Source organism: Tasmannia lanceolata, unplaced genomic scaffold, assembly GCF_043159265.1.
Source record: "Tasmannia lanceolata isolate RefF3 unplaced genomic scaffold, GAP_Taslan_0.1 ptg000003l, whole genome shotgun sequence".
NCBI lineage: Eukaryota > Viridiplantae > Streptophyta > Magnoliopsida > Canellales > Winteraceae > Tasmannia > Tasmannia lanceolata.
In genome coordinates this window covers 8,544,940-8,596,537 of record NW_027518680.1, presented here as the reverse complement: position 1 = coordinate 8,596,537, position 51,598 = coordinate 8,544,940, and the positions used below count along the sequence as shown (strand labels likewise).

General features: G+C 36.8%; 1 pseudogene; it reads left to right on the top strand.

Annotated features, from left to right (window-relative positions):
- The first annotated feature begins 12,709 nt into the window (after positions 1-12,709).
- Positions 12,710-42,721, top strand: LOC143860837 (G-type lectin S-receptor-like serine/threonine-protein kinase LECRK3; annotated as a pseudogene).
- The last annotated feature ends 8,877 nt before the right edge of the window (positions 42,722-51,598 follow it).

Genomic DNA, 51,598 nt, shown 5'->3' with positions numbered 1-51,598 from the left:
GCTATTTTGAACAGGGGAAGTGGGAGTACTGATGGTGGAAGATGAACAGAAATGGGGATGAAGATGAGGATTAGGTTAGATATGGACGTGACTGGTGGTGATGGAGGTGGCCGTGAGAAGGTGGAGAGGGGTGGCAGTGAATTTTGTGGGGGTGGGGACACCAAAGAATGCCGGAGATGGTGTCTCAGCCTCTTCCTTTCTCGTTTCTCTTCTTCTCCTTGCAAACCTTAGAAGTCCCGTCTTTTAATTGCATTTTGGATTTGGGAAGTGATAAATCGACTCTCCAAATTGATAAATCCACTCCCCATGTGTCTTTCTCTCTCCTCTAGGTTAGAGAGAGAAATAGGAGAGAGATAGACACATGGGGAGTCGATTTATCACTGCCCTTTGGCTTTTTATATAACCCTAAGTTGAAAAATTGATCTGAGCCGTCAATTTACCATCAATGATTTAGATGGCCTTTTTACTTTAGAATTCTCTAGAAGCAGCCCACATTTGTTGCTTCATAAAAAGCCATGTCAAACTCCAAGAATGCCCTTAAAATGAGAGATTACTTCATTTCCCACCAAAACACTTTTTGTTTTTGCTTTTTTTTTAAACGAAAATTCACTTTTCTTTTAGAAACAAAAGATAGTTGTGGACCCCGATCCCGAGGAGGCGGCGAGGAAACGATTCCCCCGTCGGTCCTTTGGGATCTCCACATGAAAGAGAGCTCTACCAAGGAACTCTCGAAACAGGTGCCACCCTCATAGCATAGCTCGAGTGACGATAAATGAAAGAGATACCTCTTGATCCGGAGCCAGGGCTCGAAATCAAGATGTACCTAAACTAACTCAGAGTCGCCATCCATGGATAGGCCATGGAACCCAAAAAACAAATCCTCTGTGCAATGGATAATCAGAAATATATGTGGGTCCGTGCCTGATTACGGATGAGGAAGGTCCGAAGAGCATCTCAATCCGCCATAGTGCGAACACTTGGTCTCTTACGCCATTTATTTATTAACTTTGAAGAGTTTTGGGCGAAAATCAGGTGAAATGGGAACAAATATCCCCAAGAAAAATGTCTACCTGAGCATGTATGACCCGGTGATAGAAATAACAAGCGCATACAAAATAATAAAAGATAAGTGTCACTTAAGCATTACTAGATTATGAGTGACATGCCTAATGAGTGTCTAAGTTCTGGTGGACAAACACATGCATGCTACAAGTAAAGATATAAGGTCTGTACAGGAAAGTAAGAAAAACACAACAAAATATACAACACAACTCAATACTATACACAATATAATACAACAAATCCTAAGATTTCAAATATTTTCACCCGATTCTTTGGATGGTCTGGTATTCATCCAAAGCCGCCTACGTATCCCCGTCTTCACGAGAATCAAGGCAACGTAGTTCTTCGCACCTATTCTAAACTATGATGCATAAGACATCTAGACCACTAAACTAGACTCAACCTAAAAGACCAGACTGATTTTAAAATTTTTTGTAACATTATTTAGGTTAAAGTGTATTGTGAATTTTAGGACTTCCTATGTGCCCTAACTAAATGCAAGTTAGCCTTAAACGAATGCAGGTGGTTCATATATCCTATGTGTAACTAGGCCATATGTCCTAAGAAAACAATGGGCAGACTAACGCATCGTATTCTAGTCATCAGACCGGACGGAGGCGTTCCTAGCTAGGACAAACTCCTAACTCTAACACAGACACAAACCAAACACACAACAATCAAATAACACATCAAGGACAAACTCCTAACTTAAAACTCTCTATTTATGACAAACTTCTAACTCTAGATGAAGAGTTTTTGAAAACAAGGTTATAAAGTTGTTTGAATGATTTTTTAAATGTTTATAAAGTTCTATTTATAAAGTTTGAAATGTTTATTTTGAAAGGTTTGACTGGACTTGGGATAAAGATCCTAAACTGCCTACGTACCTCGTGGAAGAGGATCAAGCCAACGTAGTTCGGAAACAAATTTTCCTAATACCCTCCTAAAACACAATACTTTTAAAATGATTTAATGTTTCTGATTTTTGTAATATTCCAAATTTTTTAAAATTTTGAATTTTTAATGTTTTTGTACTTTTAAAAAGGTTTTCAAATGTTTTTAGATTTTTCAAATTTCAGATGTTTTTTGGATTTTAAAATTCTTCAATGTTTTTGGACCTTTAAATGTTTTAGCTCTTAAAGGGAACACGCAAGTACCACCACAAACTAGGGCAAAGTCCTAAATGTAAAGGGGAAACCCCGACCAAGCAACTAGTGTCTCCAAGAGACGACCCACAACAAGTAAACTAGTATCCCAAAAACAATGAGAAATGATCTAAGATCCCAAACCAGCAAGGCTCTAATAACAAAGAAGAAGACCACGACTCTAAAGGACCAACTCCTAAGCCATAGGACAAACTAATAGTCTATGAGATAGACTCCTAAACAAAACAACATTAAAAAAGGGGTGCAAACAAGTCAACGACTCTAAAATAACGCTACTAAAATGTGAGGGCAAATAAGTCAAAGACCGCTGATAACGCTACCAAGAATGGGGTAAAAAAATGAGTCGAAGACTCGCTAGAAGAAGGGGTTGCTCTAATATGAGGCTAGGTAAGCCTCCTAAAGGAAAAACTCTCTAAACGAGACAATGCTTGTCTCCAAATAGGGGCTCTACAAATGATGCAAGGCATGACTCCTAGAGTAAACTCTCTGCCAAACTAAGATAACCTTCCTAAGGGTGGGCTCTAATCGGCAAGGCATGTCTTCAAAGAAGGACTACCTTAATGAGACAGAGTGTGTGTAACACACTAATGAGACCACAATGGTCTCCTAAATGAGGGCTCTAGATGACTCTTTCATTGCCCTTGCAATGAGAAAGAGTTCTAATATTTATAGGTGTCTAAAAGTCTAAGAAAAATCTACAAAATAAAGAAGGGATAGCTACTTAGACTGAGCTAGTCCCCTAAGGATGGGCTTGGGCTAACGCCTTCATCACCTTTGCAATGAATTTCTGCACAACCAACTAAACATATGTAAGCAAGAATATATATATATATATATGAGAAAACTGTTGGTGCGCTTAAGCTCGCCATTTTTTTGGTGCGCTTAAGTTGTTATAACGCTTCCCATTCGTTTAAATATTTGGGTAACGCTGGGTCCCGCTTAAGCCCACCAATGGGAGGCGTTATAACAACTTAAGCGCACCAAAAAAATGGTGCGCTTAAGCTCACCAACAGTTTTCTCTCTTTCTCTCTCTCTCTCTCTCTCTCTCTCTCTATATATATATATATATATATATATATATATATATATATATATATATATAGAGGAAAAGGAGTGTGCAGTCGACCGCATATAAGGTTATATGTGGTCGAGGGCCCAAACACATGGGTCCCACATTTTTTGTGGTGATCAAAACCATTTATTTGCAAGGCCCCATCATAGATAGGGCGTGTTCAAAAAATCAGCTCCATTGGATCATCCTAACCCATCCAAAAGTGGAGGGCAAAAATGGGCAGATTTGTGGCAAACGGTGTCTGTCCATTTTGCCCTCCACTTTTGGATGGGTTAGGATGATCCTATGGAGCTGATTTTTTGTACACACCTATCTATGTAAGGGCCTTGCAAATAAATGCTTTGGATCATCCTAACAATGTGGGCCCACATGAGTTTTTGGCCCTCGACCGTACCTAAGCTTGGTGCGGTCGAGCGCACAATCTTATTCCTCATATATATATATATATATATATATATATATATATATATATATATATATATATATATATATATATAAAATCTCGTGCGATGGGCCAACAAAGAACTGTACGCACCACATCATAGGTTGATCCAAACCGTTCATGTGATGGAACACAACATCAATAGGTTGTGCCCGTAAAATCATTTTCATAGGCTGATCCTAGCCCTTCAATCTATAGAGGTTTCCATAATCTATTGTCCGTCTGAAGGTGCCCGTAATTTGTAAATATTTTTACAGGTGTGCCGAATTCGTAATATCCTCAAAAAGTTATTAAGGAAAAGTAGTTTTATCGTAATTATCATATTTTGATACCTCTTCTTTGTAGTTTTTCGATAATTGTCATATCCAGGTACCCGTTGTCTGTAATTTCCCTCTCAAACTTTACTACCTAATGATTATTATTGCTAGCTTCTTTCTTTAGGTATTATTGCTAGCAGCCTTTAAAGAAATAGTATTTCCGTGCAGTTTTTCATCAAATCTAATAAGACAAATCTCTGAATACATACAATTGCAAAGGATGGGCGAGACATAACGTTTGGAGAAGGTGGCTAGCGAACATTCATACCTTTTTTACCCTCACATCGATAGGATGTACAGATATGTGGGGAGGGCTAAAAACGGTAAAAATCATCACATCGACGTGTTAAATGGATAAAATTCTCTCCTTTTCTCTTCTGCTATATAGTAGTAGATATATATAAATGCAATTTGACTCTTGCACTATAATATCAAAACAAGACTTACAAGAGAATAAAATTGAGACTACTAGTCTCACTAAGACCGACATTACTATGACCAATAAGCTTCTGAGCATGAGATCTTCTCACCATGTAATAAAATTAACTAGACTATGTAATTCGTATATATGGGTACAAGTTCAGTATGCAATAAACTGAATAGCATTCTATCATCAATATGTAATGTACAAGTTCAGTGATTTTCGATCCTTTATACTACTAACCATTAATATAAACCGAATAATCCTGTTTTAGCCTTCACTATAGAATAATAAAAAATACATCTACTCTAAGGCTACCAATTTAAACAACCTAATAGCGACTACCTTATAAAAACATGATATTAACATAAAAAAAATCAATTTATATCCCATCAGCTGTAATCCCTTAAATCAACAGGTTGCATACAACTTGCAAAAATTCTTTAAAATCTAGCAAATCACTTTTGACCTTGTTAATAAAATTAGCCTTATATCATTAGTAAAACAAAATATTACTAAAATATGAATGAGGGCAACATAGACAAGCCACATATAATTATCACAACCAAAGACATAAGTCCTTTTATACTAATCCAAAGTAAACATATCAAATCCAATAATTGTTATCACCATTGCATTTTATCCAATAAGGCATAAACATCAATCAATGTCTAATTACACTAATATAATTACAGTAATACTAGCTGATGAAAGACACATCTAGTGCATGGGTGTGGGTAAAGGGGGCAAACCTCACCCCATCAGAACCTAAAAGATAAAAATAATGGGCTCTATATCATGCATGAGCATGAGTAATGATGATAACCACACTCCCATCACAATATTACTGGCAGGCCCACTCCCCTTACAGCCCATGTTGATACCATCTCATTGCCAACATGTAAAGTGAACTAGTAGTCTTTTCCCTATGCTTTGGTCTGATCAGGAAAGGTGGGTTTATCTCATCTAAGCAAAATGAATTTAAGAAAATAATATCACTATGATCATGTTTCTACAATTGCATTTCAATATTGCTGCACTAACACCACAACCTCAAATCATGACTGAACTAGTATCACTTTCAAATGGATAAACAGTGACAAACCAATACAATGCAGATGATATAAAGGGAATAATTATACTATACTAACAAATCAGACATGTTTGAATAAACTCCATAATTGTTCCCAACCTTCTCCAGCTTAGACATCCTTATAAACCCACATAGTTTACCTGTATTGCCTGAAGGGACAATGTCTGCATGCTTATAATCAAACACATCATATAGACCATATAGTTCCTCTAATAAACTCAAATAAGCAAAATGAATTTCAGAAAATAATATCACTATGACCATGTTTCTACAATTGCATTTCAATATTGCTGCACTAACACCACAACCTCAAATCATGACTGAACTAGTATCACTTTCAAATGGATAAACAGTGGCAAACCAATACAATGCAGATGATATAAAGGGAATAATTATACTATACTAACAAATCAGACATATAAACCCACATAGTTTACCTGTATTGCCTGAAGGGACAATGTCTGCATGCTTATAATCAAACACATCATATAGACCATACAGTTCCTTTACTAAACTCAAATGAGCAGAAATTGTACCCCTGCTGTGCTCCTTTCTTTGTTTCAAATTACCTTGACCACTATCTAAACCAAACAAAATAATTTCTATCCAAATTGCAGGTATGCCTGGACTACTGTTTTAAACATAATTTATACAACTCCATAACAGGTTACAACACTCATGATTATGAAAATCTTTCACATGTTTTAGCACACATACACACATGCGCACATATATACACACATCTACACACACACACACACACACACTCAAGACACACATACACACATATAAACCCATGCACACACACACACATGCATATATACACCCATACTCATGTACATACACATCTATACACAGATTTTGAGACACTCACCTGTACACATATGTACATACATATATACACCTACATACGCATATACCTATACACATGGACACCTACATATGTATATGCACTGACACACACATACACACACTCACATACACACACACACACACACACTCACATACACACACTCGCATACACACACTCACAATTACACAGACACAAACACATACACACTCACTCACATACACACATAGTTGCACACATACTCACAGCTACACACATAAACACATACACATTCACATACATACATTTAGGTATCAAACAAGAATATCCAATATCCTATGTGTAACTTGCTATGAATACTTCATTACACAAAACCCCTGAAACAACTCAAATCTCCCATGAATTATCTATTCAGCTATTTAACCACTTACCAAAGCTGATTTTGAAGTATTAAAAACCTTTTCAAATAGGACAGCTGCTAGTAATACAACTCAGAGTGCATGCATTTATTTATACATGATTTTGTGCTAATGTCAGACCTTCTCATGATGAACTAAACATCAAAATTTATACTATGGACAAATTAGTCACATGATGGACCGAAGCAAAATGAATATCATGAACTGAACTATAGATGCATAATATGGATTGAATTACAAACGGATAACCTGGACTGAATTCATAAAGTGTACGAGATCATGGCTGAACTATGATTATTTTTAACACCATGCTCCAATGATAGCAAGAATTTAGACACCCAATTTCACCCACTGGATACAATAATAAACACCAGAATCTCCTGGTATCTATGGATGAAGAGTAGTCAATGAGGAACTAGAGTGAGCTCAGGTTGCAATGATGAAAGAGATCCAAATGAGTCACAAGACAAATTAAGGTGATGTTAAGCAGTCTTTGCTATTCTCTTAAAAGAATTCTCACAAGCCGAAAATCCCTCACTAAAATTAGACATGCTCTTGATACCATACACTCAAAACTTTATCACATACCACAAACAAGCTAACTTTATACAATTATCAAAAGAAAAGACCATTAGGGAATATTACCAGGTTTTTACAAAAACAGGGACTGTTATGAACAAGCTTAAACAAAATAAGGAATTATTTATCATTTTATCAAGTATTCAGAAAAAAACAAATGACAAGTTAGGGATAAAGAAGACTTCACATAATGTTTTGTCAATTGGAGTATCAAAGTAGTCTTCACCCTATCATAAACTCATTCAAATTCATATCAACAGAACACTACAAGCTTATGTTATAATCTAAAGTACAACCTAAGAGCAAGCCTCCATAAATACAGTCACTCCAAGGTCAAAATGACTTGACACTAAATTCTCTCTATGCATGCGCAAAAGATACTACTGTGAGAAACTTCTTATACAACTTTGTATTCTCATATTAACCTACTAACGTTGAATCACCAAAACACCTTTTTACTCTGAATGAAATTTCAAGGATGAATCCCTCTTATGCCTCTTATTCTGCCCGAATGACTTAAGTGATAATAAGATCAACAAGAGGCTAATGATAATGAGCATATACACATGATCACAACTGAACTGGAAGTTGAAATAGTTATTATACAATTATTCAAAGCTTTTCTTGTCAAGAGAAATAGTTTGTATGATTTTTGAGCAACAATAACCAAGAGGAAAACAGAACTGAATATAAGAACTTTGTGTTTCAGACAAATTAATCCGATAAAGAGCTGATCATGAGAATTTATGCTACTAACAAATTAAACAACTACACTGAGCAATGAGCAGTTCGATGAAATCTCAAGCACTAAATAACAAAATAGTATCAGATCCCTAAGGTTATAAGCACTAAATAACAAATTAACCACAAAACTATCAATAAAGCATGAATAAGTTAAGATCATAGCCAAGAGCAGACACATTCATAGAGAAACAACTATATCCTGTAAAAAAAATGAGACGAATCAAATTTGATCAAAACACTTACCTCTTTTCCTCCTTTGTCTAAATATGAGATAGATGATTTCTAATGCAGATCCGAGCTAGCTAAACGATCAAATTCTAGTGAAATTGCTAGATCAGCAAAGTTTACTCAAATTTAACAGAGAACAGGTTCAATCTAGAAATTGCAAAGAAAATCTACCGGTTGAAGGATCTGCTAGGGTTTCGAAAAGGAAGAATGAAGAATCCTAGGGTTTGTGAAGTAATAAAGTGAGAAAAAAAATTGAAATGAGATTAGGAAAAAAAATGGAGGAATATGCAGAGAGAATCTTGGCCGGAGAAGATCGCAATGCTTGCCGGAATAGCTGGCCGAAGAAGATGATTACGATCAGTGGAAAAAATCAAACGAAGAAGAAAAGATCTAGGATTTGAGAAGATGATTTTTGGGTTTTTCTATCTCTCATTCTCTCTTTTCTCTCAAATTTTCTTGACGAAAATGAAAATCCCCTCTTTCTTTTCATTCACTGGTTTTCATACACAAATGGTGGTTACTGATATTGGCACTTCCCGATTGATGGGCGCGCTTAAAAATGATGAGACCGCGAAATAGGCCGAGGCACAGGCGATCTAATTCACCCCCCTTTATGCCTTTAATCAATGGTATATACATAAGAATGATATTTCTGACCCCCCAAATCTCAACTGGACAACCACATTTGTGTGTGTATTTTATTACTCATTTTCACTCAACAGGGGGTGGCTTAGGTAAGAAGCGGAGTGGCATTTAACCCCTATAATTATTACACTTGAGGTTAATAAGGACACACCCCTATTGCAATAACTCACTCCCCTTATTCCTACACTACATTATGCTATAAGCCTCACTCGTTTATTGAGCAAAATTTTAGAGGGACCTATTTGGGATCCTAATCTATTAAAACACTAGTTTACTAGGGCTTTTATTTAAAACAAGATATTGGGGTTCAGTCAAAATGGGGTGTCTACAATAGTGTCTCATTATTAAAAATTAATATTAATGCTATTATTAATAATAAATAAAAGAACGGACTTCTCGGATTCGGATGTTAAACGGATCAGATATACCATTTACCAGATTCGCATCCGCTAAGAGCCGGATATCTCATAAACGGATTCGGATAATATCCCCTTGAAACAGATTAGGATAATATTCGCTTTAAACGGATTCGGATGTGGACGGTTATCGAATTGTCAAATATTCGTTTACACCCCTAGACGGTTGGTTTGGAAAAAAAAAGGAAATGATATACTCATCCCCCTTTTTTTGCTTGGGACATCCCCTTTGTGTAAAAGAGTAGTCATAAATACTAGGGGTGCAACTCGGGTCGGGCGGGTCGGGCTTTCCAAAGCCCTACCCTACCTGAGAATTATCTTGGGTCAAGTCTAATTTTTTATCGGAAAACCCGAGATTCGTAAAACCGACTCTACCCAAGATAGATTCCCGGGTTGGGTAAGGTCGGATCGGGTTTTCATTTTTTTAATGTAGGATAGTGACTAATTTTAAAGATTGTACAAAAATAAACAAATCTTTACACAAAAAATAACTAAATTTATGTCATGGGTATAAATTTAAGAATGACACTACAGTTTCACAGACATATCACCTCAATGAAAACAATCATATCAATATATTAGAAAATAATGTGCTATGCTATTCAAGAGATATTTAAGAAAGTCACAGTACACCCATGAGTTGGGTCAGGTTTCAGAAGTTTTTTCTTTAAACCCGGCCCTACCCAAGATTTAGTTGGGTTTTCCAATTTAAAACCCGACCCTACCTAAGACCCATGATTTCTAAATCCAACCCATGTTATTTTCGGGTCGAATAAAACCCAACCAAGTTGCAGTCCTAATAAATACACTAGAGAGGGCTGTCCTAAGTTAAAAAAAAAAGGCGAATATTACTTCCCAAAAAAATGAAAATAATTTGCAGTGTGTGTGAGATCAAATGCGTGTCTAACGGATCAATGTCTTTATCGTCATTTACTTCCTACGAATTCTGGGATAAAATTCCACGCTCATTACAATCAAAAGGCAAATCACCAAAACCGTGTTATTTTTCATTTCTCGTGTCGCGCATGTGGGACCCTTCTTGTTTAATGTTGCGTTTAACTTTTGCAGACCGTCCATTTCAAAAGCGAAGTTACTGAACAGTTCGCTATTAATATTAAATGGGAGATTTGAGGTCGTGCGGTCAAGATTTGTAGACCGTCCGTTTCAAAAGCGAAGTTACTGAGCAGATGGCTATTAATATTTAAATGGGAGATTTGAGGTCGTGCGGTCAAGATTTGCAGACCGTCCATTTCAAAAGCGAAGTTACTGAGCAGATGGCTATTAATATTTAAATGGGAGATTTGAGGTCGTGCGGTCAAGATTTGCAGACCGTCCATTTCAAAAGCGAAGTTGATGACCGTGGAAAAGGAACAAAACTTGGCTCAGGTCCCCCGTAATTAGGGGTGTAAATGGATATTCGGAAATTCGATTACCGTCCGCATCCGAATCCGTTTAAAGCGAATATTATCTGAATCCGTTTCAAGCGGATATTATCCGAATCCGTTTATGAGATATCCGGCTCTTAGCAGATGCGAATCTGGTAAATGGTATATCTGATCCGTTTAACATCCGAATCCGAGAAGTAAATCTTTTCTTATTTATTATTAATAATATCATTAATATTTATTTTTAGTAATGACACACTATCTTTTGTTTCTATAAGAAAAGTGAATATTCTTTTTAGAAAAAATAAAATAAAAACAAAAATAGCCCAAACCCATTCCATCAAAATAACCCAAACCCATTCCATCGTATACAAAAAAAAAAAAAAAAACACCTAAAGACAACTACCAACACTATCATCCATCCCCATCGCCTCTCTCTCTCTCTCTCTCTCTCTGCCTTTGTTTTAAAAGGAAGAAGAGGATCTCATATATTTTAGGGTTTGTGAAGAGAATGTAGATGTCTAGTTTTAGGATTTGAAAAATTCATTCGAGTAAGTACGAGAAAAAGGATAAAGTGCTGCAATAAAATGTTCGAATTTACCGGATAAACGGATACGGATAATATCCGAATTCGAACAATATCCGACGGATACGAATTCGGTAATAGATATTAAATATCCGTCGAATCCGAATCCGAATTCGGATAGTGTATACTGTAATCGAATTCGGATATAGCCATATCTGCTCCGAATTCGATCCGTTTACACCCCTACCCGTAATAGCAAAGTGTGGTGTGGAAGTATCAATTCCATGCTTACCTTTTCTTTTTGGAAATAATTGATATTTCCACACCCCTTGCAATTAATTAGACTATTAGCAAGGGGTCTGAGCCAAGTTTCTTTTGTGGAAAAGTCATTGGTAATCCTATGCTCCTATGATTGACTCCGGTTTCGGATTTTTTTTCTTTAAACCCGGCCCTGCCCAAAACTTAGTCGGGTTTTCCAATTTAAAACCCGACCCTACTTAAGACCCATGATTTCTAAATCCAACCCATGTTATTTTCGGGTCGAATAAAACCCAACCAAGTTGCAGTCCTAATAAATACCCTAGAGGGGGCTTTCTAAGTTAAAATAAAAATAAAAGGCGAATATTACTTCCCAAAAAATGAAAATAATTTGCGTGTGTGAGATCAAATGCGTGTCCAAGCGTACAACGAATCAATGTCTTTATCGTCATTTCTATTTCCTACGGATTCTGGGATAAAATGGGTGTAACGACACTTTCAATTGAAAAGGGTGGAACAGGTTGAATGGTCAATAAGGAACCCAATTCTGTCATTACAACTCTAATTTCAATTGCCAGATTCTTGTTTTTCACCATCCGATTTGATACGAAGCAAACAAGGATGAGAAGAAATCTCAATCGAACAAAGGGCCCCACTCTTCCAGTAAGAAATGGTCATTTGCTAAAACTATACACCAAAGGGCTGTGTATAAGTATTTTCAACATTCAAAACCGTGCATAAATAGTGTGGGGCTCATCTTGGATTGATCATAGACCCAAAATCACACTTTAATCGGATGGTCCTAAACATATCTGATTAAGAGACCCTTCTTGTTTAATGTTGCGTTTAACTTTCGTCGACCGTCCATCTCAAAAGCAAGTTACTGATCAGATGGCTATTAATATTTAAATAGGGAGATTTGAGGTCGTGCGGTCAAGATCTAATCGGAATGCACTAGAGATGGGTTATACACTGAGTTTCAGTATATAGAGTAGATGACATGGGAAACCCTTGACTTGGAAGTCAGCATGAGAAAAGTCTCTTGTATTTTTTTCAAAATCCCCGGGCGAAGTAGAGGGAGGTGAATGAATAATACATTGCTTTTCTCTGTTCAATCAAAATTTATACTAAATCTCAAATGGCATCTGCTCTTGATAATCCTCTGCTCTTCTTGCTTGTTCTTCTTTTTCCCCTTTCTTGCATGGGTCAAACTAATGGTAGCATAAGTTTGGGCTCTAGTCTCTCTAGCAGTGACAATTCTTCATGGGTTTCACCTTCTGGTGATTTCGCATTCGGGTTCAAACCTGTTGCAGACAAAAATCTCTTCTTACTTGCAATCTGGTTCGACAAAGTACCAGAAAAAACTATAGTTTGGTCTGCACACAGAGGTAATCTTGTGCTTTATGGATCGAAAGTCGAGTTGAAGAGCAGTGGACAACTTGTGCTGAGCAATAATCAAGGACAAGAGATATGGACGGCTCAAGTCACTAACCGTAGTGCCACCTCTGCTGCCATTCTCGACACTGGGAATTTGGTGCTCTGGAATTCGAATTCTGGTATCACTTGGCAGAGTTTCGATAATTCCACGGACACCATCTTGCCTTCACAGATATTGGATATGGGCACCAGGCTATCTTCTCGTGAAACAGAGATCAACTACTCGAGCGGAAAGTATGAGCTTCGTTTCCAAACAGATGGCAATCTCGTGCTTTACCCAACAAATCTCCTTACCAATTCTCTTTACAATGCTTACTGGAGTAGCCACACTGCAGGAACCAATTCTCAGATGATCTTCAATCAGTCAGGGTACATTTACCTCAGACAAACAAATGGGAGCATACACAACCTCACTTTGGGAAACATAGTTTCAACTAGAGACTTCTACCACAGAGCAACACTTGATTTGACGGAGTTTTCAGGCAATATATATACCCCAGGAATGGCTCAAGCAACAGAAACTGGGCTGGTGAGTCCTGGTCTATTGTATGGTCGGTGCCAAGTGACATTTGTACGGCAATTACCGATAATATTGGCAGTGGAGCTTGTGGGTTCGATAGCTACTGCAGACTAGATGATACTCTAAGGCCTAGTTGCTACTGTCCACCCAATTATTCCTACTTTGATTCCAGTAACCCTTTCAAGGGTTGCACGCCGGACTTTGTTCCTCAAAGTTGTGAGCCTGGTGGATCAGGGGAAGAACCTAGACCTCAATTCCGAATGACAGAGTTGCCAAACACAAATTGGCTGATGTCTGACTTTGATCGATATAATTCAACAAATGAAGACCAGTGCAGAGAACTCTGCTTGGGTGATTGTTTTTGTGCGGCAGCCATTTTCAATGGTGTAGACTGTTACAAGAAGAAGTTCCCACTCTCAAATGGGAGGATAGAGACTGGAACAACAAAGGCACTCATCAAAGTTCCCCTAGGAAATTCCACTTCTCAGTTTCCATTTCAAAGGGAAATGTGTTTTATCTTTTTGGAGCAAGAAGGAATATAATTCCATAAAAAGAAAAAGATAAAAAAAAGTGCCCTTTGTATTTAGTAAATTTTCAGCGAACTCATGAACCATTTATAGGCTTGTAGCCCGTTTTAGTAGTTCGCGGTGTACTAATGATATATATCTATCTTTCTACTATAATAAGCAAGCTGGGAGGAAAAGCCCAGGCGTTTTTGAATTTTTTGAAAATTCTGTGGAATTAACACCTCATTTTTCTTGACTTTTTTTAACGCACCAATTCAACCCACATATTTTCAATCCTACCCCCTCCTTTATGCTTTTTAACAAAGGCACCCATTAAACCACATAATTTCAATCCTACCCCCTCCTTTATGCTCTTTTTACGGATTGGGTGCATATGCCGTAATTGTCATATTTCTATACATCTCCGTTGTAGTTTTAGCCGTAATTGTCATAGCAAGGTGCCATTTGTGGGTACTTTTTTTCTGTAATTGTCTCTTTTACAACCATTTTGCCGTAATTTCCTTCCAAAACTTTAGTACCTTATGATTATTATTGCTAATTTCTTTCGGTACTTATTATTGCTAGCCACCTTTCCAGAAATAGTATTGCCGTGCAATTTTCACCATGTCTAATAAGACAAATCTCTCAACACATACAATTGCAAAGGATGGCCGAGAAGTAGCCTTTGGAGAAGGTGGCTAGCAAATACCTACCAAAACAAAAAAAAACCAGCAAAAACAAAAATTGGAGAGTTGTCATCCCATGGAAATGATTTTTGGGGCACAACCTATTTACAATGTGGCCCATCAAATGGATGGTTTGGATCATCCTATGGTGTGGGTCGTGCATTAACATTAAGGCCCAATTGTAGGCCCCACCCATATTTGTCAAATGAAGTTTACGGTCAACGCCATAGGATGATCCAAGCCGTCCATTTGATGGGCCGCGATGCAAGCCCCAACAATCATTGCCATATGATGATCCTAGCCCTCCGATATATAGAGAAACTAATTACCATGCCAATTATCGAAGCCATTGCCCTTTTTTATCATTTCGTATGTATGCCACTTTGAGTTATACAAATTCTTCAATTTCGCTATTGTTAATAGTTTTAATGCTTAACCATTATCTTTTCTTCGCCGCCCAATGCACGGGGTTTTTTACTAGTACAATATAAAGTTGAAGGTGGTAAGCTGGGTGGCGCCACGTGTGAGCCCCTTCTTTATTCCGAAATTTTACAAAATCTAAATTTCAAAAGACTTTTATACATGCAACTTCTGTGTATATTCTGTGTATAACTACTTTTAAGAGCAAGATAAATATACACGCTAACTTCTGTGTATAGTGCCTTAATCATAAAGGATTATTATTTAATACTCTTAAAATTTTTTTTACTTTCGTATGTATCTACTCAAGTTTAACGTATATAAATATACATGCTAACTTCTGTGCATAGTGCCTTAATCATAAAGGATTATTATTTAATACTCTTAAAAGTTTTTTTACTTTTGTATGTATCTACTCAAGTTTAACGTATATCTTCTCCCAACGATTCGTTTTCCAATATCATATGTAACCCTTCCCTATTCCACGATTTCACACATATGCAAGCCCTATATTAGCAAAGCCTTCTCATCTTTACCAAGTCTTTTTAGCTGGATCTTCGCCGGTTATTTGGAGCCTTTTTGTTTCTTATTCTGCCTCCCTTTCTCTCTCGCACACGCCAAAACCCTAGCCGTCCAAGCCTCACGAACGCAGGCTTTCACATCCAGCAAGAAGAATAAGAAGAAAAAGTAAGTTTCTTGATTTAGGTTTTTTCCATTCTTCAAAATTTCTCATCATTTTTTTTAGATTTTTACACTCAATCTTTGATAGGTACCTAGAAATGGACAAGAAGAAGATGAAATAATGGTTCGTTTGGGAAACCAGTCCCTCGTACAATAGCACGAAATTAAGTTGAATTCTTCTTTACCTTTTCCATTAAGAGATAAGAAAATATAAACGTCTACAATGATCTCAAGTTTCAACACCCTAGGACTCTACAACCAATCAGAATAAAGGATAAATAAAAGAAAACTAAAAGAAAAATATAAAAGATAGCTAAAACTAACTAGCCAACGTAATTGTTGGTTATTGACATCCCTAATCTAACGTAGCTACCAGCAATATCCGATTAAAGAAATCCCTAAAATCTAGGGATTCAACAATCTTTCTCTAGGGTTTCTGTAGGCGGAGTTTTCATTTTTTTTCTTTATTTTTTGAGATTATAATTTCTTCTTTCTTTTATTCCAAGTTCATTGATTCAATTAATACCTCCAAGTCTTCCGCTGCAGATTCGTCATCCAAATTGGTGAGCTAACCCATTTATGCAGCAGCTTTTCCTATTGCTTACATAGTTTTCCCTTCTCTTCTTTATAAATAATTTAGAAAAAAAATCTATAATTCCATCTTTTCAATTCATTTTTTATGAATCATTAACTTTCCTTTGCCACGCTGTCCAAGTAGAAATTTTGTATAAATACATATTTTTTCCTTTAATTTCTTTATAATAATTTAGAAAAATATTTCACTGTCTTTTAAGCTCATTTTTTATAAATCATTTACTTTTCTTTTTTATACCATCTGAGTATAATATGAATTGTTATACCATTGAGGTCATTTACATTCTTTTATTGGTAAAAACTTTTAAAATACCTTTGATTTTAAAAGTCTGATGAATTTGGAAAGAGTAATGTAGCTCGAATATTAGTGAAGCATTTATTTAAACCACGAATAAAAGACGAGAGAAGAATTATTTGGCCAAGATCTGAGGTGTGGGTGCCTATCATGTGTAGTACACATATATGTATCTAGGCATGCCCACGCTTATTCTGAATGTTTTTCTAAAACTGATAATAATGAAGTTCTTACCAGTGAACACAAATGCAGCCCATTGCCACTAACCACTGCTTGATTGGATGTTCCTATCCTTTTAATCTATTCGCCTTTTAATCTCTCTATGTTTCATATCAAATAAAATTGTTTAGCACTTGACGCTTATATAAGAAGCTCTAGAATTTGGAAGTGATGGTTGAAGAAATGTGATGTGCTTTGCCTTTCAACCTACTATGCTTTGCATTTTGAATCAGATTTGCTATGTTTGTTTTTTACTTGATCATCTGAGTTTATCAGATTCTGATGTTCACCTATTTTGAATGGGATATGCTTTTGGTGAGTCTTTTCCTAACATGATGTCAATTTTTACTTGCAGTTGTTAGTTTAGTTGTAAACGAATGTTGATTTCTGCATTTTGATCAGCGGGTGTTCCTTGGGTTGTTCATATTGTGATGTATATGTTTAAAGTGCAATGTTTCTGAAGATGCGTATAAGTTGTTGATGAAATGCTTACCATAATTCAGTTACAATGATAATTTATAATTTACATCAAGCCATTTTGTGATATTATTTTTCTTGATATTATTATTGTTATATAAACTTGCATGGTTCTTTTTAATTGTCTTAATTCAGTGGAAAAGCTTCCAAAGATAAGAGATGGTAGCCCCTTGATCAAGTGAGATAAAGAAGGAGATTTTTTTTTTGCCTCTCTAGGTCTTTAAATGGTCAATAACTTGATCTTTTGAGAGGGATGTCTTCTTCTGCTGAATGTGTTAGCTTAGACAGGCCAAATCTTGACAACATATACTGTAACTTCCCTTATTGGAATGCTACCAAAAAAAAAAAAAAAAACACTATTTGCATATTAGCTCCCTTCTATCATGATTTTTGCCTTCCAGTTGATGTTGTTTGCTAAGAATGTGAAGTGGAAGTAGGGACTGTAACTTCCCTTATTGGAAGTTGTTTGCGAGTGGAAGTAGGGACCACGTCCAATAAGTCTTTTCGTTTTCCCTCAGGCGTCATGTCTCTATAAATGCAAGTTACTGTTCATATATAAATAACCCAACTGTGTGAGAGAGAGAGAGACTCGTTCAATGTTGGGTTGTTTTTAACACTTGGGCTATTAGAGGTGCGTGGGATGTTTTGGTAGGATTCTAATAGGATTGGGTATTCAAATCCATTAAAAATTGTTCCCCCCCCCCCACAAAAAAAAATCATGTGGAGAGGTGTGAAAACATTCCACGTGCCCGGTAGGGGTGTAAACGGATCTAATTTGAAGCGGATATGGCTATATCCAAATTCGATTACAGAATACACTATCCAAATCCGAATCCGAATTCGACAGATATTTAATATCTATTACCGAATTCGATTCTGCCGGATATTGTTCAAATTTGGATATTATCCGTATCCGTTTATCCAGTAAATTTGAACATTTTACTGTAACACTTTATCTTTGTTCTCCTCCTTACTCCTCGAATGAATTTTCCAAACCCTAAAACCAGACCTCTACTTTCTTTTCTCAAAATTAACTCTCAGATCCTAAAATATATGAGATCCTCTTCTTCCTTTTAAAACAAAGGCAGAGAGAGAGAGAGAGAGAGAGAGAGAGAGAGAGAGAGAGAGAGAGAGCGGCGGTGGGGATGGATGGTCTTTGGGTTTTTTTTTTGTGTATATGATGGAATGGGTTTGGGCTATTTTGAAGAGGAGAAGTGAGAGTGTTGATGGTGGAAGATGAAGAGAAATGGGGATGGAGATGGGGATTGTGTTAGAGATGGAGGTGACTGGCGGTGATGGAGGTGGCCTTGTGAAGGTGGAGAGGGGCGGCGATGGATTTTGGTGGGAGTTGGGTGCACCAAGGAATGCCGGAGATGGTGTCTCTGCCTCCTCTTTTCTCCTCTCTCTTGCTTCAACTTGCAAACGTCAGCAGTCCCCTCTTTTAATTGCATTTTGGGTTTTTATATAACCCTAAGTTGGAAAATTGACCGAGTCGTCTATTTACTATCAATGACCTAGATGGCTGTTTTGCTTTAGAATTCTCTAGAAGCTATGCCATCTTCTTTCAATCACCATCATCCATTTGTCTCTTTCATCCTACAACCCACATTTGTTGCTTCATAAAGAAGCCATGTCAAACTCCAAGAATGCCCTTAAAATGAGTAATTATTCAATTTCCCACCCAAAATGAATTTGTTTTTTTTTTTTCTAAAAAGAAAATTCACTTTTCTTTTAGAAACAAAAGATAGTGTGTCATTACTAAAAATAAATATTAATGATATTATTAATAATAAATAAAAAGAATGTACTTCTCGGATTCGGATGTTAAACGGATCGGATATACCATTTACTAGATTTGCATCTGCTAAGAGCCGGATATCTCATAAACGGATTCGGATAATATCCGCTTGAAACGGATTCGGATAATATTAGCTTTAAACGGATTCGGATGTGGACGGTAATCGAATTTTTGAATATCCATTTACACCCCTAGTGTCCGGGATTTCCCAAGACCGTGAATCTTCCCAATTAAGGGCGATAACCTTTATGAGATTTTCTTCCAATCAATCTTCAAGTCGGTTCACCAAATAAATCAATGCATGCAAGTTGGTTTTCCATGTTTCATTATGATATTCATTAAGCAATTTATTCATTTTCTTCTTGCAAACCTATATGCTTTTAGGGGCCGTTTGGATATGCGGATTTTAGAAACCAGGTTTTTAGTTTGAAAACAGTGTAAAAGAGGGTTAGAAAAGAGGGTTAGAGAGGAGAAGAAGAGGACCAACCGTCGTTTTTAACTCATTTTTTACTTCTCTCCCTTCTTTCTATCAGCAAGAGAGTAGAAGATCCACCCATTTCCCTCGTTTTAGAAATCTCAGGTTGCAGGAGAGATTTTTAAAACCTGATTTTCTTGCTAAAAATCCAAGAAACGTTGCCAGGACAGCACACAGCAGCCTGATCATGAACCCTCTTTTACACTGATTTCTAATAAATTTTATTATTCATTTTATTTTTTTGGCCGCCCCGTGCATCGCACGGGACTACAACTAGTCTATTACTGTATAGCAGAAGAGAAAAGGAGAGAATTACTTGAATTTCTCCCAAAATTCTAATAGAATTAAACATCACTTTTTTGACTTTTTTTAACAAAGGCACCCATTCAACCCATATATTTTCAATCCTACCCCCTCCTTTATGCTTTTTAACAAAGGCACCCATTAAAGCCACATAATGTCAATCCTGCCCCCTTCCTTTACGCTTTTTTAATAAAAAAAATGGACAAAGACATATTTTTTTCTTTGCAAAATTATGGACAAAGTGCTTGAAAGTTGCAAAATTAAAGAAAAAAGTACCGAAACGGGTAACTGTATATGACAATTGTACAATTACGAAAAAAAAACTACAAAGAAGAGGTATCGAAATATGGCAATTACAAAAAAACTACTTGTACTTATAATTTTTTTGAGGATATTACAAATTCTCGATACCTTTAAAAATATTTACGAATTCTGGGTACCTTAGGAGGAAAAACATATTATGGAAACCTCTATAGATTAGAAGGCTAGGATCAACCTATGGAAATGATTTTACTGGCACAACCTATTGATGTTGTGTTCCATCACATGGACAGTTTCGATCAACCTATGATGTGATCTATACAGTTCTTTGTCAGCCCCGATCGCACAGGGTTTTACTATTGAGGTTGTGTTCCTCAAAAAATTTATAAGTAAAAGTAGTTTTTTTGTAATAATGAGCTGAACTTGTCATCTTATTGGTAGTGATATAATGATATTACTGCAGGACGAATTTCCATGGATTGTATGGTTTGGATGATTCGATTAGCATAATATTTGTATAGTGGACCATCCAAGGTAGGCCAACTGATGAACCATTCCAAATCAATGTAGCCATGGAGGTATGCCATGTGTTGGTTGGATATTTGTGCCAACTACTGACTTGGGTCGGGTTTTACCCGACCCGAAAATAACATGGGTCGGGTTTAGAAATCATGGGTCTTGGGTAGGGTCAGATTTTAAATTGGAAAATCGGACTAAACCATGGGTAGGGCCGGGTTTAAAGAAAAAAACCCTACCCGGCTCATATGAGTGTGCTGTAACTTTCTTAAATATCTCTTAAATAACATAGCAAATTATTTTCCAATATATCGATACAATTGTTTTCATTGAGGTGTTCATGTCTCTTATATGAAAATATAGTGTCGTCCTTAAATTTATACACTTATGACATAAATTTAGAGATTTTTGGTGTGAAGATTTGTTTTTATTTCCACCAATCTTTAAAATTAGTCACGTTCCTATGCTACAAAATGAAAACCCGACCCGAGTTGCACCATTGTTTTGTTTTAGGGATGCTGTGGCAATTAATTTCTAAAAGCATGACTTTTGTGTAAATATGAAACTATTAAAGGATTATTTGGCAATTTTATAACCTTGGAACGATTTGGTTTGGGATAAAAAAAGAAAATAAATTCCATGGTGGTGAGACCAAATGCCTGTCAAACGGATTATTGTCGTTATCTTCATTTATTTTTCTACGAATTCCTTGTCCATATGAGATTAGATTCCACGCGCAGGGGAAAAGTCCAGTCAAATAAAAAACCCGTGTTATTTATTTCTCATTTTTTGATAAAGCAGTTTCAATTTTTTTTTTTTTATGACGTAGGGTGTCCCCACCCCACTTTGTAGAGTGGGACTAATTCCTTCCGGATGCGCGCAATCACCAGTAAACCAAGCACATCGGGTAAGCCCAGAGGGATTCGAACTCTCGTCTCTGTGGAGCATACCCAAGACTTTAAGCCAAAGAGCCACACCTGTACGGGTTAAAAAAGCAGTTTCAATTGCCGAGGTGGGAAAGTGTGGTGGGGTGCCCACAAGATGAATGGTCCGGATCACAACAAGGATCCCAATTATCTTATTACTACCCTAGGGCCCAGTATACCGATGGAGCATGATCAAGACCGTTAAATACAGATTACCTCTTGGTGGCCCACAAGATGAACGTTAATCTTATGATCATCACATCCATGCCACGTGTATTTCTTACTTGGATTACCTCTCGAGATTGCCGAATTGCCAGATACTTGTTTCCAACCGTTAGATTTGTGATACCAAGCAAACAAGGATTGGAAGAAATCCCAATCAACGAATCCAAACAAAGACATGTAGAATGGGCCCCACCATATATGTTGATGGGTCCCACCGAAAAATAATGGTTTACATATGTTTTGAGACTTTTACATGTTTTTTAGACTTTTTATCAAAAAAATGTGCAAATTGATATTTCCAAGAGCACTTAAATGCTCCTTAACTACTTTGGGACAAAGGCTTAGTTTAGTTGAGTTGAGTTGTGTTGAGTATTTAAATGCTCCTTAACGATCGTAAAACCCTTTTTTTATTTTATTGGTTGTCTTGTACTTAATCATCTAAATTGCTTTTTAACTAATCCAGTTCTTTGGCCAAAAAAAAAAGAAGGTTCACAGGAAGCATCCCTCGAAGCATATGTAACTCCTCGAGGACTCTAAAAGAAGTGCTCTTCCTCAACAATTCATTATCGGGCTGTCTTCCTTATGAGATCGGATTCCTATCTAAGGCCACGGTCTTCGACGCAGGATTTAATCAATTAGTGGGTCCGATCCCGCGCTCGTTGGGATGCCTTAGAAAAATAGAACAGCTCAATTTCGCGGGCAACTTTCTCACCGGATTTATACCGGAAGAGATTTGCAAGGTCGGCAATCTACTCAATTTCTTGCTCTCCGACAACTATTTCACCGGAGTTGGGCCAATCTGCTTGCAATTGATCAACAAGGGCGTGCTCGATATTCGAAAAAACTGGTAATCCTCAAAGAATCCAATCAAAGAATTCAAGTTGATGACCGTGGAAAAGTCACTGGTAATCCTACGCTCCTACCTTTGACTCCAAGTCGCTGTGGAAGCCAAAAAGCCAAAAATCTCTTGTACTAGACGTAGAGATCGAACCAACCATATTATCTCCATCAATAAAAAGAACAAGCAGAGGGGATTAGATCACTATTCCTTCTCTAATTCCATGTAAACCAGCTAATCTGCAATTCCTTCTCTCGTTATCAAAATTTATACGAAACTTAATCTCAAATGGCATCTGCTCTTGATAATCCTCTGTTCTTCTTGCTTGCTCTTCTTCTGTTTCCACTTTCTGCCGTGGCTCAAAGTAATGGTAGCATAAGTTTGGGCTCTAGTCTCTCTACCAGTGACAATACTTCATGGGTTTCGCCTTCTGGTGATTTCGCATTTGGGTTCAGTCGCGTTGCAGACAAAGATCTCTTCTTGCTTGCAATTTGGTTCGACAAAGTACCTGAAAAAACTATAATTTGGTCTGCAAATGGAGATAATCTTGTGCTTGATGGATCGAAAGTCGAGCTGACGAGCAGTGGAAATCTTGTGCATCGCAATCATCAAGGACAAGAGATAGGGAGGGCTCAAGTCACTAACGGTAGTGTCACCTCCGCCGCCATGCTCGAGACAGGGAACTTGGTCCTCAGGAATTCGAATTCTGGTATCACTTGGCAGAGTTTCGATCTTTCTACGGACACCATCCTGCCTACGCAGATATTGGATCAGGGCAGCATGCTTTCTTCTCGTGAAACAAAGACCAACTACTCGAGCGGAAAGTTTGAGCTTCGTTTCCAAACATATGGCAATCTCGTGCTTTACACAACAACTCTCCTTACCACTTATCTTTACAATGCTCACTGGAGTAGCGACACTGCAGGAACTGATTCTCAGATGATCTTCAATCAGTCAGGTTACATTTACCTCAGGCAAACAAATGGGAGCATAGACAACCTCACTTTGGAAAACATAGTTTCAACCAGAGACTTCTACCACAGAGCAACACTTGATTTTGATGGAGTTTTCAGGCAATACATATACCCCAAGAATGGCTCAAGCAACAGAAACTGGGCAGGTGAGTCCTGGTCTATTGTATGGTCGGTGCCTCATGACATTTGTATGGCAATTACCGATAATTTTGGCAGTGGAGCTTGTGGGTTCAATAAATGAAGACCGGTGCAGAGAACTCTGCTTGGGTGATTGTTTTTGTGCGGTCGCCTTTTCAATGGTGTAGACTGTTTCAATGGTGTAGACTCTCAAATGGGAGGATGGAGACTGGAGATGGAACAACAAAGGCACTCATCAAAGTTCCCCTAGGAAATTCGACTTCTCAGTTTCCAAATTTCACTTCTCAGTTTCCATTTCCTTCAGGTTCAAACGGAGGGAAGAGTGATCGAGGTACTCTGATCATCATCTTCTCGACCCTTTTAGGCAGTTCTGTGTTTCTCAACCTCCACTTTTTGGTAGCCATTTTGTTGGCTGTTTTCTTCCAATATCATAAGAAACTACTAAAACACCAGCCAGAACAAGCGACACCAGAACAAAATTTCTTAGGAATACATTTGCGATTGTTTACTTACAAAGAGCTTGAAGAAGTTACAGATGGGTTTAAACAAGAATTGGGCAGCGGTGCTTTCGGCACAGTCTACAAAGGCGTCTTAACATCAAGTACTGGTAATTTTGTCGCAGTCAAGAAGTTGGTGGAGGAAGGAGATAACGAATTCAAAGCTGAAATAACGGCAAAATCCATCATAAGAATCTAGTACAATTATTGGGATTCTGCTACGAGGGGTCACAACGGCTTTTGGAAGTTCGAGGCCCAGCTGGAACCAACGGACACAGATTGCCTTTGGAGTTGCAAGAGTGCTTACTTACTTGCATGATGAGTGTGACAACCAAATCATCCATCGTGATATAAAGCCTCAAAACATACTTTTAGATTGCAATTTTACTACAAGGATTTCGGATTTTGGCCTGGCCAAGCTTATGCCATCGGACCAGACTCGAACAAATACAGGATTAAGAGGAACCAGAGGATATGTCGCACCCGAATGGTTCAGAAACATGTCAATCACTACAAAGGTGGATGTTTATGTAAGAAAATTGATGTGCAAATTTATAATTTAGGATTCGAGAATACCTTATAACAAATTAATCTCACAACTTGAAGACAGAGATCAATAATACTATTTTCTGCAATAATAATCTGTAAAGGAAAAAAGAAATAGTTAGATCACTTATCGAGTTGAGGCACGAAGAATCGTCGCTGTCCTTAAGGCAAATCTCGCCCCCACTATGACGAATCAACGGTGCAAATGGGCGTCTTGGCGTATGCCTCCAGGATACAACAACTCTCGCTCCAGGGGTGTGCACTCACGCAGCCCGGATGCCTAAGAACTTGCTTATATTTGCCAAAAGCCTTGAGCAGAAAACCAGAGAGAAAACCAGAGAAGAGAAAGAGCAGAAGAAGAATCCGTCAAGGATATCTTTCTATTTTCTCTAAAACCGATTTATATAGAAAGGTAATCGACACGTTAGGGTGAAACGTCGCACTCTTTTAGTGCGTGAGAGACGTTTTCCAAACGGTCACTAAACCACGATTAAGGAATCTCAAACGGTAAAAAAGAGTTAAAACAGAAATAAATAAATTCTTAACCGTTAAAAGGAAAAAATAAATAAAGAAAAAGAAAAGCCTTAGGTCCACGCGCGCGGCCGGGCGGCGCGCGTGTGGTAAGATCAAAAGCCCACCGGACCCAAGTGGGTGATCCGTGCGCGTAGGATCCCCCTGACCTCTTGCTTATTCACAAGGTTAAGAGAGTGAAAGTATATATATGGCCACTCTCATCCTCTTACACTTCCCATCTAGGACTAAAGTTTTCTCATGACTTTAGTCTTTTTGGAGGGAAGCCCAAAAGCATACATATAATGACTAAAAACACCCAATTGTAAGTTTGAATTACAAAAAGACTTTTTTCACATAAAAAGTCAACAATCCCCCATTCAAAATTACAAGAAATAAATAAATCATAAATGTAAATAGATTTGATCAAGGCAAGATGTGTTATGCATCAGTAGAGGTGTCTTTTGGACTTGAACCTTTACTTAGTGTAGGTATATCGAGTTTATCAAGTACTCGGTGAACATACGTCTTGAACCAAGCACTTTTAGTAATAAACTGAGACAACATACCACACGCACAACACAGAAGGCATAAGAAAGTTCATACGATGTTGCACTTTTCGGCCATGTGCTATGTCCTGTTTTCATGAGCGCTCTAGAAAAATTAGCCCATTCTCATAGGAAGCGGCCACACTTCCACACTCATATAGGTGTATCTATCAGGAGTGCCCTGTAACTACGCACTCCACTGACAATCAGCTAGTCAGCTAGTCAACTATAGATAACATTAAGAGTCCTACAACTCATCCTCTTTTTGTTATAGGTTGCACCCACACCATAGGGATAGGCTTAGTGAACTTAATTCACATACAACTTGGTGCAAAACAGATCACTCAAATAACTTGTTTTTTCCATTGAACCTACTTCTTGGGATCTCTAGTCAGATAGGTTGGGTTCCTGTTATAGGTGATCTAAACAGTGGGCTTTAGCCCCATCCCCCTCGATGTGCTCATGACTAAATTTTTATTTAGTCATTTTGTAGGACAATCTGATATATTATCACTTGATCTTACATAATCAATGGTTATCACTCTATTCTTTAACAACTGTCTTATGGAGTTGTGCCTCCGACGAATGTGTCGGGATTTACTATTATATACATTATTACCTGCTCTTCCAATAGCAGCTTGACAATCACAGTGGATTGTAATACCCGGTACTGGCTTATTCCAAAATGGAATATCAGTCAGAAGGTTTCTAAGCCATTCAACTTCCTCACTTGCTTTCTCTAAAGCAATAAACTCAGACTCCATAGTCGATCTAGCTATACACGTATGCTTGGTTGATTTTCAAGAAACTGCTGCACTTCCTAGAGTGAAAACATATCTACTCCTTGATTTGGTCTCAAATCCAGATACCCAATTTGCATCGCTATACCCTTCTAGTACAACAGGATATTTAGTGAAATGCAAACCATAGTCTATGGTTCCTTTAAGATATTTCAATACTCTAATTAGGGCTTCCCAGTGATCACTACCAGGATTACTGGTATAGCTACTGAGTCTACCCACTGCATAGGCTATGTCTGGCCTAGTGTAGTTCATCAAATACATTAGACTCCCTATAACTCTAGAGTATTCAAGTGAATTTACTCCACTTCCTTTATTCTTACATAATCTTTTACTAGAATCATATGAGGTAGCCACAGGTTTACAATTAAATTGATTAAACCTTCTAAGAATTTTTTCTACATAATGAGACTGAGATAGAATTATTTCTTCTGGGTTTCTTTTAATTTTGATACCCAGGATTACATCCGCCTTTCCCAGATCTTTCATATCAAAATTATTTGATAAAAAAATTTTAGTGCCTTTAATTACACTAATGTCTGTTCCGACGATTAACATATCATCTACATACATACAAACAATAACACCACTATCCCCATTAAATTTGCTGTATACACACTTATCTGATTCATTTATTATGAATCCATTTGATAGCATCACACTATCAAACTTCTCATGCCATTGTTTTGGAGCTTGTTTCAAACCATATAGAGATTTTATAAGTTTACACACCTTTTGCTCTTGGCCTTGGATTACAAAGCCTTCAGGTTGATCCATATAGATCTCCTCATCTAATTCACCATTCAGAAATGCAGTTTTGACATCCATTTGATGGATTTTCAGGTTATAGATTGCAGCTATGGCAATTAAGATTCTTATTGTAGTTATTCTAGTTACAGGTGAATAGGTGTCAAAGAAGTCCATTCCTTCTTTTTGCTTGAACCCTTTAGCTACTAATCTAGCCTTATATTTATCTATAGTTCCATCAGTTTTTAATTTCTTCTTAAAGATCCACTTGCAACCAATAGGTTTGCAACCAGGAGGCAGATCTGTCAAGATCCATATCCCATTACTCAAAATTGAGTCTATTTCACTCTTGATAGCTTCTTTCCATAATGAAGAATCTGGAAGGGACATTGCCTCTTTATATGTCTTTGGATCTCCTTCTAGAAGATAGGCAATGAACTCTGGACCAAAGTTTTTCTCTACTCTTTCCCTTTTACTTCTTCTAGGCTCTATTGATTCGTCAGACACTAGATGGTCTTTATTTATAGATTCAATGGGTCTTTTAAGTGTGTTCTCAGTTAGACTAGTCTTATAAGGGAATAAGGTTTCAAAGAATTCAGCATCTCTGGATTCTATTATGGTGTTAGGTTGCATATCAACATGATCTGACCTATAACTCAAGAACCTATATGCACTACTGTTTAGTGCACTACTGTTTAGTGCATATCCAATGAATGCACAATCAACATTGAGGGTTTAGGGCCTGGTCAAAATGGGGTGTCTACAACGAGCAGTCTCTATGGATCATCCACGTGAATGGAGAGCTCTACCAAGGAACTCTCGAAAGAATGTGCCTCTCACAGCATGAGTGGCGATACAAAGGGAGATACCTCTCGATTCGGGGACTAGCCCAGACTTGAGGCGTACCTTAAACAAAGAAGAGTCGCCATCCAAGGAAGTGGGCAAAGGATCCCATACTATGCTCTGTTGCAACGGATAACTAGAGATATAAAAGAGGGTTCGTGCCTGGTTACGAATTCGGAAGGTCTGAAGAGCACCCAAGTGCAAGCACCTGGTCTCTTATGCCATTTATTATTGATTTTGAAGAGTTTTGAGCGAAAGCCATGTGAAATGGGAACACATATCTCCGAGAAGACGTCTATCTAATCATGCATGTCTCGGGAATAATAAGCACACATAAAAGAAATGAAATAAGTGTCGCCTAAGAATAACTAGATTATGAGTGACATGCCTAATGGGTGTCTAAGTTATGGTGTGCAAACACATGCAAGCTACAGTTAAAAAAATAGGATCTGCACATGAAAGTAAGAAAACACAACAAAACACACAACACAAATCAACTCTATACAAGACTGGACAAGACGAATCCTAAAACTCTAATGCAGGACTTCACTCGGACCAAAATGGCCGTCCATCTCAGCTGCTCTACGTATCCCGGCCTCGGGAAGAATCGGAGTCAACGTAGTTCGATGACCTATTCTAAACTACGATGCCTAACCATCTAGAACCGCTATCCTAGACTCGATCCACTAGACTCGACTGATTTTTAAAGCTTTTTGCACAATTGTTTAAGTTCATGTGAATTGGTGATTTTTAAGACTCTCTATATGCCCTAACTAATGCAAGTTGGTTAACCTTAAGCTAATGCAGGTGGGCCCTATATCCTATGTGTATCTAGGCGGTGCAACCTAATGAAAACCATGGGCTGACTATATGCTTCCTAGTCTAGCCATCAGTTCGACTAAATGTCTAACCGATCGACTCGAGGCCTCCTAACTCTAGGGACACTCACACGACATGACACACCATATCAATAGAAATCAGGACAGACTCCTAACTCTAAAACACCCTAAATATCTAGGACAGACTCCTAACTCTAGAGGAAGATCTTTTTGAAAAAAGGTTTGAATATTTGTGTATTTTTGAGAATATTTGAAATGTTTATGTTTAAAAGTTTGGCTGGACCTGGGATGTTGATCCCAAGCTGCACTACGTACCCTGTTGAAAGGGATCAAGCCAACGTAGTTCGGAACAGAATTCCTAACTACTCTCCTAATGACTCAAGATTTTTGAGATCTTGGTTTTTCAGATGTTTTTTGAATTTTTAAGTGTTTTTGAAATGTTTTTGTTATTTTTGACACAAGAGGACAGAATCCTATCATCATAAGAGGAGGATAAACTCCTGAATATCCCGCAAAGGTTGGACAACATCCTATGCTTTGCGGGGGAACGGATAGAATAACAACTCTGCAAGGGTTGGACAACATCATATACCTTGCAGGAGCGGATAAAAAAAAACACATGATCTGATGAGAGGTTGGAAAAAATCCTAACCCCTATGATGATAGGACTGATTCCTGAAACTGAAAGACTGACCCCTAACACTAAAGGACAGACTCCTATGCTAATGACTCTGAGAAGGGCTCTAATGAGACAGGACTTGTCTCCTAAAACAGAAAGATAACTAAGGCCAATGAGACAAAGCCTGTCTCCAAAGGGTATGAGCTGTGAGACTTGTTAATGAGACAAAGCCTGTCTCCAAAAAGGTGTAACTCTTTTCTACACGAGAAAAAGCTTGTCTCATACAGGGGTGGGTTCTCTAATGAGACACAGCCTGTCTCTAAAGGATTTGAATTTCATGCTGAGACATAGCTTGTCTCCCTAAAAGGGCTTTAATGAGACAGGACTTTACGATTTAAGGAATGTACATCTAAAAGACTAGGCGAGTCTTTTTAAACAAAAGAGGGGAGTGCTACTTAGACTGAGTAAGTCCCCTAATGATGGGCTTGGGCTAACGCCTTCATCGCCCTTGCAATGATAGGGAAAACTACCATCTAAGGGTATTTAAAAGACTGGGTTAGTCTGCTAAGACAACTGTATCAAAACTGTTTCGATTAACATGGGCAGTTAACTACAAAATTGGGTTAGTCTCAAGTAAAGAATCCAAAGTTATGAAATGGTCTTCTAAACAAGACAGTCATCTTAAGTTTTGATGATTCCTCTATCGAAACTTCATATGCTCACAGTTTAAAGCTAAAATAAAGAGAGCTCAATATCAAACATCACATAGGCCAGTTCACACATTTGTATATACAACAACAAATAACACCTAAAACTTTACAAATGAAAGAACTGTAATAGTATTTCCTATATTCATGACTACAAGGTCCAAAGTAGAACGACTCATAATTTCATAGCTTTATGAATCAACTAGAGAAGCAACATAGATGAAATTAAATGAGAGTGACCAGATATCCATCATGAGCTATGTGAAATTACTCTTGTTAACGTCTCATCTACAACAAGCCATCCAGTAAAAAAAACTTTTACTACCAAATGATGTAGATAGCTTTCTCAGTGGGGGTTCTTTTATAACTAACAAGATTACTAATAGAGGTAATGACCTATAAGCACTCTTGGTTAGCAAGTGAGGGAGCTTACAAGGGAAAGCATAAATGAATTCAGAGAAGTAACTTACCTTTGCTAGATGCCAATTTTTGAGCTGAAATTCTGAATCAAATTCAAACCTTGTTGAAGCAAGTAAAGGTCAGAGATGGACATCTATTTCCACTAAGATTCTCTGAGCTTGGAGTTGAACCTGCTTGTAGAGGAGATGACCTTACTCTATTTATATTCTACTCCAAACAGGTCCATGCAATGCTACTGCTGAATTAACTGATCGTTTCTGATTGAAATTTCCACCACAATTACAAAGGAAGAATTCTCTAGTGAATAGATGACGATGTAATTTTTCAGAGAACCTTCAGATCCAAGCTTAATTTCTTTGCTCAAGATCTCAATTTTTCTTCTTCCAAAACTCACATCTACTGATTGAAGTGAAATTTCGATGAATATAAACAGCTCTCAATCAAGATATTAAATCGATTTTCTATAGCTGGGAAAACAACAGATCCTAAATTTCAATGTAAGATTCCAGAATTTAAAGCTTGACAATCATTAGATCAAAGGCTTAAAAAAAAGGAAAACAGATCAAAGATTATTAAGGTTAAAAAAAATCGAATCCATGATTTCTAAGCTAAACTAGGGTTTCAAAACAAGAAATGAAGAAGAGGAAAAGGAGCTAATGAAGCCACAAGGGAAAAACTCAGCAAAGAAAAAGCTTGCCGTCGATAAAAACGAACAGAATCTGGCCTGAGAAGATGACTCTTGACCGGAGCTATGCCGGAACTAAAGGAGTCCACCGATGCCTTGTTGATCAGATCTTATGCTTGCCACAGAAGGTAGATTGGCCGGGATCTGGCCTAAATCTGGACGGAGAAGAAGAGAAATTAGGGTTTCGGTTGAAGGGAAAGCTCTCTCTCTCTCTCTCTCTCTCTCGCTCTTTACTCTCTGAAATTTTCCCCAAAAATGAGAATCCTCGCTTGTGATGGATCTAAAGAAAAAAGGATGAAGGAATGATTGTGCTGATATTAAAAGATGAAGAAACCGATCAAAAACTCCGGTGAATTTGCCGGAGAAGATGATCGGAGATGGAAAAGAAAATCGCAGATCTATTTCTCTCTAAAAGAATAGAAAATCTTGATCTCCATCTCTTGATTTTCAGCTCTTTTAATCTCCATCTCTTGGATCTGAAATTTCTCTTTCAGATATGAGATCTTTCTCTCTGATTTTAGGGAAAAAGCGTAGAGGTGTTGAGCTAATGGAAATGAAGCAGATAGATCCTCGGATTTAATGGTGGATAGTGATGGTCGAAGAAGATGAGGCCCCAAGTTCCAGAGCTTCTCTTTTCTCTCCGACTCTTCTCTCTCTCTCTGGTTTTTAGATCTGCGAAAATTTTTTTTTTAGAAAAAATGAGAAAAACCCCTTTCTTCCCCTAAATAACGAGTGAGCTGCTCTTATATATAGGGAAAATGAAAATTTTCACCCCTTATAACTTACCTGGACAGCCCCCATTCAGCATTTTATGACTATTCTTTTATACTACAGGGGTGGTTCGGTCAAGAAAAAGGGTGGGATAAAATCATTTTTCCTCTCCCTCATGGGATTGATATGGGCACACCTTGCCTTGATATTTCACACCCCTTTTGATGGTTTTGGGATAAAAATAAGGATTGGGGTGCAACACGAGTTAAATTTCATGGAGACATAGCTAGGACCCTAAGCTATTCTAGGGTAGAATTTAGGACCCTAATTGACTGATTTAGATGGGGTTTTGCACAAACATTGAGGGTTTAGGGCCTGGTCAAAATGGGGTGTCTACAACGAGCAGTCTCTATGGATCATCCACGTGAATGGAGAGCTCTACCAAGGAACTCTCGAAAGAAATGTGCCTCTCACAGCATGAGTGGCGATACAAAGAGAGATACCTCTCGATTCGAGGACTAGCCCAGATTCGAGGTGTACCTTAAACAAAGAAGAGTCGCCATCCAAGGAAGTGGGCCAAGGATCCCATACTATGCTCTGTTGCAACGGATAACCAGAGATATAAAATAAGGTTCGTGCCTGGTTACGAATTTGGAAGGTCCGAAGAGCACCTCGTCCACCCAAGTGCAAGCACCTGGTCTCTTATGCCATTTATTTATTGATTATGAAGAGTTTTGGGGGAAAGTCATCTGAAATGGGAACGAATATCTCCGAGAAGACGTCTATTTAATCATGCATGTCTCGGAGATGATTAATAAGCACACATAAAAGAAATGAAAATAGTGTCACCTGAGAATAGCTAGGTTATGAGTGTCATACCTAATTGGTGTCTAAATTCTGGTGTGCAAAGACATGCATGCTACAGCTAAAGGTATAGGATCTGTACATGAAAGTAAGAAAATACAACAAAACATACAACACAGATCAACTCTATACATGACTGGACAAGATGAATCCTAACTCTAATGCGACTTGACTCGGACCAAGATGGCTGTCCATCCCAGCTGCTCTACGTATCCCGGCCTCGGGAAGAATCGGAGTCAACGTAGTTCGATGACCTATTCTAAGACTACGATGCCTAACCATCTAGAACCGCTATCCTAGACTCGATTCCACTAGACTCGACTGATTTTTAAAGCTTTTTGTACGATTGCTTAAGTTCAAGTGAATTGTAATTTTTAGGACTCTATATGCCCTAACTAATGCAAGTTGTTTAGCCTTAAGCTAATGCAGGTGGGCCCTACATCCTATGTGTATCTAGGCTGTGCAACCTAATGAAAACCATGGGCTGACTATATGCTTCCTAGTCTAGCCATCGGTTTGACTAAATGTCTAACCGATCGACTTGAGGCCTCCTAACTCTAGGGACACTCACACGACAGGACACACCACATCAATACAAATCAGGACCGACTCCTAACTCTAGAGGAAGATCTTTTTTGAAAAGGGTTTGAATATTTTTGCAATTTTGAAAGATTTAAAATGTTTATTTTTAAAGGTTTGGCTGGACTTGGGATGTGAATCCCAAGCTGCACTACGTACCTTGTTGAAAGGGATCAAGCCAACGTAGTTCGAAACAAAATTTCCTAACTACTACTAAAGACTCAAGATTTTTGAGATTTTTGGTTTTTCAAATGTTTTTGATATTTTTGACATTTCTAAATGTTTTTGTTTCTTTTTGACACAAGAGGACAAAATCCTATCATCATAAGAGTAAGACAAACTCCTGATATCCCGCAAAGGTTGGACAGCATCCTATGCTTTGCGGGGGAAAAATGACAGAAACACGACTCTGCAAGGGTTGGACAGCATCCTATGCCTTGCAAGAGTGGATAAAGATCAAATGATTTGATAAGAAGTTGGAAAGAATCCTAACCCCTATGATGATATGACTGACTCCTGAAACTGAAGGACTGACTCTCTAACTAAGGACAGACATCCTATGCTAATGACTCTGAGAAGGGTTCTAATGAGACATGACATGTCTCCTAAAACAAAAGGATAAGTAGGGCCAATGAGACATAGCCTGTCTCCAAAGGGTTTGAACTTTCTGTATGAGACATAGCCTGTCTCCCTAAATGGGTATGACTATCTGCTGAGACGTAGCTTGTCTCCCTAAAAGGTTTGATTTTCTGTATGAGACATAGCATGTCTCCTAAAAGAGGGCTCTAGATGACTCTTTCATTGCCCTTGCAATGAATAGAAGAATCAAAATAACCAAGATACAAGCTTAAAAGACTTAGAGAGTCTTCTAAATGAGAGGGGAAAACGCTATTTGGACTTAATTAATCCCCTAAGGATGGGCTTGGGCTAGCGCATTCATCGCCCTTTTTGCAAAGATTGGGAAAGAGAAGAATTCCTAAAGAAATTAAAGGAATACAAAGGTGTGCAACACGCCTTAAGAGCCACACCAAAGACCATGAATTCTAACCATATCTAATATCACCACATTATTAAAAAACAACTAGGAGGAGGAATTCATCTTACATTGATAAGCTGAAAATCTATAACCCTATTCATACCATCTACATATCCCTATCGAAACAAAGTAACAATTGATCAAATGTAAGGGCATCCTTGCACTAGATATTGAAGATAGGAATACACTCAGATATCATACGAATAATGACCATGCTGATTTCAAGATATATATATATTTTGATCTATTACTCTCTTTTTTTAAAACTGGAAACAGCATGACTACTAATACGATTCAAAGACTATATGTAAGACCAATCATATATTCCTTTAAATGTTATGAGTATTTAAATGCAAACACCACTAATATGTTAAACATTATCATCAGGTTTAAATGAGGATTCTATATATAAATTGGTTGCAAATAATTCTAGTGTCATAGACCACCACTACATTCTAAAAAAAATGCTTTTAAAACTGTATGATGACAAATCATCTCAAACAAAATTTTGATCCACAATTATCACAAAGTACTGTAATTTTACATACAATCAAGCTTTATATTAAGACACAATTAACTATAACAGGTCAGAATCTGCAAATTCTATATCTTTATCTGCATTGTCACGTGTTCATTTATTGGAATATTACCAAATATATGAATAAAGTAGTAAAAAAAAATGCTCAACGACTTGACTATACTCCCACAGTGATATATCATTACCTGTGCACTTCCTATATTAGCCAATAAATAAAAAAATGGGAAAGAAGACAATGCATTGCTTTTGCAACAGAGGGTACACACTGAACTTCTAAATACACTATCAAATATGAATCAAAGATATGAGGTCATGAAAACCATAAGGAAAGCACTTAAATATTTGAAATTAAAATCATACACTGGCAGTTATTCGGCCAATAAACAGGACACTGAATCTTTTCTAAGAAAGAAAAAAAATATTATTATTATTATTATTATTGTGTTATATTCCCAAAACAGGGGCCGAAGCAAGGACTATAAAAATTCATCAATTCATTCAAGAAATAAAAGATAAAACAAGACAGAGGTTGATCTAAAAGGTTTCTGTGATTTTAACATTACATATGATGAGGTTCCATGTCAAATCACAGATAAGAGTCTATCAAAGACCTTCAATGAATTAATTATTCCTTTTCGCTCTAGTATAACCATAGACCCATATTATTAGCAGAATTTAGCATTTATATATATCAAATAATCAACATGCAAGTGACATATGATGAACACAAGCGTACTTGTACAAGCAAGACTCCAAGAATACAAAAAGCCAATAAATACTAAGTATGTAACAATAGTTTTATGAATAAAACATAAATGCATTTTGCAAAAACGAACATATCATAACATGACAGTTGATGTAAAGACTGTTAAGATGTCATTACAGCTCCCAAAAAGTTACCGCAAGCCAACAAGAATTTTAAATATATGCTTCTCCAAATAAGGTTAAGCAACTTATTCTATCCTGACTTTCTTAAAAAAAAAATCAATACTACTACATTTCAACAATTATTTATTCAGCCGGCCTCTTATCACAATAATTATTAGTAGCTGGTGCAATCTAGGAAGGAATATAAAATAAGCAAACTAATTTTATATAATTCACAGATCATGAATTGAAACTCGAATGGATATTACCAAGTCTTGGTAGGAGTAAGGATTACTATAAACATCATTGAATCCCAACAAAATAAGGCCTACTTCTAAGGGTAAGATCTTCAAAATGAAGCAAACAGGTGAAGGGGAAATAAAAAAAAAATTCAAATAAAAAAAAATGCCCCTTTACAGACATGTGCTATAGATATTTGTTTCAGTTAGATAATCTGTTTCAGCTACCAACTTAAGGAAATGATATCACCACAATCATGTTCTGCTAGAATAGAAAAATATGACATCTACATGGATTTCCTCAAAATTTACACACAACATGATAGTGTGACAAAATTAAAAAGCAATCCAAATGCCCAAAACTGGCACGGCAAGCAATTTTCTTCTCCCCTGCATGTCCACAATAAGGAAATTGATATGGGCATTCTCTCTTAGGAATTGTACTAAAATTTACCTTGCTCCCAACTATCAAGAGTCCAAACAATTTGATATTCAAAAAAAAAGTTTACCATGAGAACAATGAGTTAATCCTATCCAATCACTAAGTTAGAAGATAAGAATACTAAATCACATGAGGTCCTAAAAATGAAGAGATGAACTATGTAAATAAAGATCATGAAGATATTGCTATTGTCATAGTCATTAAATAAGGATTCTCAAAAGTATCACTATGTCTCACATGTTATCCCGAACAACCATCAGAACTGTTACAAGTGTCTTACCATGGATGATAAGAAAAATGATTTGAACAAGGTAATTAATCCATTTTATCACTAAAAATAGATAATAATAAAAAATTGGAATACTAAAAATAATATTTGATATGCACAACACGAACCAAGAGACAGATCAATGAACAATAATGGGTTGATAAAAAAAACCAGCTGAACATATTTTATGACTAAATAAAAATACTTTCTTTTGACTTTCTAAGCTTAAAACAAGTATCTAAATATATATAACATTGATAACAGGGGTGCGAAACCAAATAAAGTCTCTACTGACTTACGAGCTCAAAACTATGATCATTAGCACATCTAAAAAAAAATTATCAATGCAACTAATGAATGATACAATCAGTTTGATCTTGATTTTCATTCTTCATTGAAAATATCACCAATTTTTGTAAAGACGAATCCAAATTACCCTTCCAACTTCCAATTTAATAAGAAACATTTCTAACATGAATAATAGCAAAGCAAATGTATTCACCATATTCAACTATTTCCAAGAATCAAGAATAAATCGCATATTTTTTATTTTTTTTATACTAGAAATAAGATCAAATTACATAGATCAACGATCCAGATTCTCCTATTTCTCACATTATAAAGTGACACATGTTGACTGTAGTAGAAGGAGAAAATAAAATCTATATTCATATATTTTTTTATTGACTAAAGACCTCAAACATACATTTATAGAATTTGAAAAGCCTCATTAACACAAAAAAAAATAATAACAAAATTAAAACAAGTTTAAATATCAACCAAAGAGATTTTCTATACCAAATATCTGTTATATTGACTCTCCCAAAATTCCTTCTTTTTTTTATTATCCAGAACAATTATACATAATTTCTTATAATTTCATCACTCACAAGAATCAAAAAATCAGATATTAAGTTATAACATTATGTAAGAATATGATCTTCAGCTCTTCAATCATTTCATATATAGAAGATAGATAGCATCATCTATTTCAACATTTACACAAATTTCCAAAGAAAATTATAACGCAAATTACTCTTATAGCTGAACCTATGAATCATTTAAGTCACCAGATTTTAACAATTTTATCAACTAAAATATATCATATGATGATTTTTCAAAGACAAACGCAAATCAATTATAGAATTATCTTCGTTTAGGATTCATACCTTATCTAATCCTGCAAATCTCCTGTATCTTTTGGATGAATTCACCTTGCGGAGCTTTGGCGAATCGCCGGAGAGGATGAATTTGCGATCGAATAGGAGAAGAAGATCGGATCTATTTTTATTTTTTTCTCTCTTAAACTCTTGAAATATCAGAGCTTATTTCTCTAGAAATTTGGGAAAAAATCACTAGATCAAAGAGTGAGATGTTCAGATTCGAGTATTAGAACCTCAAATACAAAGTTCCCTAAGCTAAATCTAGGGTTTCTAAAAAAAATGAAGAGAATACACAGATCGGTGAAGATAAGGACAGATTTTAGCAATGAAGATAGGAATCTGAGATTTCTAGGGTAAAACAGAGCAGATCTCGAATTTTAGAGACCTTAACCTAGGTTTAAAGGTGAAAAAATGAAAAAGAGAATATAAGCTACGAGTAAAAATGATGAAAATACCAGCCGGAGTAGATCAGAACTAACCAGAGTTCGGCCGGAGAACTAAACTGAGGATTAGGATCTCTGAGATGGAAACGAAAGAAATCAACAGATCCTATGGAAGATGAGGAAGAAAACGAGTAAAATCTCTTGGCCGGAACTCCGACGATGTTGCCGGAGAAGATGATCGGAGTGGATCGGATTTACTTTCTCTTTCCCTTTCTCTCTCTCTCTCTCTCTCTCTCTCTCTCTCTCTCTCTCTCTCTCTCTCTCTCTTTCAGCAGAAATTTTCTCTCCCTTTTTTTTTTTTGAAAATAAGAGAAAAACCAGTATTTATAGGCAAAGAGGGAAAATGATATTGGCACGACTACTTGATGGGCGCGCAGAAATTTGATATGGCGCGCCCGTCAATTTTGTCCCATTCGGCCCAGGTTCGGCCCCATCCAGGATAATCCTCCCCCCTTTTGGTTTACACTACGGACACTCTCCCATCTCGTTCGCTAGGCAAAAGCGCTCGGAATTCGACGAAATTTTATAGGGACCTTGGTGAGACCCTAAGCTAGCCTAGGGTGGAGTTTGGGGCCCTACCTCATTGATTTGATGGGGTTTTTCACAAAAACGGGAGGTTTAGGGTACGGTCAAAATGGGGTGTCTACAGGACCTAACTTAGTACTCTTAGGATCTGGAATCCTAACTTTAGCTACGCATCCCCACACTTTAAGGTATTTAAAATGTGGTTTTCTATTCTTCCATAACTCATAAGGAGTTTTGTCAGAATCTTTAAAAGTTATCTTGTTCAGAATATAACAAGCAGAGAGAAGAGCCCCTCCCCATAAATTTTGAGGTAATCCTGAACTTCCTAACATAGAATTTACCATGTTCATTAGAGTTCTGTTTTTACGTTTAGCAACTCCATTTTGCTGTGGAGAGTATGGTGCAGTAACTTGATGTATTATGCCTTGGTTTTCACAAAATTCACTAAAAGCATTAGAAGTGTATTCACCATCTCTATCAGATCTTAAAATTTTGATCTTCTTTTCTAACTGATTTTCTACTTCAGTTTTATATGTAATGAATTTATCAAAAGATTCATCTTTATTTCTAATAAGATAAACAGTACAATATCTAGAGAAATCATCTATAAATGTAATAAAATACCTTTTACCTGCTCTAGTTAAAACATTGTTTAAGTCACATACATCACTGTGAATTAAATTTAATAGTTCTGTTTTTCTTTCTTCTACTTTGTGAAAAGGCTTCTTAGAATACTTTGATTGTACACATACTTCACATTTCTCTACTACTTGATCACTTTTAGGAATTAAACCTATGGTCATCATTTTTTTTAAAGATGCATAGTTAACATGACCTAGTCTACCATGCCATAAACAAGAAGAATCAGTGATATAAGGAGAAGAAGATGAAGCTTTATTCATAATGTTCTCAGTTACATTCAGTTTGAATAAACCCTCACTAGAGTAACCCTTTCCCACAAATTCACCACTTTTAGTGATTACAAATTTATCAGCCTCAAAAATCAGTTTAAAACCTTTCTTGATCAGAAGTGACCCAGACACCAGATTCTTTCTTATATCTGGTACATGAAGGACATCACAGAGCTTCAGAACTTTTCCAGATGTAATCTTCAACAGCACTGTTCCTTTACCCGTCACAACAGATGATGATGAGTTTCCCATGAAAGCTGCTTTCCATCCCCTACAAGCTCGTAGGAAGAAAAAACACTTCTGTCACTACAGATATGTCTAGTGGCACCAGTGTCCGCCCACCAGTCCTTCACGTTACTAACCACGTTCACTTCAGATACTACGGCCGACAGATATTGATCTTCAGTCACATTAGCCTGAGGCGCATTATTTCCTTGAGGGTTTTTCTTTTTATCATTTTTCCGACAGTTTTTAGCATAGTGACCTGCTTTCCCACACACAAAGCAGTTACCCTTCTTTTTCTTGAAATCCTTATTATTTTTCTTGAAATGACATTTTCCTGATCCAAATGCAGGTTTAGAAGAAGTTTTCTTTCCAGATGAAGATTCAGTGATTTGCCTTAGAGTTAAACTCATAGGCCTTAGATTTATGTTTTCTGAAACAATTTTCATCTTCAGTTCTAAGATAAACAAACAAGTCTTGAAGAGAAAAATCATTTCTGTCATGCAATAATGTGTCTTGGAATTTCTCCCATGAAGGTGGTAGTTTTTCAATAATTGCACCAATTTGTATCTGTTCTTCTATTTTGATTCCTCTAGCAATAATGTCAGAAACAATCAACTGGATCTCATTCACTTGATCCATAAGGGATTTTCCATCTACCACCTGATATCGAAAATATTTTCCAATTAGATGTTTCTTAGAACCCGCTGCTTCGACTAGGTATTTCTTCTCTAAAGTTTCCCACTACACTTTTGCAGACTCAATTCTAAAAAATACATCAAACAATTGATTACTGAGACAACTCAGTATATGACCTTTACAGAGATAGTTATCTCTTTTTCTTTTCTCAGTGAGATGAGTTCTAGCAGGTTCTTCCTCATCAAGTAATGAGTCAGGATCATTCAAGATATAGTCTAGGTTTAGAAAAGTCAGAAAGAATTGCATTTTTTCCTGCCATCTACCGAAATCCGATCTGTCAAATTTCTCCGGTCTTTCGGTTTGAGAAGCCATGATGATTAATTTCCAATAATCGAAATCCCAAAAGTTACAGATCACAGATCGAAGATTTGCCTTAAGATTGTAAGAAAATTGATGTGCAAATCTGTAATTTAGGATTCGAGAATACCTTATAAAAATTAATCTCACAACTTGAAGACAGAGATCAATAATACTATTTTATGCAATAATAATCTGTAAAGGAAAAAAGAAATCGTTAGATCACTTATCGAGTTGAGGCACGAAGAATCTTCGCTGTCCTTAAGGCAAATCTCGCCCCCACTATGACGAATCAACGGTGCAGATGGGCGTCTTGGCGTATGCCTCCAGGATAGAACAACTCTCGCTTCAGGGGTGTGCACTCACGCAGCCCGGATGCCTAAGAACTTGCTTATATTTGCCAAAAGCCTTGTGCAGAAAACTAGAGAGAAAACCAGAGAAGAGAAAGAGCAGAAGAAGAATCCGTCAAGGATATCTTTCTGTTTTCTCTAAAACCGATTTATATAGAAAAGTAATCGATATGTTAGGGTGAAACGTCGCACTCTTTTAGTGCGTGAGAGACGTTTTCCAAACGGTCACTAAACCACGATTAAGGAATCTCAAACGGTAAAGAAAAGCCTTAAGTCCACGCGCGCGGCCGGCCGAGCCGCGTCGGGCCGGGCGGCGCGCGTGTGTGGTAAGATCAAAAGCCCACCGGACCCAAGTGGGCTATCCGTGCGCGTAGGATCCCCATGACCTCTTGCTTATTCACAAGGTTAAGAGAGTGAAAGTATATATATGGCCACTCTCATCCTCTCACACTTCCCATTTAGGACTAAAGTTTTCTCATGACTTTAGACTTTTTGGAGGGAAGCCCAAAAGCATACATATAATGACTAAAAACACCCCATTGTAAGTTTGAATTACAAAAAGACTTTTTTCACATAAAAAGTCAACAATTTACAGCTTTGGCGTCTTGTTGCTGGAGATAATTTGTTGTAGGAAGAACGTGGAAGTGGGGCTGGATGACATAGAGAATGCAATACTGACTTATTGGGCTTATGATTGCTATAGAGAAAGGAAACTGAATTTGTTAGTGGAGGATGATTTAGAGGCACTAAGCGACGCTAGGAGGCTGGAGAGGTTCGTGATGGTAGCAATTTGGTGTATTCAAGAGGAACCATCACTAAGGCCTTCTATGAAGAAAGTGACCCAGATGCTTGAAGGAGCAGTTGACGTTTCTGTGCCCCCCAGACCCATCCTCCTTCATTAGTTCAATTGGTTGAAACATCTTCTCTCTTTCCGAGTACAAGGGTGTGTGTTTATATGTGTAGATGTGTGATTATACTCGTTCAATATTTAGAGTCGTATGTCTGCTGTGTATTTATATGTATTTGATCTTTAATGAAAGTGTATTGTGGACAATAATTGAGAATCCACTGACAAAAGTCCCAAATTGCATGTTAGATCAATAAAATTCTTTGTGGGATTAATTCTTCATAGAAGACAATCTAAGGAGTTCAACTGCAATAAAATTTTAAATTTTAGAACCACCGATGTCTCAGAATGATTGAATCAAGAACAGAAACAAAACTATATCTCAGAATAATTGAATCAAATTTTACAAATAGTATGCATAAGCATGCCATTAAAAAAAAAAAAAAACCACCGTTCTCTTTGCAAAAGTCAAATGAAAAGCCCTTGTTTTTTTCATTTATTCACAGCCCTTGCCACATTCACAGCCCTCATCTTATAATCATTCTTTTTTATTATAAGATAAAAAGATCCGATCCAGACTGATTTCTATTAGGCTAAGAGATTGGTCTACACGTGCGGCACACAGGGAGCCGGGCACAACCCTTTTCACCTTTTCATCTTCCCCACCCCTCTAACTTGAAAAAATCGCCACCACCACCTTCACCATGTCTCTCTTCTTTCTTTCATTTGCTACAGAGAGAGAGTATACAATATGAAGTGATGTTGGTAGATTTATAGACCTGAGGGAGCCACATTTTTTCTTTTACTACCAACAGGTGCTTCAAAAAGTGACTCCCACCACCCACCACCTTTCCTAAACAATCTTCTCAAAACCCTAATTTAGGCTGGCGGGTTTTACCATATTGCGCTGTGGATTTTCTCGTCTAAATTTAGCTGAAATTGAGATACAGAGAATCTTGGGGTGCGAAGAACCATAGTTAGCAAAACTCCATTTTTTTTTAAAACGTGTTTTAATGGTGTGCCGTTTAAAACTTTCACAATGAATAAAACTCCATTTTTTTAGGCAAACGTTTTAACCACGTTTTAAATGCGTTTTAAATGTTTTAAACACATTTTTTTGGGTCAACTTTCCAATTTTACCCCCACCATATTTTGTAAATGACAAAATTCTAAACTCATTTTCTTGTGTTTCCGTTTTTTTTACTACGTTTTTTTTGAACCAGTACTGTATTAAACTCAAAAATTTCCCGTCCCGTTTTATTGGCGAATCACTTTTTGCTAACTATGCAAAGAACCCCATTTTGCAAGCTTGCATGCTTGGATTCTTTCCTTTTTTTGCCCTGAAAAAGAGATTTCTTTCCCCTTATGAGAACGAATTTGTCTGGAGTGTTTGGAGGAATTCGGATTCTTTTCCCAACTAAATCCAACGATCAGAATTAAGAAATATATATATATATATATATATATATATATATATATATATATATATATAATCATATCATATCATATCGTATAATATAATAGTAAAACGGAATCCTGGACGACGTGGTTGTGCCACGTGGCACTCCCTCCATAAACGTAAAACTCTCTCCAATGAGAATTTTCGTGTTTTGCACCCTCCTTCAAATTCTACATTTTCCTCTTTATTTCTCCCTAAAATCTCTCCCTTACCTAAAATCTCCCATTTATCTCTTTCAATAGTTTATCTTTCTAAAATCTCTCCCACCCTAAAATATCACACAAATAGTTTCTAATTTTAATTCTTAGTTCATAATAATAAGAATTTCAAAGAGATGGTATTTTGAGACAAAGAGACGAAAATCTCTCTCCCTATTTCCAAAATGATTTCGGAAATTCTAATTTTAATTCTCAGTCCCTAATAATAAGGATTTTAAAGAGATGTGGTTTTGGCTGCGCCACTTGGCATATTTTCTATTCCAAATTTCCTTTCTCCACAAATTCACGATTAAGAAAAGTAGCTATTCTTTCTCCTTTCTCCTAGTATTAAAGATTAGAAAAAAGTAGCTATTTTTTTGGGAGAGGATTTTATGGGATTTAAATGATAAATTAAAGGAATATAGAGAGTTTTCTGGGATTTAACTATGGTTTTCTACCATCGCAGGATTTCACATATCTATCATTTATTATTCCAAGAACAAAAAAATTGTGATTATTTAAGAGCCATTGTGTTCTGTTCAATTTTTTATATACAGTCAAATGCGATTATATTCTGGTCAGTTCTTTCTATTTGATTTATTTTCTGGTCTCTCTCTCTAATCTTAGATTTGTTCTTCTCCTTCCTAGGTACGTTTTTCACTTTTCTTTTTCCGGCCAATTCTATGATACCGGAGGTCTGACCAGAGAGAGTTTTACGGCCAATTCCACATTTCTTAAAAATCTGAGGAAACCAATATTTTATTTATTTGTTACTAACAAAGAAATCCGTACCTCTTGATGCTCAACTGATGGACTTGATAAGAAAAAGAAGAACAATAAGTTATGTTTGAGATGCCTTTATTCGTGAAGAATCAGGTGATTTCAGTCTCTCTTTCTCAATTTATCTTTCTTCTCTTTGTATTATCTTTATTACAATCTTATGCCCTCTTCTCTTGAAATTTTCTCTATATCTTTATGAATGTTTCTTCTTTTTTTTCCTTTTTTAAAAAAGTTATAGAGCTTCTTTGTTTTGCCGCTCCGTGCATCGCACGGGACTGCAACTAGTAATATATATGTAAAACGGAATCCTGGACGGCATGAGAATGCCACATGTCACCCCTTATATTCGCCTTTTTCTTTCCTCCATTTTTCATTTTTTTTTCCTCCATAATTTCCATATTACACGATTTAGGAACTAGGAGATTTTTGGGATTTATCCTTTCCCAAAGCATATCTTCTTCTTACCCCTTCTATTCAACGTTTCCTCCACCAAAAGGAAAGAAGGCTAGCTAAGGCCAATAAAATAATTCTATCTATATATTTTACGGAAGCAAAGATAAGTAAATCAACGGTTCAGATTCCATATCCCACTATTTATGATATTTTTCCAAGATTTATGCTATTCTTTCTTTTTCCTTCTCAAAAAAGGCAACCAAATTCTTTTAGTATTCCTATATTTTTGGTTTTGGCAACCTTCAATGCCAATCCTTTCCAAAATTTATGGTATTTTTTTTTTCTTATTTTTCTATTGCAAAAGGCAACCAAATCTAATATCTAATAATATAGGCAATACTTCTTTGTATAGCTAAAAAAACTGAAAATCCCTCAATGAGTATTCATTCCTGGATTTTCGCGATCAAACCTTTTTACCCAAATCTAACAATATTCAAATTTGTTCCTGGGATTTATGTTGGAGAAAAAAATCCGAGATTGGTGGGAAAAAAAAAGTCCTAGAAGTATCCCGGTAAAATAAAAATCCCATGTCCGTTTGGTTGCCAGTAAAATTTTTGTCCTAGGAAGTTTTAGTAAAGTTTTGGACCCATCCCATGTTTGGTTGCCTTTTAGCACTAGAATTTTTTTAATCCCACTCCTGTAATGATTGCTTGTGTGGTGAATTTTTTTAATCCCACTCTTGTAATGATTGCCTTTTCATCCCATCCCAAAATAATCCCATGAACCAAAATAATCCCAAGAACCAAAAATAAGCTTGAGAAGAATTTTTTTCTTCCCAACAGTCCAAGCAAACCAACCAAAGTTTTTTTTTTCCACCATAGTCCGGGGTGGGCACTAGATTCTTACCCACCCAATAAAATGATTTGGTTTTATCAACTCTTAAGAGTCCTTAGTAAATGGCAATCGCCATTCTTATCAAACTTTCCAATATCTTATTTAAGAGATCCTGTGGTTGCCAATCTTATAAAGCTCGAGTCCCTTCCGTTTCCAAAAAACTCTCTCTCTCTCTCTCTCTCTCTCTGTTTCTTGTCAAGCTTGGGAGGGTGTCATGAATCTTTTGGATCGATCGATTTGCTCTTTTTCCCTTCGGGACAGCTGTTGTGCCGTTTGTTGTATATGTTACTACGATGTATTTAAAACAACAATAGGCTAAGTGGGTTTTAAGGTTTTAAGGTTTGTTAATTATTATGAAGTCTTTCAATCTCCCTTTGAAATTGTCCACTTTATTTAGGTCAAATAACTCTTTGCATTCTTATTTTCTATGGATCTTTCCCTTAAATTCTGTAATTATGTCACTAAAATTGAATTGCAGAAGTAACTTGATTCCTCTCTAGCAAGGTAATGCATGGAATAAAATATTTGTATTCTAATTAACGTTTTGCAGATGTCATTCATGAATTTTACCAGTAAATTTGTGTTATTCGATATGATATTTAGAAATGCAACAACTGATCCCCAATTTGTCCAATTGTGTGAGAAAGACACTCATTGCAAGTGAATGAGTTATGTGAGTTCAATTTGGCTATGATTTTGACGTTAGTTAAAATAAATTATCAACTAGAGTATTGTTTCTTTTCGGACCAGAAACTTTTCTTCTTCTTGATCCCAGCCATCCACTAGATTCGATCTACCCTGGTTTGCACATGGCCCAAAACATGCTATAATTGGGCAATCCTAACTGTTTGATGAAGAGCCTGCAAATGCATGGCTACGAAAGGGGACGTCTGGAAGACTCTCAATGTCTAGATGTACATTTTTCACACTCTTGAGCAGAGATTGTTCTGGTCTATTTCCCTTTAGACAATGTTGGGATGGTTTATGCACTGATTTTGGTTTATAGTTTTCATCAGAATTTGCATTGTTTTTTCTTCCAATAGATTTCTTTTGCTTTTTCCAATAGATCTCTTTCTTTAAACATCTAATTTCGGTGAATTTGAGAGGGACACGGAAAGATGAAACACATATTCCACGCAGAGATATTTAACGAAAAGAGTCTTGAAAAATTATGGCTCTTCCGAGCAGCCATTAACTATATAGATATATTAAAATCCTTTTCTCCTCATACAGAATTTGGGACTATTCTTCATGTTTTCCTCCACCACTCTCCCTGCCTTCTTCGGTAATAACTTCAACCTTCTGGACATGGATCCCGACGAAACCCAAAGAAGACATTCAAACAGTCAGGGTTTTTGTATGATTTTGGTAAAGTTTTTTTTGCTGAATTTTTATTCTTCTTCTATAATTTTTTGACCTTTGACTAAGGATCACATAAACATTTTTTTAACGGCATTTATGATATCCTCTGACATCAAAGGGGGTGTTTTGCTCAAGTATTAGAAATGTTTCTTCTTCTTATTTTGTAATTTTTATGAGCTTTGATAAAGGACCACGTAAACAAGTTTTAAAAGCCTATTATGCTTCCCTAATTTTTTGTTATAATATCTTCTCCTACATCGTGTTCACATAGGGGGTATTTCTGTTTGTTGAAGAATCAGAAATGAGTGGCGTGCTGGGTTTGTTAAAACTATATAAATAATTAAATTCAATCTATTACTTTATATCAATACGATATCATTAATAAAATATTTTTGCTGTTGCTTATGTTTTCGATCTATTCTCGCCATGTGTACAGGTTAAAAGTAGCTACAAGTGAGAAAATCCTTTTCTCAATCTGTAGGTTATGTCACAGATATTCAGGCTTCTTTCATATATTTCCAGGGTCTTTCCTCTGGGCCTTGTTTTTGGATTGGAAGAATTTTTTGGAAAAGTTAGGAAAAACTTTTTCCAAAATTTCATCCCTTTTCATTGTTTGATTTTACATGAAAAAAAGTAACTTCAACCACCACAGTTCAGGTTTTGCTTACAGGGAACTTTAAATTATAATAATGTCCCTAAACTTTATCATTTCCCTTTAAATTTAAATTATTTAAGGGCACGTTTGGCTACCATGATTTTTTTTTTTTGGTGATAAATCAGTGTCTCCAATGGCACATTTGGCCACCATGAACATTTTTTCATGATAAATAGTCGTCTCCAATTGGAGATGAGAGTGGTGTGGCAAAAAAAACAAGCAGGAAACAAAAAACAGGAAACTAGTGTCTCCGGTGATGAGGTGGCAAAAAAAATCGCAAAATTGGAGACGCTAGTTTCCTATATTTTGTTCCCCCACCCCTCTCACCACTTGGAGGCGCTAGCTTATCATGAAAAAAATATTCATAAACATGTGTCTCCAAGTGATGAGAAGTGGCAAAAATTAGGAAACAAAAAACTCTACTCAAAATTGGATTGACTTTTTTTATTATTATTATTTTTAGTCACGTCTCAAACTCATCTCAATCGCGCCCTCTCAAATATATACGCCTCTCTTGGAGACACCGATTTATCATGAAAAAAAAAAAAAACATTCGACATGCCAATGTAAAGAATTCCCATGAAAAAAAATTTCCTCAAGAAATGTTTTCCTGCCATCCAATTCCAAACAGGTTTTATAAATGTGTCATGACAATTTCATTATTGGTAAGGATGTATATAAAATAGAAAATTCTATCATCTATTTTGTGAGTGATTTTATAATATCATATAAAATTTCATGAAACTTATGTTTAATTCACAGGAGAGAGAGAGACTTACCTTTAAAATTTCATGAAACTTGTATTTAAAATTTGATGCTTTTCCATTGTTTAATTCAAAACATATCTACAAGCTTCCACCCAGATTTTTCATAATTAGCAAGGATACAATTTTGTCCCTAAAATAGCTTTTAATTTTCTCTTTCCCCATTTTACCCTTCATTACATTACCCTAAGAAATCCCTAAAATCTCCCTCTCTCTAAAAAAAAGTCGAACATCTATATCTCTAATGAGATTTTATACGTGTGAGCTAGTATAGTCCATTATTTTTCAAAAAGTATTGTCTGGGCCACACCTTTTTTTTTTGAAGAAGGCAACAGAATATATATTTATATATATGAATAAGCAGAACCGAGATGGTCCTGTCGGAACAATGAGCAAATAAAATAGCAAGACAATGACTCAAGGGGGGAGATAGTCAAAACACTCCATTTCGGCCCGAGAAACACCACTTTTAGCCAGAGAGTCGGCTGCCACATTGGCCGATCTCCGGACATGCTGAAACTGCTCATTTGATGGGCACACCAGAGGATGATCCAAACCCTCGATTTGATGGGCCACAACCTAAACTAATTGTGGCCCGAAATTCATTTTCATATGATGGTCCCTACCCTCGGATCTATATAAGGTTTCCATAATATGCAGCTCCTCAATAGATCAGAGAGTTGAGATGATCCTGTGGAGATGATTTTTAGGCCACGACCTATTTATGTTGTGGCCCATCAAATCCACGGTTTAGATCATCCTAAGGTGTGCCCATCAAATGAAAAATAACCATACAGGCTTATACCACATAAAATTTCATACGACATAGATGTTAGCTTTATAAGAGAAGAGATGTGTTTAGAAGAAGGTAGATACATGAAAATTTTGGGGTGAATCTAGTAGATAAATTTTTATCTTGGGAGTATCTAGTAGTTTTCCCAAAGATATAAAATCTAAAACCAATGCCGTATTTATTGCATTTTCAAACTAAAATGAAGGAGCGCCCTTCAATCTATAGTAAAAATAAAATCCCTTCCGATTTCTTGCTAGCTTCCAACTCAAGCAAGAGTTAGAAATGGATATGGAGGAGATTCGCCAGTATGCAGAGATGGCTAAACAGAAAGGAGAGAGAGAGAGAGAGAGAGAGAAACAGAATAAAATAAAACTCTTTCCTTTTTGCTGCATCTGATAAAAAATACTTGGCCTCTCCAATTAGCTTAAACGCCTCAACTGCAGCCTTAGATCGGTTCTTGTCCGGATGAATAAGCCATCCTCCTCGCGCCTTTTACGTTACCATTCTCCTCGCGCCTTTTACGTTTCCGGTTGATTGTTGATCTTTTCGGCCGCAGCGAGATGAACTCCGTATGCGGCAATCATTCCGGCAATGTGGTCGAGTTCAGGTACAAAATTTCTAGCTAGGCAAGCCATCCTCCTCGCGCCTTTTACATTACCATTCACGAACCTTTTCTCTGCAATCCCTCTAGCATTTTCCGCACGATTGAGAGTCTCCATACTCTACTCTTTTTCTTTCAAGTTTCACTCCCTTCTATTTCTCAGTATTTTTTCTCCTCAGTTGTTCCTTATTATCATGGTGTCTCCTGGACGAGTCCTACTTAAATACCTACGAAAAAAGAATTCAGCGAATAACGCAACTGCTTGGTATTTTCTCCTGGATTTTTTGCTTCCAACTCAAGCAAGAGTTAGAAATAAGAAACTTTACTTCTGACTCCGAGTCCTACCATGCGATGCATTTGGTATAAAATTCATAAACACGAAACCAAACCTCTGTCCAATTGAATTGAATTCCTTTGTAAAATGGTGGGTTCCACCTAATGCATCGTTTTAGATAGAAATGGTGGGCCCGCACCAACAAACCTTAGGTGCAAAATTGTGGGTTCCACTCCCTACCATGCGATGCATTTGGTATAAAATGGTGGCCCCCACTCAGTCTATCAAAACATGGGTGTAAAATGGTGGGATCCACCTATGTTGTAAGGTGTAAAAAATTCCAGGGAAAATAATATTATACGGGAAAGATACAAGGTCTAAGTAGGTTTTCAATTTTCCTTGAAAATAAGATTGTTTTTAAATAAGGCTAGAAATTTATTATTTATTTTTCTGGTAAAACATTTCCAATAAAAAAGAATGACAAAATGAAAAAAATCACGTTTAGCATATACTAATATTCTTGGCCATGCTATGCGTGTGTAATGGGCCCCACCCCATCTAAATATGAGGTGTAAAATGGTGGGCCACACCCTATGCATGGGATCGGGTTGAGAGCATGGGACCCGCCCTATCAAAACAGGAGGTAAAATGGTAGACCCTACTTGATGCATGGGTTTTAGAGTTGTGGACCTGTGGTACTCCCCTGTCAAAACATGGGGTTAAATGGTGGGCCCCACCTCATGCACGAGTTTGTGTAGAGACAGCAGCCCTAA